The sequence below is a fragment of the Cajanus cajan genome, chromosome 10 (genome assembly GCF_000230855.2).
Source record: "Cajanus cajan strain Asha chromosome 10, NIPB_CcT2T_4, whole genome shotgun sequence".
NCBI lineage: Eukaryota > Viridiplantae > Streptophyta > Magnoliopsida > Fabales > Fabaceae > Cajanus > Cajanus cajan.
Genome location: NC_138526.1, coordinates 6368845 through 6440933, shown reverse-complemented (window position 1 = coordinate 6440933; position 72089 = coordinate 6368845). Strand labels below are relative to the sequence as shown.

Below are 72089 nucleotides of genomic sequence, written 5' to 3'. Positions count from 1 at the left end.
ATTCTACATATTTCCACCATCATCTAGAGATAGAGCACCATGCCTATAAATTGGCAAATTGGGACTTCATTGTAACAACAACAACAATAACAATTACCACCACTTCTACTACTCTCTAAATACAAATAAGTTTCTATTATTCCACCAACTATTCCCTTGACAACTATTATCTTATCTGTTGAAGAATGGCTTAATCTTTGGCCAATGTGATTGGGTGGTTTTGATGTCGAGGTGAGTCTCAATGACTGATGTTGGTACAATATCCGACACCCGACGTTACCGACCTGACGTGGATGGTACACTAGTTCCCCGAGCTCTATGTGCTTGTGACATGTCGGGGAGCTTACTCAGATTGCGAGGCGAGGTGTTGCGGCTTTTCATTTCTCAATCTTGTAGATTAAATACCACGTGTCTTCCAAGGGGCGCTTCTTTTCTCGAAGCGATGTCTCATGACATCAAACGATGACGACTATAATGAAGGGTGATGACTCATAATGATGGGCTGCACCCTATCATTATGAGCCTTATTTAATAGGGTCCATCCCTCAATATTTTTGTCGTTTTGTGGCTTTATGTCCCTCATGCCATTTTCATTTACTCACATTCCCTACTATTTCTCACAGAGCCTTCTTCGACTTTCTCCCTCTGCTCTCTCTTGTCCAAGTCATTTTTTTAGTATCACCGCGTCCTCTAGTCACCATTTTTGTCCTTGTTTCATCCTTTCATTTCACGCAGGTACCTTTCCCTCCCTTTGCTTGGTCTAATTCGTAGCATTTTGGTCATGTCACTTCCTTCTGGTTTTGGCCTCCCAGCCTTGAATGAAGTAGTGATAATGGGGGGAAGGAGTTGCCATTGGCGACGACGATGACCATATGAAGAAACAGGGTGGGAATAATAGGAAAGACTCCCACCCTGTTATCTCCATCGTTGAGTATGAATGGGTTAGAGGTGACATGGGTGAGTTTGAGAGTAGGTATAGGTTCTTCCTTGAAGTCAATGCCCTTTGGAAATCCTTGATGATCTATTCGTCAGTCATTTCTAACCTCATTCGAGTCGAGCCCTGTCAACCTGATGAACGTGTCTTTATGTCGGATACTGCAAACACTCATTTCTTTTATATGTATCATTACTTGTTTAGGGATCTCAGTGTCTCCTTTCCCTTTACTTCTTTTGAGTGTTCATTTCTTAAACACATGTTGCTTGCTGCCAACTTCACCCCAATAGGTGGGGTTTCCTCCGAGCTTTTCAAATTTTATGCTCGACTTTAGGGATAAATGTGTCACTGCCCAACATAAGGATCAAGCTTCATAACAACATCAATCTTATTAATCATAATTTGCTCGAATAGAGAGAATGGTTTAGGCTCCGCTTCTTGTTCTCTGTCAAGTTCACCTTCGACCTGTGGTGGCTGGTCCTCATCATGAGATGGAACGCCATCTTCATCTGTTGCCGGTTCAGGGGTTAGAGGTACATCTCCTTTGAATACCCACTTATCTTCCTGTTTTAGCATCCTCATGTGATGCAAGGAAGATTTCTCAATTTTCTTAGAGGCATGGAGAATAATCTTCTTCTCGCCTGTCAATTCTACCCCTGCATTCTCAAAAATCTTAGACAGTAACAAGGCATAAGGAATTGGACCATCCTCTTTCCTTCTCGCCTTCCACATGCAGTCATTCACCACCAACACCCAATCAATCTTAATTTTCTTTTTAATCACATGCATCAGCAAAATGTCATCCCTTGACATTTGAGCATGGTTGTGCAAACGTGGTTTAATCATCCAGGCAATAATAAAGGAAATCAAACGGGAATTTTTCTTCATACCTCCCGCCAAGAATTTGTTGTAGTTGGTGTTCTCAGAATTCCTCTGACAATCTCTGAAGGTCGTTAGCTCCTCAAAACCACCAAAGTTGAAGGGTTGGGGCTTTGAACTCCCATTGCCACTCAGCCCGGTAGCCGCCTTCAAGGTTGGTCCATCAAGCTTTATCAGCTTGCCCTTCAGAACTGATTGCATTATCCCTTCATTGCTGGTAGCAAAGCACGGAAATAGCCTGATCATCTCAGGGTAGTAGGGTCCTTCCAGTTCCTAGAACTTCCCAAGGTCTTGGTGCTCTAGTAGAGTAGGGAAGCTAAACCCTTTATTTTTGAACCATTCCAACTTCAGGGTTTTGGGAGGGATGGTTCTTCGACCCGCATACCACTCGAAGTAATACTCCTGGGTTTTCTCATCCGTAAACCACTTGGAAATTAGTTGCCCTGAGGGCAGAGGACGCTTGCTCCCCCTCACTTCCAACTTCTTGGGTCTTTTGGAAGAAGAAGCCATGGTTGGGTTTTGGTGGAGAAAAAGAGAATGAGAGAGATGAGGAGGTTAGGGTTTGAGAGTTTGAGAGAATGTGAGTATATGGAGAAAAGAAAGGGTTTGAAGGTTCTTATGCCCTAGCACGTTTCTGAGTGGGGAGAGGTTACTTAACTGAAGAATAATGGGAAGTTAAGGGTTTGGCGCGCATAAAAACAGTTCAAAATGCTTCAGAAAAACTAAATGTCACGTAGATAATCGATTATTCATACAAATAATCGATTATTTGTATCAGTAAAAACCTTTAAAAAAACCCTGTCTGCACTAAATAATCGATTATTTTTAGAATAATCGATTATTCAAGAGGGTTGTTTTTCTCAACATTGCCCAGATAATCGATTATTTTCAAGATAATCGATTATTCCAGAGGCTCTTCATATTCTTTTTCCCAGATAATTGATTATTGCCCTAAATTATCGATTATTACAGAGGCTCTTGGAATTCTTCTTACCAAATAATCGATTATTGCCCCTAAATAATCGATTATTACAGAGGCTCTTGGAATTCTTCATCTCCCAGATAATCGATTATTACCCAAATAATCGATTATTATTATGGGCTCACTTGAAATAATTGATTAAATTTTCAGATAATCGATTATTCCAGAGAAGTTTTGCTTCTCAAAAATTTAACTTTTCAAATTACTCTAAGTCTAATTCACTTCTTGAACACTCTCTTTTATGCATCAATGTTTCACACTCATTTCAAACAATCACAATCAATTCAAACAAGATTCATTGACTATCCCTAGTTCAATTCTTAATTGATTAAATCTTTCCCTAGGTAGAGGTTTTGTAAATATGTCAGCTAATTGCTTACTAGTCTCAACAAACTCTACAATAGAATCATTTCTTTGAACATGATTTCTCAAAAAGTGGTGTCTTATCTCTATATGTTTTGTCCTAGAGTGCAAAATTGGATTTTTTGTTAGATTTATTGCACTTGTATTATCACATCTCAGAGGTATTTTATTTAACTTTGTTCCATAGTCTCTTAGTTGTTGTTTCATCCAAAGAATTTGAGCACAACAACTCCCAGCAGCTATATACTCAGCCTTAGCTGTACTTAAAGCAACACAAGCTTGCTTTTTGCTATGCCATGAGACAAGTGCACTACCTAGTAGGTGACAAGTACCACTTGTGCTTTTTCTATCTAGTCTACACCCAGCATAGTCTGAATCTGAGTAGCCTATCAGACTTAGTGAGACTCCCTTTGGATACCACAAACCTACATTAGTTGTACCTTTCAGATATTTAAGAATTCTCTTTACACATTTCATGTGATATTCTTTTGGATTTTCCTGAAATCTTGCACACAAGCACACAAAAAACATTATATCAGGCCTACTAGCTGTCAAATATAAGAGTGATCCAATGATACCTCTATAGTTTGAGTTATCAACAGTTATGCCCTTTTCATCCAAGTCAAGATTGCAAGTGTTTGATATTGGTGTGGCAGCCTCCTTACACCCATCCATACCAAACCTTTTTAATAGTTCATTGCAATACTTGCTTTGACTTATGAAGATTTCATCACTCATTTGTTTGATTTGCAACCCCAAGAAGAATGTAAGCTCCCCCATCATTGACATTTCAAATTCTCCTTGCATGGTCTTAGCAAATTCTTTGCATAGAGAGACATTGGTAGATCCAAATACAATATCATCCACATAGATTTGAACATACATTGTATCATTTTTAAACTTTTTCACAAACAATGTATTATCTACTTTCCCACTTACATAGTCATTCTCAATCAAAAATTTGCTTAACCTGTCATACCATGATCTTAGAGCTTGCTTCAAGCCATAGAGTGCCTTTTTAAGTTTGTACACATAATTAGGATTTTTAAAATCCACAAAACCTAGTGGTTGCTCAACATACACTTCCTCTTGTATCAACCCATTGAGAAAAGCACTTTTCACATCTATTTGATAAAGCTTGAAATTCTTTATAGAAGAATAAGCAAGAAGTAATCTAATGGCTTCTATCCTTGCTACAGGGGCAAAAGTCTCATCATAGTCAATTGCCTCTTGTTGATTATACCCATTAGCCAATAGTCTTGCCTTATTTCTTATAATAATTCCTGATTCATCAAGCTTATTTCTAAAAACCCACTTGGTTCCTATAATTGGATAATCAGTTGGTAATGGCACTAAATCCCATACTTCATTTCTTTCAAACTAATTTAGTTCCTCTTGCATAGCCATTAACCAATGCTCATCTTTTAGTGCTTCATCAATACTCTTAGGTTCAACTTGTGACACAAAAGCCATAGTATTGCAAATATTCTTAATGGCACTCCTAGTTGAAACTCCCTTACCAATATTTCCAATTATATTATCCATTGATAAGTCCCTAGAAGTTTTCCATTCCTTAGGAAATTGTTCACTTGTATCCTTAGTGGTTTCATGTGATTCACTCTCTTTAGGCTTTTCATTAGGTTCACTCTCCAATAGAAGTTGATTAAGAAAATCAGTCAAGTCTTCTATTTCAGTTTGCTTTGTTTCTTGTTTGTTTGTCTCATCAAATACAACATGGACTGATTCTTCAACAACTAGAGTTCTCTTGTTATAGATTTATAGGCTTTGCTATTTTTAGAATATCCTAGAAAGATTTCCTCATCAGCCTTTGCATCAAATTTTCCAAGTTGCTTTTTCCCATTGTTCAGCACAAAACACTTACACCCAAACACTCTAAAGTGTGAAATGTTAGGCTTCCTTCCATTGTAAATTTCATAGGATGTTTTCTTTAATATGGGCCGGATTAGAACTTTGTTCAACACATGACAAGTTGTGTTAATAGCATCAGCCCAAAAATATTTTGGCAATTTTGTCTCATTCAACATAGTCCTAGCTAGTTCCTCAAGAGACCTATTTTTCCTCTCAACAACCCCATTTTGTTGAGGTGTCCTAGGTGCTGAGAAATTATGGTTTATACCATGCTCCTCACAGAAATTTTGGAACAAAATGTTTTGGAATTCACCTCCATGGTCACTTCTTATAGAGGTAATGTTTGAATTCTTTTCATTTTGAACAAGCTTGGCAAATTTTCTAAAGGCATTAAAAGCATCATTTTTATTTGCAAGAAACATAACCCATGTGAATCTTGAGTAGTCATCTACAATATTTAACCCATAGTAGTTCCCAGCTAGACTCATGGTTCTTGAAGGACCAACCAAATCCATGTGAATCAATTGCAAAGGTCTAGTTGTGGAAATCTGATTTTTGCTTTTAAAGCTAGCCTACACTTGCTTGCCCTTTTGACAAGCATCACATAGTTTGTCCTTGCTAAACTTGAGTTTAGGTAATCCTACCACTAATTCCTTCATACTCAGTTTATTTAAATGATCCATGTGAATATGTGCAACTCTCCTATGCCAAAGCCAAATATTGTCTTCTTTGGTTATTAAGCACTTAGTATTAGAAATTGCTATTGAGTGTTCTAAGTCAAGCATATATATGTTGTCAATTCTTTTTCCAATGAATCTGATTTCCTTTGTCTTTTTACCACATATCAAGCAACATGTATTATCAAATTCAATTTTAAAGCCTTTATCACTAAGTTGACTTATGCTCAGCAAATTATGTTTCAGCCCATCAACAAGCAATACATTCTCAATCAATGTTTGAGAGGAGGAGTTACCAATATTACCATGACCAAGAATTCTCCCTTTGTTCATAGGTAACATACCCTTCATTCTTCAATTTCAGACTTGAGAATTTTGAAGGATCTCCAGTCATATGCCTTGAGCAGCCACTATCAAGATACCATAGTAAGTTTTTGGCCCTCAAGCATTTCTATAACAAAGATTTAGAGAAAAAAATTAGGTACCCATGTGAAGGGTCCTTGTAGGTTAGTTCTCAGCCTTTGGCTCTTTTTAATCCAAACCATTTCTCCATTTGGAACTCCATATTTCCTAGAGTAGCAATTCCTTATTGTGTGACCTTTCTTTGACTTGAATGGCATGCTCATGCTTTGATTAAAACCAAGTCCACTCCTATAAAAAGTGTTTCTTTGTTTTCCCAAACGAATATTCAAATTTGCATTTCCATTTGTGAACTTTGCAAGAGTGGTTTTTAAATCAGCATTTTATTTTTCAAAAGTCTTGCAATTTTCACAAACATCTTTTGAGGAGGAGGTTTCACAATGAGCTTCACTAAAGTTGAAAATAGTCTGAAGATTTTCATACTCATGTTTCAAATCGTCAAGCTCTTGTTCAGCTTTAATTAAAGCATTTTTATACCATTTCAGCTTGTTTTTAAGCTTTGAATTTAAGGCATCTAATTTCACAGCCTCTTTGTGAATTTATATAAAAGCTTTTTGGAGTTGATCATAGTCCGAATTAGATTCAAGGTCAAAGTCACTTACAATTGTGTCTTGGTCAGCTCCAGCCATCAAACACAAGTTGTTCTCGTCAAATTCAGATTCATCACTTGTTGTGCTTGAGTCATTGTCTTCCCAAGCAATGTAGGCTCTCTTCCCTTTGCCATTTTTCTTCATTTTCTTCTCCTCTTGTTGCTTTTTTAAGAGGTTTGGACACTCAGCTTTTATATGTCCCGGTTTTCAACACTCAAAGCAATTATAGGAGGATGTACTTGCTTCCTCTTTCTTATTAGTCTTTTTATTGAACTTGTAGGGGGAATTCCTCTTTTTCCTTAGGAATTTTCTAAACTTCTTCATCAACAAGTTGAAGTTCTCAGTTTTGGAATCATCGGAGCTTGATTCTTCGCACACCTCTTTGCCTTTGGCTGATTTCAAGGCCTTTAGTGACACTCCCTTGCCCTTCTTGTCTTGCTGTTCATTTTTCTCAAATATATGCAGCTTTTGCTCATGCTCTCTTAGCTTCCCAAAGAGAGTAGCAAGGGTCAATGAGGTCAAGTCCTTTGATTCTTCTATGGTTGTCACCTTTGCTTGCCATGATCTGTCCAAGCATTCAGCACTTTCAAATTCAACTCTTCTTTTTCAAATTTCCTACCAAGGTCAACAAGGTGATTTATCAAGTGTGTAAATCTCTTTTGAAAGTCAGAAATAGATTCACCATTGTTCATTCTAAACAATTCATATTCTCTTATGAGAGTATGCTTTATAGATCTCTTTACATCACTTGTTGCTTCATGAGTGACTTGCAAAGTATCCCACATTTCTTTAGTAGATTTGCATTGTGATATTCTAAAGAATTCATCAATAGACAATGCAGATGTAATAATGTTTTTGGCTCTATAGTCATATTGGGCTCTTTTTATTTCATCATCACTCCATTCACTCCAATGTTTTTCTCTCTTCTCATCATCGTCTTTTGTCATTGGGATGTAGGGTCCATTTTCAATTGCATCCCATACAGCAATATCAATTGCTTCAATGAAAATTCTCATCCTAATTTTTTAATAGACATAGTTTTCACCATTGAAAACAGGAGGTCTATGAATAAACACACCCTCACCATAGGGTAGGTTGCTATTGGCCATTTTTGAAATCTTGAATAACTCTCAAGAACCTTGCTCTAGATACCAATTGTTAGAAAAGAATGGCTCAATCCAAGAGGGGGAGTGAATTGGATTCTATGACACTTTAAAAAATATCAGTTTTTAGGATCTTTATTTCAATTTAAACTTTTCTAAATATGAATTTTCAATGAAGTTTCTTAAAGACTTGTTAATGAAGAATGAATCCTATATGCTTTCTTGATTAATCAATAGAACAATATGTAATGCTCAATTCAAACCAATGTTGCTCATGCAAACATGTTAATCAAGAACAATCTTTTCAATATACAATCAAGATATTACACAAAGTAAAAGATAAGGGTAAGAGAAGATTGCACAAGTCTTTTATCCTGGTTTAGCCACTCCACATGTGACCTACATCTAGTCTTTAATCATAACCTGATCAAGATTTGTTCCACTATCTTAATGAAGAAGGTTTACAAGCATACCACACATGCATACATTCCTACATTCAAGATAACCACTTTCTTGACCTCAAGAAAGCACCCCTTGTAGAAACCCACTACAAGAATTCCTTACCACTTGAGAAACCTACTCAAGATTTACAAGTATTCACAAAGAATTAAGGAACGAATTCACCTGGAATTCATAAGCAAATCTTAATCTCTTTCCTTTCAAGAATGTGATGATGATGATCTTTTCTCAAATCTTTTCAAAAACGTTTTTCTTCTTGGATTCACAAAGAAAACTCTCCAAGATTGTCACAAAGACTTCACAAACACGTTTTTCTAATTTTGATTCTCAATTCTAACTCTGTTATGAAGTTTCAAAATGGTCAAACTATTTATAAGTTTTTCAGAACCAGATAATCGATTATTTTAAAGAATAATCGATTATTTTGTTCTTCATGATTTCTGGAAATCAATCAAGAACAATTTAATCGATTATTTTGTTGGATAATCGATTATTCCAAAGAGTCATTTCTAGGATAATCGATTATTTCACAAATAATCGACTATTGCAGCAAGGCATCCTTTTTGCCTGTTGCTGGAATAATCGATTATATTTAATGATAATCGATTATTTTGAGTTAATTTTCAAAACTTTATTTTAAGTCTCAAAATAACTTCTTAACCTTTTAAACTCATCATCATACACTCCCTAATTAGATTAGATACAGATTAGCCAAAGCACAAAGCACACACAAAAGATAAACTCAATCAAAGCAATCTAAAAGCTACTCCTATTACATAACATTTCTCTTTGACTTTGTTTTTGACTTCTAAGTTGTTGATGTCCTTGGTCAGCTTTGTTCCACACATTTGTTATCATCAAAACTTTTAATCTTCAGAGGTGATCTCAACAATCTCAATCTCTCCTAATCTCAACACATGGGCCAAGGGCCCAACTACTAGGGCTATGTCCAAGAGGATACATGAGTAGGGATGGCAAATATACCCGTACCTGCAGGTAATACCCGAACCCGTCCCAACTTTGACGGGGAATACCCGGTTTGACCGGGTACGGGTACTGGTACGGGTAATACCCGATATATTAAATCGGGTACGGGTACGGGTACGGGTATGTACTTACCCGCCCCATACTTGTACCCGTACCCGTCCCCGTTCCCATTTTTAATTTAATACCTACTTTCAATTTAATTATATTAAAGAATTTTAATATTTTTTTATGTGTGATTATTTATTATAATATGAGATAAAGAAATAACCTAATTATAATTATAATATAATTAAAAAAATAATTTAAAAATATTATATTTTAAAAAAATAAAAAATAAAAATTTTGACGGGTACGGGTACGGGTGATACCCGACGGGGACGGGGATGGGGATGAATATCACATACTCGACGGGTACGGGTACGGGGACGGGGATGAGTTTGGCTCACGGGGACGAGGACGGGTATCATGAAACCCGTACCCGCCCCGCCCCATTGCCATCCCTATACATGAGGAATGGGCCCATGCTCAAGAGAAGCCCATAGTACTCTTCAGTTGGGCTTTGACTCAAGCCCAAGTAGATTAGGTTGTAGAATAGGTTTGGGCCTTTGGGCTTGTATTGCATTTTGGGCCTTGTATTTCAGCCGCTTAGGTTAGGATTTTCCTTTCATGGTAATGTGAATTTAGGGTTAATATAGGTTAGCATGTGCATGTTCATTTACATGTAATTAGTAGTTCATTTAGTATACATTTCGGCCATGGGCACACATGCACAAGGTGTGACCAAAATGATACTTATGAGTACCAAATTACATTCAAATGAAGGGTGCACATGGGGGTGACCGGTTTGGCACCAAAATTTGAATTTAAACATTCAAATTTTGGAGCCTAAGGTTAGTTAAACCATGGTATGGTTTAACTTAACCTTAGGTTAAGCCAAACGTGTTCACTACCCTAGCTTCCCTATATATCCACTAATGGTCGGATCTTGTATTACTTTTGGATGATATATGAGAATTTCTTCTTACACAAATTCTCCCACCGAAAGTCACTCCTAGTTTCTCTTCCTTCTCTCTACTTGAGCTCCTCTCTTTGTAGAGTTAGCAACCATACCTTCTATCCGGAATTTGGAAGGTGAACCTTGGTCACGCTTGCTTCTTCTCCTTGCTTCAAGTCCTTGCAACTCTCTCAAGGATCCGAGAAGAAGTTCTAGTGAAGCATCCATGGAGTTTTCATCATTGAAGACTTCATCAATATGTTTTACAGTTGATGGATGTTAATGTTTTAATAATGAGAAATATGTGTCATGCTAGACCTATGACTAGATGTTGTCTTCATTTTGTTTATAATGTTGAAAGTTGTTAATTCAATGTATCTTTATGTAATTATATTTGAATAAGAAACTTACAAAACACAAATATTATCAAAATTATAGGTATAATTTATTAAAATAAGTGATCATAGAATTAGATAGGTACATTGATTAAATAAATATAATTTAGTTACTATTAATTTTAAATGATTAACATAATTAGTGATAATTTTAAATAATAATTTGATAAATATGTAAAATATATAAACTATTATTTGTCAATTTATAATAAGAATGTGTTTTTCAAAATATCTACAAGTATGTTTAAAATGATAAAAATGTGATAGTTTTATATGAAATGAAGTAATCAAGGAGTTAAGTACAAGTGATTAATGTGCTGAACCTGATGTTGAATCGTTCGGTAGTGTCCAAGTTAGATCCTTAGTGGAAATAATCTTTGGTTAAACTTTACTTATCTTTCTGGCAAATCAGATTAGTCTAAGATGAAGCCTTAGAACAATGGTGCAAAAACCAAAAAATGAAGTTCATTTTTTGACAGTTTAAAACCATTAGAAAATGTGAGGCTAATCAAACAAAAAAGATGCATTTTTTGATGGTTTAAAATTGTTAGAAAATGTAAAACATATTTTGGTGGTTTAGAATCACTAGAAAATGTAAAACAACTCACTCGTCTCATCACTTAATCATTATCGTATCATAGTCAATATTTTGAATTGTGATCCTAAGTCAAACAACATTAAATACCTCAAAATAGAATCATCATAAGATCATTCATCACTATAGTAGTTGTCAAACATTAACTCATTTACTTCTTTACCATTACTAACACCAATATTGTATCCTTAAGCTAAGCATTATCAAGTTTTTTCAATTTTACAAATGTCACCCATCTATAATTTATTAATACCTGAAGCAAAATCACACAAAACGATTAGAGATCAACATTAGTTTCACAATTCATCACTTATTCACTGTTATACCACCATAGGTGTCACATATTACATTCCTATGTACAACACCATCAAACACTACAAAAAATTGATTAGAGATCCTTACTCTCAAACAAGGTGGTGTCCAATGAGGGACACCTACACAAGACCAATACAGAGCACATGTTGCTTTCTAAAGGTCTCACGCCTGGTTAATCTAGTTCACACCTTATGTCAGCACTTGAGGGAGCCATTGGAGCTCTTTTGGCCAACGTGTTCCAACCAACTCCCACACATAAGTCACAAAGAGTAACTTATGCTTTCTACTATTCTTATGCCCAATGAAACCATAATGACGCCCAACGATATTAGATTTGTGTATACTAGCAGAAAGTGCAAAAAATGTACAAGTTAACTTAACCCTTAAAATTCCAATATAATTGGTAGAAATCTCAATTAAAGCTTAATATTGTAGAATTATGTTGAAGATGAAATGAACACATAGAAGGGAGGTTGAATGTGTGTGTATGTAGGATTTTGAAACTTTTTGCAAAAAAGAAAAAACTATAAGCACGAGTGAATTAGGGATAAATAAAAACAGTTTTTATATTACTTCACTCAACCAAAGCTATGCCCAATTACTTTTGAACTCGAAGGAGTTTCACTAACTTGTAAAACCTTTACAAGACAAGTATTCTCTTTGTCACTCTTAGTTATTGATGCAACCACACATTACAATATGTAACGTCTAGTTGTATACATATTACTCCTAATATTATACGCCTATATATACATATATATTTATAAATTAAAAACATAAGTATATTATTCATAATATTATGTGATAACAAAGAAAGATTTTTCAAACTCCTTTACATATGATTAGCTTACAACTCCATTACATATTATACTAAAAATATTTACCACTACGTGCGTAGCTACTTACTTTTTACATATATATTAAAATATTTACAAATTAAACTGATACAGATTTACAATAGGATTAACGTGGTTTGCGGGAGGTAAATAAAAGGTAACGACTATAGGGTCATTGATCACAGTAGAAACTTCTTGATTTGGAGAGAATGTGAATGATGACACTGCCACTCCATTGAAGGTGACCGAGTTGGCTAAAGCATCAACACTCCACGTAGTGCCAAAGAATAATGCGGATATCACTGAAGAGAAAGGGGTCGGAATCGCTGAAAAGTCCATCTATATTTATTTATTTATTTATTTTTAAAATTAATTACATATTTTACACAAGAAACACAAGGAGTGAGAATAACTATCCAATAAATATCAACAATTACATAATATGCATAGAAATATTTAATACTAATAAATATATATTAATTCTTCTTGTTATAAAAATTTGAATTATACTTGTAGTGACTAGTTAGGATAAATGAGCATTATAATAACAAATAACTAAAGGTTATTTCACCTTAAGTTTTTACTCATTTAAATCCTCAAGGTAAACCTCCAACTACAAATTAATTCAAATTTCTATTCTTATGGCCATAGAATAATATTTTTTTTTATAAATGCATGAAGAAATAACAAGACAAGTTAAAGATATTTTAACAAAACTATATTATAATTACTACTAGCATAAAAACTCTTGAACTAAATTACGTAAATGAAATGTATTAAGGAATATTAATTAAATAAATGACATTGATAAATATCATAAAATAATTAAACAACACAAATTAGAAACTCCTCATTAATTATTAAGAGTAAAAATTATCATAGATTAAGCAAATAAATGAGGTTAGGGATACATCACTAAATAAATACACACAAAATATAACATAATTAAATAAACATAGAAGCATATAAAATTTTAAAAAAAATTTCTCCTCCCCTTTACCTATACGTTAATTATGCAGGTATTTGTAGATAATGATCTAAATAAAATTTATTTAATTACTGTAATATATATATAAAAATATATAGAGTCATGGCATGACTTGAACCAGTGACTTGGAACTTATAGCTCTTATGCACAAGAACATAAACCATTGAACCATTCCATTTTATATGTGTATTGTATTATATAAATTATAATATATCTAATTTATTTTACATGTAATTATAATAATTATGTTATTATAAAAAATATTATAAATATTTATAATATAATTAAATATTATCTATATATATATATATATATATATATATTTAGTCTACTAAAAATATAAAATTTTATAAGGTAATAAAAAATCATTATTTATCTATTTAATATAGTAACTAAAAATCTTTAAAAATTATTCTAAAAGATTATAATAAAATTGAATAATAAATATTTCTACTTTAATTTATAAAAATCATAAAGTATCAAAATAAGACATTTATATTTATTTATTTTAAATATGATAACGAAAAATTTAAAATTATTATTTTAAGAATAATATAATGATAAGAAAATTCATAATATTGTATCAAGGTTTTGGAATATTACACAATATCCTTTAACTAACCTCTTTAAGCTTACAAAGGTGTGAAGGTAAGGTTTGTATTGGTTATCTCTCACACAAAAAGATGTATATGTTTAGTACACTCGGAAAAAATGACTTGCTAAGGCAGGGGCTACTAACTTAAGCATTTCTTAATTGATCATCCATTGGACAATGGTTACAAGACTGAAATTTTTTATAGAGTTTCAACATAACTAAAGAATTTTTACAATATTCACACTGTATAACTATTTCTCTTCAAGTCTTTTTGTATTTATAGGCTTCAAATATGTATCTATTGGTGAGAGCCTTTATCCGGCCATTTGAAGTGTGAAGTTAGATCTTAACGAATATGATTGTTCTTCATACTTGTTAAGAGCTTTAAGTCTTCACAAATGAATAGACATGATAAAGGAAGGTGCAAAGAAGATAAGGTCTGAACTCATTGTTTTAGGTAGTGACAATTCTATTTGTAGCTTAACTTTCCTTTTTTGGATGTTGCGTTGGTCTGACGAGCTATACCATTCTCCATGTAAACACAAATAAGGAAGTAAAACATAATAACATTTGTAATACATACCAAATATCATAGCACTTATCACCATATGTTTTTCAAACATTTGAAAGTTTATTATAAGGCACGAAGACGTTCAACAAGCTTTGGACTCGTGAACACTTAGAGGGCATAGATGTTGATCTCAATGTGTTGGACGTTGGACGTAGATACTGACTATCCTAAGTTACTAAGCCTTACACTTGTTCATTTTTACGTGATTGTCGAACATATTTATTATAAAAACATTTTGTATTCATTCCTTATGATCCATGCATGGATGTATCCTATAATGACTTAGACAAATATTAGTCTCTCAAGATCATTGCTTTGTTATCATCAAAACTAGAGTATTAGGTGCATATGATTATTTTTGGTTCAACATATGTCTCCAATTACTCATAACAAACATCATTTACACTAAATATCACCAATTTTTTTTTAATCTTTACCCTGTTTTATAAATCAAGGGCTTTTTACAATAACTAAGGGATATTATATTCCCAATTAATTCAATCAATGTTCAAATCATGACATATAGAACTAGGGATAGCAATGGGGCCCCATGGGGGCGGGTAATAGTAAACTCGTCCCCGCCTCCCTGAATGAAAATTGGCCCCATACCCATCCCATATCCGTGCGGGTATCCATTAAGCGGGTATCCATGAATTTTTTGAATACCCACAGATATCCACGAATATCCATGGATATTTATAAAAAATTTAAGAAATTAAAAAAATTATATTACAAATAATTTTAAGTTTATATTTTAATGTCATTGAAATATTAAAAATAAAAATTTAATGTTTATTTTGAACTTTTATTTAATGTTAATTTTGTTGAAATAATAATAAAAATTCAAGATAATCAATAACTTAAAATACATCAATCTCACAAGTAAGTTAAAGTCTCATCACAAAGCTACAATAATTCAATCTCATAATTCCAAATGAAAGTAAACAACTTAAAATAGATAAATCTTATTGGTCCAATCAAAGCTAGAAAATTAATCAAATTACATCCAACATAATTTTATAACATGCTTAACACATGTAGGTAACTTCATCAACCTCACTTTTGTAAGAAAATAAGATGAGAGAGTGTGGTTTTAGGGTTATGTGGTACAAGGATAATTAGGATATTTAAGAAATAATATTAAACGGGTACCCGCGGGTATGAATATCATCATACTCACCCCCCGCCCCATTTATAAAAGGGTAAAAAATTATCCGTCCCCATTATCCGCGGGTACCCAATTAGCCTATCCATTTATTATTCGTAACAGATTTTATCCACAAATACCCGCGAGTGCGGGTATTTTTTCCATCCCTATATATAACACAAGGATCAATCACGGAGCACATATGAAGCACAAATTCTCGGCTTACTGTTCAAAATTAGGATTTCTCCTATAGAGCACTGAAGAACAAACTAGGGGTGGATACAAATTAGTTTGTATTGCACACAAATTAGTTTGTATTGGATTTGTGTGTGTTTTTTTTAATCTGATCTAATTAAATTTAATTCAATTGGTTTGGATTGGATTTTCTAAAAGAGCACGAACTGAACTAATTCAATTATAATTGGATTGGTTTGGATTGAATCATCAAATTTATCATTTAACTTTTTTAAATACAGTCAAAAGTTAAAAAAAATAAAATTAATGTTATATTCATTATCATGTGGTATGAGTAGTTGTAGCATACATACACTTGTGGCATGTTTGGTTTAGTTTTGAAATCTATAAACGAAAGATGAACATCAAATTTATTTGTTAAGTTACATTGATTTTTCAATTAAGTTGAGTGGTATTTTTGCTTCAACAAACTGTTCCAAAATCAAAGGAAAATATTGTTGCTTTTGTGTTAATGTAAACTTGTATATCAAATATTATTTATCCAAAAGGTTCTAAAACATTTGATTTTGAGTGAGATGTGTTGTAGTAAGAGAAAATCATAGCAAATAAACATATTTTATTTTTATTTTTGACTTATGTTGATTTGTTATTTTTTTCTTTTGGACATTTGTGTTATTTATTTATTATAATTTTTTTAGTATTATTTATGATATTACCACCATTTTTTTATTAATAATAATAATATATTATCAATTCAAATATAATTTAAAAAATAATGAAATAAATAATGTTCATAATATATTATATAATAAAATTCATACCCATTTAATAATTACACATTTAACATTATCTTTAATTACTATCATCCAAACATACATGTTTCTATATTAATAAAAATACTTTTAAAATAAGAGTATTCAAACATAAATCAAGTTAAATTAAATTTACTTTAAATTAAACTTAACTTTAAAGAGTTAAGTTTAATTTAACTTAACTTCCTGACTATCATTCAAATGCACACTTAAATTCTAAGCCTAATAAATTAAGATGAATAAATGTATATAATTATAGAAGGTATTTGTTTATCTTTCTCTATTTTCATGAATAAGATCATGCAACAAAATTCTCAAATATGTTTTATTTCCGATAGATTTTTATTCTTATTATTAAGGGATTAAAAAGTGATATTTCCATAAAAATGTAAGAAACTACTTTTTATAATACTTGTAACTAATTTTGTTATTTAAATTATTTTGAATTTTAAAAATATTTCTAAGTATATTAAAATCTAACCAAATAATGTTTACACACATATATAAAAGGAAATCACATTTTAACCTATAGTATTTTAAATAATGTTATTCTTGTGAAAACAAATTTATATATTGAAAAGGTTGAAACAAACAAGCCCATAAAATTGTTTATAGATTATGGAGTGCTGATTAAAGTATTATAATATTAAGAATGAATAAAAAGATTTAGTTGGTCTTTTAGTTCACACTATATTTCTTTTACAAACAAATGCTAAATTTCTATAAAAATATGTATAAAAAATTAATATATAATAATTATTTGGTTGGATCAGATTGAATTAGATTTTCAATGTAACATCCCAGTTTTTATATTATTTTATTTTATTTTATTGAGGGTAATTTGATAATTTTTATAAATATATAGGGGTGATTTAGTAGTTTAGAACGGGCTGTTACAAAATTAGAACGGGTCATTCCAAACTACTAAAATGAGTGTGAGTTAGAAGCCCAGAACGGGCATTCCAAAATTGAAACGGGCCGTTCCAAACTACTAAAAAGGCTTGTAATCCTAGTTCAGAACGGGGCGTTCCAAATATTGCTGTTATGGGTTAAATGCAACTCCAGAACGGACCGTTCTAGTTTGAGAACAGGCCGTTCTGGATGTGAACTTTACACATAATGTAAGAGTCCAGAACGGCCCGTTCCGGATTCGAAATGGGCCATTCCGGCGACGCTTGATGCCTATAAATAGAGAGCTCTGACACTCCTAAACACACACTTTTCATTTCTGACTTCTTTTCTTCTACACTATCTGAAGAGCAATGGGAGCCCAGAGGAAGAGACCAACAAGATCCAGTTTTAGCGTCTTCTTCTGCTTATCCGGGTAAGGGGGAGTGAGAAACCTCGCTCGGGGGTGTGGGAATAATTGTTGGGTAGTAGGATTGAACCCCAATCTCTTGCCTGATGCATGCTCTAAGAACAGGAAAAATACGAATGTTTTCTGTTTTGATTTCTAATTCTTTTGTTATACTCCTTATTGAATGAGATGTATGAATATGTGATTAATTTTGAAAATAGATAAGTTTTGATATGAATTAGAGTGCTCTGTGGGTTCCTACGGGAAACCATATGAAAAAACATGCAAAATATGAATATTTTCTGTTTTGCTTTTTGAATGTTCCGTTACGTTCCTTGTGTGATGTAGAGTATAAATATGTATTTGATTTTGAAATTAGATTAGTTCTAATATGAATTAGAATGCTCTGTGGATTTCGTGAGAAATCCTATGAGGAATAATTATAAGTATGACTATGTGAAATGTGAACAAACGACATTAGACATGATATTGTGAAATGTGATGAAATGAGATAAGTTATAACTATGAGAATGTGAGATGTGATGAATGTGAAATGTGAAGTGATGAGTCTATGAAATTGTGAATGTGTGACATGCATCATTTGCATTTATGAGCTAATCAAGAGTACCTTTTGGTCATCAAGTGATGTAACCAGCTAATCAAGTGTACCTTTTGGTTACCAAGTGATGTAACAAGCTAACCAGGTGTACCCTTTGGTCACCAAGTGATGTAACCAGCTAATCAGGTGTACATTTTGGTCACCAAGTTACGTAACCAGCTAACAGGTGTACATTGTGTCACCAAGTGATGTAACAAGCTAACAAGGTGTACCTTGGGTCACCAGTGATGAAATGATGAGAAATGTGATTATGAGATATGTGACTGGCGCCACATGTATTTATGAGTCGAGTCCATGAGATCATTGCATGATGAATGATTATGAATGTGTTATTGTTATATGTATAATTTAAATTTGTACCTAAATAATGTGTGACTATGACTGTGATTGTATGAACTGTGTGTGTGTTGCCTAACTATTATTTCTACACTTAGAACCGAGTGAGATATTTCTCACTCCCTTATTTTTCCTTGTATGTGTTTAAAATTGTGTTGCAGGTGATCATCAACATGAGGATATTGGTGATGAGGCTTAGGCTTCAGCTGGACATGGTCTGATAGGATATGTGACATCAGGGCATAACTAGGCGTAGTTAGGATTTCATTAATGTATTTTGTTTGGAAAAACTTATGTTTTAATCTTTACCGCATTTGATAATGTTTTAAGTTGATGAATATGAATTCTTTACTCTCACGTTATTAGAATTGTTGTTTTATTTCTAAAGATTTTTAACTCAATAAGACGTTCTTTTTATCATTATTTCATATGTATGTTGGGATAGAAGGTGTCACATTCAACATCAAAATCCACAATCCGATATGAACTTATTAGATTTGAATCGATTTGAATTTTTCGATTTGGATTCATTAATTTTTCGGATTTATTCGGATCTATGACCACCCTTAGAACAAATGATAGGATTGAAGGTTAATATTGCTACCCAACATATATCATACACTCCATAGTGAGATTACTCACTCATCTCTTTCTCACTATCAAATAGATGTCTCACATTCTATAACGAGTTTACATACATCTCTAGTGTGATCTTCAATAAGTTCTTACTCTTTCAAAACATCACATTCTTCCTCTTCTCTCATATAATCAATTCAAGCAAAATATATAATAAAATACATAAAACAAATAAAATAAAACACATATTTTTCTCTAATAAATATTATAACAAATAATTTCCCAAACCTTTCTTTATTAATAAAAATACTCATAATTACATAAAAAAAATTTAAATTATATTTTAAAACCAAATAAATTAAGTAAAACTCTACTATTATTTTTAGGAAAAATTTAGAATGTTACAAAAGTCAATACCTTATAATATAAAATTAATAATTAATATAATTTTTTAAGATAATTATTTTAAAATTAAACAATTTTGACCATATTTTTTATGAGTAAGAATGAAAACAATAAGTTAAAGATAAGAATTAATGCCTTAAAATACAAACACACATAACATCAACTAGGATGATATGTAATAAGGATGAAGACATTGTTCCAAAATGATGAAATCAACAAGAATTAATGAACATTCTTTGGCATGGGTATCAATCAAACAATTACCCTCTTTACAGGTATGTTGAAACATGATGTGTTAATCCTTATCACGATACTATTTGATTTTTGTGATTAAAAAATCATAAGGATGAAAAGGCATGTTGCTACTAGTGATAAGATTTATAGTTACTTTAGAATTAGTCTCACAAATAAAGTTTTTAATACCTTTTTTCTACACAATCTTTAAGTCATGATAGATTTCAAATATGCCATATATGTCAATGCTTGAATTGTAATATGGTAAACGTGAATACTTATATTTTTCTTATACAATTATTTAAAATAAAATATTTTAAAATTCAAAAATAAAAAAATTAGCTTAACTATGTCTTTAGTTCTTAAAATTTAAAATAAATTTATTTTTTTCTCAAATTTAAAATTATTATTTTTAATATCTATAAATTTTTAAAATTTCATTTTAATTCTTCAAATCGCTAATAATATATATGAAATTAACGATTTGAAATAATTATATAAGTCAAGTTTAACATGATGTTTTCATTAACAAACACACAAATACGTAGATTTTATATAATAATATTTAACATATTTTCTAACAAAATTTGAATATAAAGATTAAAATAATTTTTTTAAAATTATAAAAATTATAAAATTAATTTTAAATTTCAAAATTTAAATATAAATTTACTTTAAATTTCAAGAAATAAAAATTATTAAAAAAATTTTCCCAAAGCAAAACGGTTTTTGTTTATCCAAAGAAAAACCTGAATTCCAACAGGGCCTAAAGTCCATTCCGTAAAATATCAGGGAATCCTGTAACTAGCGACTAGCGAGTTTCACTTGTCTCGTATATTTTTACAATCGTTTCGTGTCATCTTCAAATTTCTCACTTCCCTCTTTTCCTCTCAATTCCATTTTTCCTTTACTCTCTTTTTCTTTCTCTCATTTATACTATCCCTTCCAAGCTCTTCTTTGATTAGGGCACGCGCGATGCCTCTCTTCATTTCAGACGAGGAGTTTTCGCGCTGCTCCGGCGACACCGCCGCCGTGGCCGCCAAGGCCGACGGCTTCATCCGCGGCCTCCTCCATGAGCTCGACACCGTCCGCGCCAAGGCCGACGCCGCCGACATCAACGCCGAGCAGAACTGCGCCCTCATCGAGCAGAAGTACCTCAACATCGCCGGCGAGTTCTCCACGCTCGAGTCGCACGTCGCCGAGCTCCAATCCTCCCTCGATCAGCGCCGCCGCGAAATCTCCGAGGCGCAATCGCAGAACCACCAAATCGAAATGCAATTGGTTCGAACCACTCCAAAAAAAAAAAAAAGCTTCTCTCATTGCTTGTTGTTGCTGTGGTTATTGTTGTTGTGAAAATATTATTTTATTTTATTTTTTATATTTTTATATATATATATTTTTTAGGTTGAGAAGGATAGGGAGATAGAGCGGTTGAGGAAGGAGGCAGGGGAGTTGCACAAGTCCAGGAGGGACTTGATTGAATTGAACGAGATGAAGAATGGGGAGCTTACTGAGAAGAATGCAACGATGAAGAGTTATCTTGATAAGATAGTGAGTTTCTCTGCTTTTTTTGGTTTGTCGTTTTGGTATTGGTTTGGTTGTAACTTGTAAGTTGTAACGGTTGTTGAAGGTCCATTTAACTGAACATGCTGCTCATAAGGAGGCTCGTTTGAGTGAGCTTGAGGCAGAGTTAGCGCGGTGCAAGGCTGCTTGCACTCGCCTTGAACAGGTATTTATTTATTTATATTTTTTTTCATATGGTTTTGCTTTTATTGTGACTTTCCTTTGATTTCGCCTTTTTTTTTATTGCCTGGGGAGATTACTAGTGGCACTGGATTTCTTCACTCACTGGCTGTTTCAAATGACTTATTTTTGAATGGATGGTAGTTATGGCATGTTATAATGATGATTGACTTGGAAATTTTCAAGTGGGCTGTTCTGTTTTGTTTTCCGAAATGACAAAATGTGTTTGAATCTGAACATCTATTGCTCTTATTGTGGCCTGGATCTTTTCTTGTTTATCTGGAGTGAAAGCTTGAATGTTTCTTCTGCGGCTACTGTTTGATGTGTGTGAGCAGGAGAAGGAGATTGTCGAGAAGCAGACTTTTTGGCTTAACGAGGAGTTGAATGCTAAAGCTAACAGTTTATTTGAGCTGCGCAGAAAGCACTCAGAATTTGAAGCTGATATGTCTTCCAAGCTGGCAGATGTAAGCTAGTTTAATATTGTAATTGAAAATTGACTTTTTGTTTTGAATTTTAAGGGTTTATTCCCTTACTGTGATGATATTGAAGTTGTTGTCAATGTTTTCAGATGGAGAGACAATTCAGCGAAAATTCTAAATCTCTGCAGTGGAATAAGGATAGAGTGAGGGAGCTTGAAATGAAGCTTAGATCCGTGCAAGAGGTTGAAAATGGAATATTATCTTGAAATTTGACATGATTCCTTTTCTCTCAAACCGTGCTTGATTAATCATTTTTACCTTTTCAGGAATTTATTTCAGCTAAAGATGCTGCTGCAGCCAATGAAGAACAATTATCTGCTGAACTCTCCACTGTGAGTGCTATCACAATCCATCTAAAAAAAATATGCTCTTTGTTGATATGGCTCTAATATAGGTTAGGGATTGGATATAGGATTATAGGTTCATTGCTATTGACTATGCTTTTGTAGTATAATGGAGGAATCATAGTAGTCAATCCCGGATAGCGGCGCGGAGCGGCCGACCCTAAAACTGGGATAGCGGGATGACGCGGAGCGGGATAACCGCTATTTAAATATTAATCTATATATATTAAATAATTAATAATATATATATAAAAGCTAAAAAAACAAAAAAATAACTCTAAATTCATGCATTAAACATTTTTAATAATTAAAAGTTCATAGTACTCAAATAAAATTAGCTGAATTAAATTTAATCAGAAATTAAAAATAAAATTTGTTGAATTAAATTTAATCAGAAATTAAAAATAAAATTAGCTGAATTAAATTTAATCAGAAATTAAAAATAAATTTTTCTGAATTAAATTTAATTAGAAATTAAAAATTAAATTTGCTGAATTAAATTTAATCAGAATTTAAAAATAAAATTTGTTGAATTAAATTTAATCAGAATTTAAAAATAAAATTTGTTCAATTAAATTTAATCAGAAATTAAAAAAAAAATCAGCTGAAATAATTTAATAAATAATTAAAAAAAAATATGTTGCATGTTGCATAAAAGACAGAATCCTCGAAGGAGAATAGAAGGAGAATAGAAGCTAAGTGAGGCGCGTCGGAGCTTGCGGCCACGTTGGAGCTGGAGGCGCGTCGGACCTGGAGGCGCGTCGGAGTCGGAGGTGTGTCGGAGCTGGAGGCGCGTCGGCGATGGAGGTGCGTCGGAGCCGGAGTTCGTCGAAGCTGCACGCTGCACGCACGATCGACAGAGAAGAAGAAACAATGAGAGGGAGAGACGAGAGGAGGGGTTTGGTTTGGATAAGTCTGAAATCGCGAGAGGGAAAGGGAGGATTAGGGCAAAAAAAGCCCCATTGAAAAGACTGACTTACCCTTAATGAAGGGTAAGTCTGAAATCGCGCCGCGATTCCGCGATTTGGGCCGCTCTGCTCCGCCTCCGACGCGGCCGCTCCATCCGCTACACAAATCCGCCACGCGACAGCAGCCAGATTGCGGGGTGAGGCCGCTCCGCTACGGAGCGCCACGATAGCGGCCGCTCCGGCCGCTATTGACTACTATGGGAGGAATCAATTGGAAATGAGGAGTTCAATGAAAAAGAAGAGAGTTTGAATGTAAATTTAAGTAGGTATTTACATTACAATGCTTGAAATTGATGAAGTGGAATTTGGTGTCTTTTTGTGTATCAGTTAGAACAGAGAAACATGAATTCTAAAGCTCTAGAAACAACAATTTCTTTTTTATGTGAGGACATCCATTTGGGGGTTACTGGAAAACCAATATGCACTTCAAGATTTTTATAGCATGTTGCTTAAAAGGCTCTTTTCCATAAACATTTGCCATAACAAATATAATCCGTAGGGAGGGAAAGCAGAGAACCCAAAGACAATCATATTTTAAATTTCTTAGTAAATTTTGAATGTCTCTTGTTGTTTACTATTGTAGTGCTTTTGAGGGTAGCTGCTTCATGATGTGTTCTGCCATTAACTAATAAATAAAACTAATGTGAACAGTAGAGGGAATGTTTATCACCTTGCACATCTCCACCTGTCCATGAAACCTAGAAATTGACTTTTACCAGTCACTATCACAGAATAAGTAGCATTTGAGACATTCATAAATCCCACCTTGTTTAAGATTCAGAGAATGTTGATAAGGTTTTGAGAATGAATAGTGATTGTATTATTAAACTGATAGTATACACCAGATATTTATATAAAGAGGTACAGAGGGTTCAGTACTTCAGTTGTGACTGAGGGAATGTGCAGCCCCTTCAAGCTTTTCTTGATCACCTTTTCTCTAAGAAAGAAAAGGACCCACTCCATATGATTTGTTGATTTGTCCTAGCATGAAGTATTACTGTGCTTATTTTTTTTGGGGCACTGAATTTGAAGGATACCAATTATTTTGATTTTAAAATAGAGACAAGAGGGATGGATTGAAGTACAACTATGATGGGGACAAAGAGAACCTTCAATGCTAAGAAATTTATGTAGGGGGAGTGGGAAAGTGCTTGAAAAAACTTGGAATGCAACTATGTTGTCCTTTATGTTAGCATATTTGAGATAGTAAATTCACTTAATGCAGTAATGAGCAGAAGACCAAAAGAGAAGTGAAATGTAACTCTACCCAGTTTCATTTTTTGGGCTACAGATGTATATACTGTGGAAAATTGAAATTGGGTCTATTTGTTTAAACTTTAAAATTTGTTTATAAAAAAATGCTTTTTAAAAAAGCAATTCTTTAAGAAGAAAATAAGAGTTACTTCTTAAAAAAGAAGAAAACTACTTATTTTAAATGAAAAAAAATTAGACAAGCTCGTTAAAAAAGTAGAGAAGTACATATTTTATTAAGAAAGCGCTTTCTTTAGGAGGAAAAGAAATTTAAACAAACAGAGTCATTGTCTTGACACTTTATGAACTATGGCATAAGCTTCAGGCTAATAAGCAACAATTGTTGATTTATGTGTCTTTATTATGTATTTTGAATTTGAATATGTCCCATTTTTAGGTTAATAAGCTTAATGAGCTATATAAAGAGAGTTCTGAGGAATGGTCAAAAAAAGCAGCAGACCTAGAGGGTGTGATAAAAGCGGTGGAGGTAGACTGGCTTTTATTATGCTATCTTAATGCCTGGAATTAGTCAGATTAGAAGTTAAAATGCTTGATTTTTATTTTTTGAATCTTGTGTGTAATCAGTCACGGCTAGAGCAAGTTGAAGATGATTATAAAGAGAAACTTGAGAAGGAATTATCTGCCAGAAAACAGGTTGAAAAGGTATTATATTCTTCCTCAGTTGTGTTAATGTTCTGTGTTTGCTTGCTTTCCCCTCTTATACGAAGCTAGTTATTCTGGAAGAGATAATAATTAACTTGCTACTTCAAAAAATTATATATATGGGTCTGTAAACTGCTACATGTAATGCTTAAAGTTGATGACTACTTAGGTGACTTTGGGTTCCCATTGCTCTCATCTTATTTGTTGCTAGATTTCTACTCAAAATATATTATGTGCTTGGATGTACTAATAACCATTCTTTATGTCTATTTGGGTGCTTGTAGGAAGCCACTGATTTAAAAGAAAAGCTTGAGAAGTGTGAAGCTGAACTTGAGACAAGGAAGAAGACTACCAATGAACTGAGTAATCTTCCTCCTGGCAGTTTCACTACTGAATTGTATGTCTTTCATCACTTCTTTTGCTGCTTTGAATTACTTGATTTTATTCATTTTTGTGTCTTGTTCCCCTGTGTACTTCTCATGGCTTAAGTCATTGAAACTGTCAAGCCTCAAATGTTTTTTATATATAATATAATATATAATATATAGTTTATATATAATACCCATTTGATTAGTGTAGAAAAGGCTGAAATATGCAAAATTCAACCTCTTCCATTCTGGAAGTTGTAGCCACCTGAGTTATGTTACTTGGCCATGAAGGTATTATGATGTGGAACTGTATTGCTCTGTCATGGTATTTATTATCCACTATTGACAACGTTGAGCAGTGGGCATGGTCAGACATATGTTAGTACTTTAGGTGTTGGAATGTAATTGGGGTGAGATGTTGGAGTTGGATGTCATAGTCGAAATCATATTACTATCTTAATTATTGGATCTTTTGTTTTATCTTTATTAGAAAGGGTATTCCTTTTGTTTTGGGGGTGATGAAGAAATTACTCAAGTACAATGTTTGAATTAAATGTTTTTGTTATGAACTAGCATTTAAACCCTTGCAAATGCACAAGCTAAATATTTTATATAGAATCTTTTAATTATATAAATTGAAATCACTTATTGTATTCTTTCAATGAATCATATTAATATAAAAAATAACATCTAGTTTGATTTAAATTTGAAGATATTATTATCATTATAACAATAACATTTTAAAGACAATATGATTTGTTAGAACTTAAAATAAAGTAGGATTTACTTTAAATTTGAAGATAACAACATACTCGTAATACCAATAATTTAAATACATTATTTTAAAATCTTAAAAAACCAATCCCACTCTCTGATCACTATGTAATGAGGGGAGAGAAAATGTGTAAAAATTGAGTTAATTAAGAGAATGGGGAGATTCCCTCTCCAAAGTGAGACTCATGTTTACTATATAGGATTATATCATATGCTTAGGGTTATGGAAGAAGATGAAGACAGAAAGATGACTATCAATAGTAAATTGAAAATTAGATGGTTAGATGTAGCATTTTAAAAAATCTTAAACCAATATTATTATAGTAATAATGATTGAGACAAGTAGTCTACTAGTACAAGCCCAATTTTTTTTTTTTTAACAATAAGACAGATAATTCTAATATTTTAACAGTTATACTGGAGCCCAAACACAATCTTTTACAAGTAGCAAATCCATATGCTAAAACAAAGAATTCCATCTCATCTCAACATACCATAGCACTCGATACTTACGCTGAAATATTAATCTTGATGTTCTTGTAGTGCTAATTAATTATATCTCCAAAAGCCATATATCTCCTAGATTGTCCTTATCACACATCCTTAGCAAATGTGACATTTTTTGCAGTCTTTGATCTTTCTCTTGCTTGGTATCCAAAGTATTCAAACCACACTATCATTAATTGCCACACGAAACTAATATATTTCACCCCACTAATCAACTTGCCCTATATGTTAACATAGCACAAACCATCTTAGAAGTATAGGATTTAGGATTCACCACACAACAGAGAATGAGAATGAGAATGATGGGATGGAATCAGATTATGATTGGAAGTTGTGAGTGTTACTGTAGTTAGTCTGTTAAAGTATAGCTAGTTATTCTGTTGAACTACTGTATGTTGGTTAGTAAGTCGGTTCGTTGTAACTGCCTCTGTCAGACAGTTATAGCCTGTCTTCTTTGAGTCTCTGTAGTATATATAGGATTGTAAACAATGACTCATTATATTGTATCATAAACACTTTAGTCTATCATTTACATTTTTAGTTTACTCTAATATGATATTAGAGCTATCATAGATTTGCTCTGAAAGGGTTACCCACCATTTATACACACAACAAGTCCAATAGTGCTGGGTGTGAGGAGGTGTATTGGGAAAAATCCAAGTCCCACCTATCCTTGATCACCAAACTCAGTAATGCTAGACGTGAGACGGTGTATTAAGAAAAATGGAAGTCCCACATCGGCTAGAGATAAAGCAAATAAAGAGTTTATAAATGGGGGGAAATGACAACCTTCACCCTATAAGCCGATTTTTGTAGGATTGAGTTAGGTCTAAACTCACTATTCTACGAGAAGTGATTACATAGGTTCAAAAATGTATTTAGGAGCGGTAATATTTTGTTTATTGGTAAAGGAAGAGCAAAATGTCTCTTTTTTTATTTGAAAGGGAGAGCAGAAGTTGTTAGTTTTAGCCAAAGAGGGACACAAGGGTATTTGGTCTTTGAAGGAAAAAAAAGTTGGGATTAAGTTTTGGGCTTTTTTTGGCTGAATGATGTTTTAAACTATTGGTTACAAAACTGGGTTGCAAACCTGACCTGCAAAATAACCTAGAAACAAGCTCACATAAAAGCGTCGTTCCACAGCAACTTGTGATTTTCAATGTCGATCTGCTACAATCCTACACATATGATCTTACAAGTGAAACTGCGGTTTTGACTACCTTGCTAATGACTGTAATATGTGCCCAGTTTTAGTTCTTGATCGATAAATATTCTCTGTGAAGGCTGTTGCAAAGATGATTATAGTTTTCACTTTTTACATTTTTGTGTGAAATCAACATATGTAACTGAATTTCCTTCCTACTTTTTTCATGTTTTAAGTTATGAAAAATACCCAATTATGGCAATGATAAGAAATAACATTAAGGTCATTATGAAATTTTTTCTTAGTAACTTGATTTGTTCTTGAAGGTGGCTGGAATCAACTGAAGCTGATAGCATGGTTGAGGAAAATAGTTTAGTAGTCCCAAAATTTCCTGTTGGTGTTTCTGGAACTGCATTAGCAGCTTCACTTTTGAGAGATGGGTGGAGTGTGAGTTATTAAACTTTTAGTTATACTGGCGCCATTTTTTCATTTGATTTACCTGATTAAATCTTCTTACCATATATGTCTATATTTTGAAGTTGGCCAAAATGTATGCAAAATACCATGAGGCTGTTGATGCATTGAGACATGAACAATTGGGAAGGAAGGAGTCAGAATCATTACTACAACGGGTATGATTGACCTGATGCATCTTTTTTGTATAACCTAGAAAGATTAATAAGACAAATCACTTCTTTAATGTTTTGTGTTGTCTGTCTGTTACTGATTTGTAAAATGGATAGTAAAAGGTTTGTCAATGGGTGGCTGCAATGATATAAATTATTAATTATCCATTAAATAATTTGTTTGCAAGCATCTAACAGGATCTATTCTGTCTCCCAAAAATGTCTAACTTGATTCAAAAAAAATTGGCATGAAATGGCCATTTTGATGTATTTATCAATGGAGGACCAAATTAATGAGTAATGATACTTGTATTTTTGGAGGACCGAGAATTGGTGCCAACTCTTACTATTATTTCTTTTGTTTTGGTAAGCTAAAAGAGGTTTGATGATTGCTTCTGATATTTCCCCCCCTAAAGAATATAATTTTGTTGTCCGTATTGAGCTATTTGGCACATATCTTCTTTGAGGTGCATTTTGGTTTAGACGGTTAGTTACACCTCTGGATGCACTGTTTTGATTTGGAGATGAATTATTTTACAACAATCCTACAACTGTGTTCTGGACTTCTGGTATGCTTGAGTTCATAGTATATATCTTATGAATGGGAAACTACATTCATTTTAATATGATTTTTTTTTTCAGGGCTTTTGTTTATGCTATACTGTTAACTATATATTTTTAATTTTGCTTTTTACTATCAGTATAATTTAATAATACATGCACTCATGTTTTCCATGTCTATTTTGTTAAAGATGATGCAATGCTGTTCTATAACTTTTTCAGGTCCTAAACGAGTTAGAGGAGAAAGCGGATGCAATAATGGATGAAAGAGGTATATCTTTCTGCTGGAATGAATGGGTTTATTAAATATGCTGTAAATTTAGAGAAGAAAAAGTCATTAAATCCCAATCCAACATTGCTCTCCTTATTGTTCTGCAGTAAAAGTTTAACTAGGAAACATAAAATGCAGATCTGCATCTCTAATGTACTGCATTGTTGCTTTTATTATATATAATGTGAAATTGTGAATGGACCAATAGTGGGTGGATGGTTACTTTTTTTGTCCTTGCTCCTGTTTATGGTCATTTTGATGGTTGTAGTCTTGTTATCTAGAGATTTTATTTTGCAACTACTTAGGGAAATTACTCAAGGATTTGAAAATTCATCTTAAATTTCAATTTTAAACTGGCTGTGTAGATTTTCATGTTTTATTATGCTGATTTTTCAATCAGGAATCACTTGTTCCTAACTTCCTGTTGTCACTGTAGAGAAAAAGCTATGCTAGCATGGTCATTGCTACATTGTTTATTTGTTTGTCATTGATACTGTATTTTTTTTTTTACTAAAATAATTATATTGGCGTGCTTGCAGTGGAGCATGAAAGGATGGTTGAGGCATACTCCTTGATGAATCAAAAATTGCAAAATGCCCTCAATGAACATTCGTACTTGGAGAGAACCATCCTCCAACTGAAGGTTTAAAACATGAAATACAGTTTCATCTTTCTCAATTTTTTGTGTACATGAGGATTTGCTTAGGTTTAATCCTTGCAGGCTGACCTAAAAAGGCGTGAACGGGACTGTGATCTATTCCAGAAAGAAAATGACGACCTTCGAAAACAGGTAACAGAAAAATACCAATTTTTCTGTAGTAAATGATGATTTCCTTTCTTGGTGCTTGTTTAGAAGCCTACATTTTTTTACTTGTTAAGAAGTAATTTTTGTACCAAAATATTATTATTGGTTGGGCATTGCATAATTTTCTTACTCTATTATAGTTATCAAGGTCATGAATTTATCCTCATGGCCTTGATTATTATCCTTTATATATAAGTTATTTATTGATAATTTATTCTTTACAGGTGACAGTACTTTTGAAGGAATGTCGAGACATACAACTTCGTTGTGGTGGCTCAATGGGGTATGATATTGTTGATGATGCTTCAAATATTGCTTCAAGGACAACTACAGAAACCGAAGCTGAACATGTCATATCACAGCACCTTGTAAGATGATTTTGGATTTATTTTGTCTCCTTTTGAACTTGTCTGTTTCATTGTTACGTGTTTAACTGAAATTTTGAATGCAGTTGACCTTCAAGGACATCAATGGGCTAGTTGAGCAGAATGCCCAACTTAGAAGCCTTGTACGTAGTCTTTCTGGCCAGATTGAAAATCAAGAGCTGGAATTCAAGGTTTGTTGGAAAAGAAATCTAATGCTATCCTTATACTTTAGCCTGCAAAGACCCTCAACCTTAAAAATATTTGGATGTTCTTCTACTATTAAATTGTAGGAGAAACTTGAAATGGAACTCAAAAAACATACTGAAGAAGCTGCTTCTAAAGTTGCAGCTGTTCTGCACAGAGCAGAAGAGCAAGGGCAAATGATTGAATCGCTTCATGCAACTGTAAGTCTATAATTTTTTGTTTATAATTCAAGGTCTGCAGCTTGGGGAGGGTTTTGGGGTTTTCTATGAGATAGGAGGAAATACCTTACAAGTCCAAGTGGTATTAAAAACAACGGACCCAAAGCACGCTAACTGGAATAACTCAGTTATAATTGTTGGTCAGAATGCTCTTATTTATAATTATTTCATTGATAAATGTCATTTATTTACTTTGGTGGTTGTTAATAAGAGAGCCTGTCAAACAGTGTTACTGCTACTAGCATTCCCCTTGTTACTTTACTTTTTTTTTTTTTTTTTTTCTGGCAAGTTTGTACTTATTTCTAATTCTCGTAGGTTGCGATGTACAAGAGGTTGTATGAGGAGCAGAATCTTCATTTATCTCATACCCACTCTTCAGAAGCTCTTGCAGGTTTCATAAATATTTATTTGCTGTTGTTTCCTTTTAATCTCCCCTCTTCCTTTGTGCTCAATTTTGAATAAGAACAGGTGCTTTATGGGATTGATTTTTTTTTCTGTATATTTGGAAAAAAAACTTTGTAACTTGTAATATTTGTGGAGATTGAAAGACGTTTGCTAATCATCTTATTTATGAGCTTGAGACGGCAACATTCAAAGTTCACAGAGAATTCAAAACTGGGCAGAAAAACCCTGGGAAAAAATATAGGATTATGCTATCTTATTTATTTACAGACTTTCTGCAATCGGGTTTTTTTCATAGGATTCAATGCTTGATCCCATGATATCTGAATGAAAACGAAACATAAACAAGATTGCATATTCTATTTTGCTCTGACATTTATAAGGGTGGTCTTGTTTGATATTTTCCATTCCTTCTCTCTAAATTCTTTCCTTTTTATTTCTATAATTTAATATTGTTTGTTCTTGTGATTTTACATCCCTTGCTCGTTGCTAATATTTTCTTATTCCAAAATGTTAGTCTTCAATAGTTCTGCAAATCATCATAACACTAACTAACTTTAATACTAAATTACTAATCAGTATTCAATTTTCTAGAGGTCTTGATGGAACTAGTTGTAGGAGATTGTTGATCCTTCAATGATTCCATGCTAAGGACCGTGAACTCTTGAGGTGTTCTTAGAGACTTTGAAGCTCCACGAAGAAACCTTCCATGGAGGAGAAGCCTTCAAGGTGATTCGGTTACTCCTAGCTTTGTGTAGAAGCTTGAGGAACCAAAGTTAAGGTTGAAAACCTTTGGTAGGAAACCTAGGAGAGAATTCTCTACGGTTTGATGACTCTTGAGTGAGAGAGAAAATCTGATTTCATTTCTCAATTTGTTCAAAAGTGAGTACATGTGAGGTATTTACAAATATATAGGGAGAGGTAGCTTCTAGGAGAAGCTAACCTTAACCATGGTTCACTAGGAACCAAGGTACGATGTAGCTAACCTTCCATGGTTTAGAAAACTTGTAGGAGAAGCTACCTTGGCCATGGTTCACTTAAGAACCATGGTAAGGTCAGCTCAACCTACCTAAGTTTAGAAACTTGGAAGAGAAGCTACTAAGCTTGAAGGAATGACTTGAAATTTTCGGCCAAAGAGAGACTTAGAGAGCTAGGCGGCCAAGTGCTCAAATTGCTCCATGATTTAATTCAAAAATGTTTGATTTGGTTTAGTTAGGTTCATCATATGATGATGAGACCTAGCTAAATCAAATCTATGAAAAATTAGGAGCAAAATGAGTCAAATATGTAAAATTTTGTCTAGGCCCAGTCCTGGCCTAATTACTAGTCACACCCTCAAGCATTGCTAAATGCCACCCCTTTTTCCCTACTGAAAAAATACAAAATGAATGTATCAACTAGAGAGGTTAAATGGACTTAAACTCTCCAAGTAACCTACCTTGAAATCAATATACAAACACTAGAAAAAGCAAGTAAAGTGCCTCACAAATACAAAGGCAAAAATAACCTATACAAAAGAACTACAATATGTACAAACATAAAAAGGTCTTCAAGATCATCCCATTCCTCTTGGTTCTTTTAGTATATCACCTCTTGGATTCCTTGGCCTTGGCCATAGTCTATCATTCCCTCCCTCTTGAAAAGGATTTGACTTCAAATCTCGAGGGTCCTCATGATTATTGGCCATACCTACAAATATATAATAAAATTCATCAGAGGTGATATTTTCAACAAATAAATGTGAATGGAATATCCTAGAAGGAATCCTTTCATGGAACCTAAAGAAATCTATGACACTAGACCTACTAATATAATAAATAGGATCCTCTCCTAAACATAGACTAGGTATATTTCTAAATCCTAAAAATGTGCTAAAACTAAAACTGTAGCACACTAAAGACTTAATCCTAAAAACTAAAATATCTTGCCTAAGAAATTTCCTAGAAAATAATGAAAATACTACTAAGAAATTTCCTAAATAATTTTGGATTATATTATTTGTTGGATAGTAATGAAAAGAATTTGTCACAAGGAACCTTGAAGGTTCATATGTTATATCCAACAAATATATTCCATAAATTGGGTGCATTATTGACACAACTAAGGTAGGAAGACTATCTACCTTGGGCACCACCAAGGAAGTAGCATGGGAAGTAGAACTAAATGAAGTCCACTTCTCCTTCACAAAATCTTGAAGTTGAGATTCTTTTTCTTTAAAAATAATGGATTTGTGAATCTCTTCTTCAAGACTAGTGGCAGCATGAGGGTAAGAGTTAAAGTCTTTATGAATAAAGAGAATAGTTTTCATAGGTTCTTTAGTGATAAAACAATTCTCTTTAGACATAATTCCATTAGAGGATATTTCTTCCTCTTTACTCTTCCCTACCTTTTCTCTTTTTCTTTTGTTTTTCATTTGTGCTTGATCCTCCACCACTTGTTGAGGTGAGAGAGGATAAAGTACAAATTTCTTTTCCTTGTGAGTGAAGGTAATTTCATTAGTAAGACCATCATGTATAGTTTTCTTTTCAAATTGCCATGGTCTTCCTAACAAAATATGACAAGCTTCCATTAGTACTATATCACATAAAGCTTGGTCCTCATACTTTCCAATGGAAAACTTGACCTTCACTTGTTGGTTAACTACTATGTCACCATCCTTATTAAGCCATTGCAAATGATAAGGTTGAGGATGTGGCATAGTAATTAAACTCAACTTTTTAACCAACCTAGTGCTACAACAGTTGCACCATGAACCACTATCAACAATGAGAGAACAAACATTATTTAAAACATTACATCTTGTATGAAAGATGTTCTCTCTTTGTGATAGGATACCACTAGGTTGATTATGAAGGATTCTCCTAAGCATTAGGAGCTCTCCTTCACAAGGATAAATTGGCTCCACTTTGGATCTTTTAAGCTTTGTTTCAACCTCACTCTCACTAGAAGAGGAGGTAATAGTCTCTTCTTGACTACTATAAGTGTCATGCCCCCTTAAGATCATGACTTTCTTTGTAGGGCATTGAGAAGCAATGTGGCCTCTCCCTAGACACTTGAAACATTTAATATCACTAGTCTTTGTGCTAGTGTGTGGAGTGATGAGATCTTTATCCTTATCTTTATTTTTCTCTTTCCTCTTAGCCAATTCTTTGGAGGGTTCTGAAATAATTTTCTTTTCAAAAGGTTTTTCCTCCTCCAAGTAGTCTTTCCTAAGAGATCTAGAGTGGGAGCTTTCTCTTTTAGAAGATTTTCTCAACATTTGTTGATCTACCCTTACACAAAGTTGGACCAAGTCATTTAGGTCCCTGTAGGGTAGTAGCTCCACTTGGTCTCTAATCTCTAAGTTAAGATCACTCATGAATCTGGCTACTGTAGTGGCTTCCTCTTCTCTAATATATGCCCTCATCATGTATAGCTCCATTTGTTGCCTATATTGTTCAACAGTCATATCTTTTTGTTGGAGCCTTTGGAGCTTATTCATAAGCTCCCTACCATAGTAAGAGGGAATGTGTCTCCTCCTCAATGCACTCCTAAGATCATTCCAATATTGGATAGGAGGATCATTGTGGAGTCGTCTTTCTCTTTCCAAAAAGAGGTCCACCAATACATTGCATGCCCTTGAAAGCTAAGGGTTGCAAGATAGACTTTTCTTTCTCACTTACCCTATGGCAAGCAAAGAGTTGTTCTACCTTCATCTCCCAATCAAGGTAGGCCTCCACATCATCCTTCCCAAAAAATTGAGGGAAATCCACATTGGATTCCCTTGGTTTAATAGTTCTTTTTGGGGGAGGTTGATAATGGTTACCTACATTAAGGCTTTCATTAGGAGATGTGTATTGTGAATGTGAACTCCTACTCTTTTTTTCTCTGTTTTCTCATATTTTCTTTCAATTTTTCTTCTTCTTGTTTTAAGATCCTCAATTCTTCCTCTAAGTAAGCAAGTTGTCCTTCTCTTTCAATCTTTTCTTTTTCTCTTTGAATGGACTCTTGCTTTTTCCATAGCTTAAGTGATTTGAGCTCTTTAGTGATATATGAAAGACTTTTTGGAGAGCCATCACTTTCACTATTTGAGGAAGTTTGAAACATTTTAATTCAAGAAGATTTTCCCACACAAAAATAGTTTTTTTTTTTTTTTTTAAATTTTTGAAGTGCTTAGACTTGGCACTTGGAGGTCTAAGAGTACAAATTGAACTTTGGAGGGATGTGAGCTACTATCGAGCCACTTAATAACTAAGCCTCTTCAAGTAAAAATCTCTAAACCCCCTTGTACTTTTGCCTTGCACAAAGCAATTTTCACAAAGATATTTTTCAAAAGAAAATTAACAAGCAAGTGCCTAATGTGTACAATTAAGCAATGCAATCAAAACTTAAAGACTTGAAAACATAAATTGCTTGAAAACTAAATTGCATGAAAACATAAAGTGCTTGAAAACATAAAGAGCAAGAAAACATAAATTGCTTGAAAACTTAAATGACTGAAAACATAAACTAGGCGTGGTAAGTAATTTAAACCTAGGTGAGAGCTTGAAAGGCACCAAAGACCTTCAAGGACCACTCTCACAAGTACTAAACGAGATTTACTATGAAAATTCTTAAGAAGAGATGGAGATACACCAAAGGCACTCCAAGACACTCCTTAATAAAGGCCTTGTACAAAAATTTGGAAAACAAAAATTACAATTAAATTGAAATTCAAATTTTCTTCAAATTAAATGTAAATTCACACTCCAAATGAAATGTAAATTCACTTTCAAATGAAATTAGTGGCTGCACTTAGTTTCAAGGAAAACAAATTAGCCACTAATTAGAAACAAAATTTAGAGACGGATTTGTAAGGAAAACAAGTTTTAGAAACCAAAAATTCCGTCACTAAATTAGTCTCTAATTTTCACAAAAGTTTTCACAAATGATTTAGCTCCTTCTTGCTCCAATCCAGCCAACAAGTTGCAGCCTCACAAGGTGTTTTCACTACTCTTTAGAAGCAACTTTGACTTTAGTCACTTCTAGGTGTTTTCAAGAGCCTAGCTATCAAGAGAGAACAAACTCCCTAAGCAACCACCAAAGCCTTCAAGTGGATGTCCTTTGCCTTGGCCTCCTACACCTTTTAAGAAGTACTCAACCACCTTCAAGACTGGAATATTAGTGCTAAAACTGAAAAGGAACAATTTAGAAAGGCTACACCAAATGGTAGAAGAAAATGAGACAAGACTAGAAAGAATTCTACAAAATTGACAAGCAAAAATTAAGGCAATTTTGAAAGCTAGCACACAAAGATTAACCTAGGAAAGACACTAGAATGGATTACCAAATCAAAAGCTAAGATTAGAAATAAAAATAAGACTCAAACAATGTGGCTGGTCACAAAATTTTTATGCCAAAACAATACCAAAACCGAGAGAAACACAAACAAGTTTACACTCCTTTTTGGCTTTTTCTTTTGCTTTTTCTTTCTTTTCCTTTTATCAAAATATTTTTCACTTCTTTTTCTTTTGATGTTTAGGAGTTTCAATGCCTTTTGAACACTTAGAAGTCTCGGTTTTAAGGTAGAAAAACTGCAGCAAAAATTTCACACAAAACAAGAGGTGTTCACAAGCATGTTTTCACTAGTGCTTCACAATTTTGTATTATTTTTAGGTCAAATTTTTAAGCACTTTTTCCTTAGTTTTTCTCATGCAATTAGAACACATACACCTCTGTTTTGCCTCTGTTTTTAATGTAAAATATTTGTTAAAAGTTCAGCCACACAAAGACTCAAGGAAAACCTAATAGGAAATTAGTGTTTATGAATTTTTTTGACAAAACTTTTAACAAGACATAATAGAAACCTAACTCTATGAAATTTGCTAGAACTAATAGCAAATTAAGAACTCAATCATGTAAAGCAAAAGCACATATAGTGAGGTACAAATTTAATAAGCAAAAGACACACAAATTTCGGACACAACAACACAAAACAAAAAATTAGGTCAAACAAGCTAGTCTAGGAAGTTTCAACATACAAAGGACTATACATAACTTTCTAGGACAAAACAAATGATTCAAAAACAAAATCTATGCTCAATGAATGTTGTCCAATCACGGACATATGTTATAGAATGGAGAGACTCAAATAAACAACTAAAACGCACAAGAACAAGATGATAACCTAGGCGCACCAAAACAAATTGATTCAAGAATTAGGAACAAGCAACAATATGAATCAATTATTTCTCATGTGACAAATAGGATCCATCAAGATATGAACAAAATTAGATCCATACAGCAAACACACATTAAGACATAGAAAAGGAAGATTAGACAACACGGATTCAAGTAGGAAAAATTAGAAACAAAAACCTCAAGAGCACTAGGCTCTAGATACCAAAAATGATGGAACTAGTTGAAGGAGATTGTTGATCCTTCAATGATTCCATGCTAAGGACCGTGAACTCTTGAGGTGTTCTTAGAGACTTTGAAGCTCCACGAAGAAACCTTCCATGGAGGAGAAGCCTTCAAGGTGATTCGGTTACTCCTAGCTTTGTGTAGAAGCTTGAGGAACCAAAGTTAAGGTTGAAAACCTTTGGTAGGAAACCTAGGAGAGAATTCTCTACGGTTTGATGACTCTTGAGTGAGAGAGAAAATCTGATTTCATTTCTCAATTTGTTCAAAAGTGAGTACATGTGAGGTATTTACAAATATATAGGGAGAGGTAGCTTCTAGGAGAAGCTAACCTTAACCATGGTTCACTAGGAACCAAGGTAAGGTGTAGCTAACCTTCCATGGTTTAGAAAACTTGTAGGAGAAGCTACCTTGGCCATGGTTCACTTAAGAACCATGGTAAGGTCAGCTCAACCTACCTAAGTTTAGAAACTTGGAAGAGAAGCTACTAAGCTTGAAGGAATGACTTAAAATTTTCGGCCAAAGAGAGACTTAAGAGAGCTAGGCGGCCAAGTGCTCAAATTGCTCCATGATTTAATTCAAAAATGTTTGATTTGGTTTAGTTAGGTTCATCATATGATGATGAGACCTAGCTAAATCAAATCTATGAAAAATTAGGAGCAAAATGAGTCCATTATGTAAAATTTTGTCTAGGCCCAGTCCTGGCCTAATTACTAGTCACACCCTCAAGCATTGCTAAATGCCACCCCTTTTTCCTTACTGAAAAAATACAAAATGAATGTATCAACTAGGGAGGTTAAATGGAGTTAAACTCTCCAAGTAACCTACCTTGAAATCAATATACAAACACTAGAAAAAGCAAGTAAAGTGCCTCACAAATACAAAGGCAAAAATAACCTATACAAAAGAACTACAATATGTACAAACATAAAAAGGTCTTCAAGATCATCCCATTCCTCTTGGTTCTTTTAGTATATCACCTCTTGGATTCCTTGGCCTTGGCCATAGTCTATCAGGTCTTGTAGATGAAAATTTCAATTTTGGATAGCTTGGAGTTTAACAAGTTTGTTTGTTGAATGGGTTATGATGTGGGAGAGCTGAAAGTTATGGATTTTAATGGATAGGATTCGGGTTTATATTGAATCAAAGGGAGAGCAAAAGTATATCAAAGGCTTTGCTGGGATTAGCACGTTGCTTAAATGGTCTATTGCTGGTTCTTTTGGTGCTGCGAGTGTACCTAGAGATTTTGGTTTGTTCCAACTTCCAAGTAAAATTGAAGGAAGAAAAGGATTGACAAGGGTTTAAGTGTTGGGGTTGGCTATTGTTAGTCTACAGAAGAAGTTAGATTTGGGTAGCATAGAGAATCCGGATTAAAAAATAAAGTAGAAATTGAGAATTAGCAAAAAGATGTTTGGTCATCTCACTTGAGATCCCTTGGGCATTAAATACAAGGTTTAGTTGCATAGGAAATTGAGAAGGGGGTATATGCTGCTCTACCTTGTCACTTAAAACTATATTGAATTCCTTTTCCTTGTATGATATAAAATATGTCACGCGTTACAAATTTAGATTTGTATGGTATAAAAGAATGGAAGTAAAAACAAGAAATGAAATAGGTTTCAATCATATTGAAATTGTATTAATAATTATACTTTATCATTGATATGGTATGGTCCCTCTTTCTGTGTTTTTTTTTTTCTTATAATAACTTACGTATGATTTATTTGAGGTTTTAGGTAGATGCTAGATACCAAATCAGAGGATAGATTGAAATGCTTATGGGTTTAGCCTTAAATCCTTATAGGTCAATTACTTGAGAAGTCTTTGTATCTTTGCGTGTTGCTTATGCTTGTTTGTTTGCTGAGAAATCGGTGTAATGCAATTCCATTGATGTATTTTTTTGCTTGCTCAATTGATTGTCTTGCTGTGAACCATGTGTGAGCTTTTGACAAGTTTTACAACAACCATCCTTTACCTGGGTTTGTCATGGGTTATGAGAAAACATTCAAAGTTAGAATTTTGATTTCAAGCGAGTCTAATGGCATTGTGTAAATCATGTGTCCACCTCACCTGATGGGTTGTTGTTGATTGCTTGTGCTTGTATCCATAAGTTTTTCTGTTATATTGTGAAAAATGCCAATATGCATGGAGTAAATATTTCTTAACTGAATTTTAAGAATTGTATGCTGTTGTAGATTAGGTTTTGATCTTTGTTTGGTTATTGTAGATCAAGTGTCCTCACCTTATACATTGTTGGCATCTTATGTTTTATTGATTCTGGTTTTTTCAGCTGTTGCTGAAGTTGGAAGAAACAACCTTAAGACTTCAATTGAAAGTTCACAGGTAAAGATAATGATGGGACAGTTGGAGAAAATTACTTCTAGTCTCATAGTTCCTCTCAAGGATCATGGCTGCCAATAGTTTAAGCTATTATATAGAAGCTTAGGAATGGTTTTATACATAATGTGCTTTAATATGTGAGAGCTCTTTGGGCTTGAAGTTGAATATGTCTAATATGCCCTGTGCTGAAATTAAATTTTTTATATTGTGAAGTTATGTAAAGTTGGTTTCATCATTGCTTAATCTAAAATTATTACCTAATCATATTATACTACTTGACATTATTGTGTTGTAGCCTATCAATTTTGCTTTCTGCTCTTACATTGTGTGAAGGACAAACTCTCCAATAAGCTTTAGTTATTAGGTGAATTCTCATGAAAGGTTCTATATTTAACACTTGTATTGTGTATTGTCATTTTCATTATCGTAGGAGGTTGCTAAGAAGTCCCTGGAAAAAGCTGTCGAGCGTGTCAGATGCCTTGAAGATGATTTAGCAAAGTCTAGGTAAGTGTTTGCGAATTTCCAATACATTATTTTCATAAAAGTGTGGCATTGATGGTCATAATTTTTTTAAATGGTTGGTTTCAGTAATTATGGATTTCATACTACTGTTATTTTTGGTACTGTTGTTCTTATGTATTAATTTAGTGTCTAAATCGATGAAAAGCAAAGATTATAATGATAAACCTATGTACATGCTACTGAATTTAACAATAAAACGTATATAGACAACTAAATTCAACATGGTACTATAAAGCATCTGCTGTATGCAGGGTCTAGGAATGGATCCTATTCCTATCCATAATGTGGGTGTATAATTGGGCTGCCTTAACCTTTCACCGTGGCCGCCCTTCTTGATTATTTGTTGTATGAAGTGGCATAAACTGTTTTTAGTCTGCTAACCATGGAGAAGTAACTTAAATTCAGTTATGCAAAATCTCAAAAGCAATGTTGTTAAAATTGAGATTTTACCTAAGATCAGGAAGGGGAGAAAAAATTGAAATCGGGGGTTGTAAGATCCTATATTTTTTGCCTAAAATGTAAAATTATATTTCTATATAATATATGCATAAAAAAACCTTTAAATTTTCATAATTATAGTAATAATAATATATTTAACAGAATAGTTATAAACAAAAAAATTTAACATAATAATTACATATTATTACAATTATGAATAATTAACTCAAAACAGATAACTTAGGTCCACTCAAAATAACATAGTCTCATTCTTTGAATCTATACTTCTATACCAATGATAAAAGGGATACCAACTTATGGTGTCCACAATTTGTTTCCAATTATACTATTATCAGAAGTGGAAGAAATCATTCTTCTTATTTTATTCAAATGATTGGTCTAGTACATAAATAGGTAAAACAGGGAAATAAAAAAGGAAACAAATAATAGGCAATTCCTATAATTAAATAGGAATCCCTATACATCAGTAACAGCAATAAAGAATAAATTGTAGATCCTATCCCTGAAATTCTGCAACATAATAATATCCCATAAATTTTGGGATTTCTATCCAATATATACCCTTTGATTAACTATCATAAAAATAATTGTATACTACAAAAAAGAAAAACTACTCAACATTTAACTAAAAAGGAAAAAATTGTTTCTCTCGAAGGCATGAAGTGCTTTCTTTTCATACTACTAGTAATAATAAAAATAGTCTATACTAGTAATAAATGGGATACCATCTTTTGGTGTCCACAATTTGTTTCCTATTATTAGGTGTAATTAACTATCATAAAATTAATTGTATAATACAAAAAAGAAAAACTACTCATCATTTAACTTAAAAGAAAAAAAGTTGATTCTCTTGAATGCATGAAGTGCCTTCTTTTCCTACTACTAGTAATAATAATAAAGATAATAATAATAATATTAATATTAATATCAATAATTATTATTATACACTAAGGTGAGTTAGGTCCATTCCAAAAAGGAAAAAACCCTTGGCAATTCAAGGACGAGGCACTAGGACACACGAAGAGAAATAGAAGCAGTGTCTTCTGCAAACAAGAAAAGAAGATGAATTGTTTCGAAGTGGAAATTATTCTCTCAAATTCACAAACACATTTACAATTACAGAAAATTTGAGCTTCTGCAAAGTGCAAACAGAGAAGAAAACGAAGCCCAATGGTGTCACAGCCACAATGTTGTGGAATTTAATTGCGGTGGACTTTCATCATATGCACTATAGGATTTTAGGAAATTGCAATACCCATTTTTTTTATTTTTTATTTTTTTTTTATTTCTTTGCCTTGCAAGGGATCATCAATCCCACGATAGAGTCACAATTCCACTGTGACCTACCTGGTCACAATTCACAGAGCAAGTTAGTACGGAAGACCACTTTTGAGATGTTAGAGCACACGATTTTATGATCTAAATTGTGATTTTGACAACATTGCTCAGAAGGTTTTGGTTTGACTGTTTGACTTGTAGTAGATTTAGCAACAATATTTCTAATTTCAGGTTATTTATTCTTAATCATTTGTTATAAATTTTTTCATGTCCAAAGAGCTATAATTCCCTTCTTTATTCATTTTTTGTAGAAATTATAACCAAATAATCTTATTGCTCATTAGAGAAATGAAATATGAATAACTAAACATTTTACATGATCCTTTTACAGATAGTTACATGCTTTCTGTATATAGCATGAATTGGTTCTAAATCTGAAATTGTGTCTTCAGGAGTGCGATTATTGTATTACGATCAGAACGTGACAAAATGACACTTGAAGCAAATTTTGCTAGGGAGAGACTTGATAGCTTCATGAAAGAATTTGAACATCAGGCTAGTACCTGTTTGTAATGTTAAGTGCTGTCCTAGCATGTCTTAGTTGTACTAATTTGAGTTTTTGGATGACAATTTAGAAAGCTGAAGCAAAAGGCATTTTAGAAAGAAATGTTGAGTTTTCTCAGCTGGTTGTTGACTACCAACGGAAATTGCGTGAAAGCTCTGAGTCATTGATGGCTGCTGAGGAGCTTTCTCGGAAACTTACTATGGAGGTTAATATTTTATTGAAGTTAAATATTGAGCTATTTGATGTTTTATGAACTTTTGAACTGAGATGTACCAATTTTACATTGACAAATTCCATAATATTATTTCAGTTGTCAGTTTTAAAGCAAGAAAAGGAAGTCATATCAAATGCTGAAAAAAGAGCATCTGATGAAGTTCGCAGTTTATCTGAAAGGGTGCTGCGTTTGCAGGTCAGCTGTGTTTTTATTTTTTAATTTTCATAAATTTGCATATTCTTACACTCGATATTGCAGGCTAGTTTGGGTACCATACAGAGTACTGAGGAAGTTCGAGAGGTAGGTTATCATCATGAACTCGTGTTACTTTCATGTTTCTATAGTAGTTTCTATTTGATTCTTCTTTATTTGAAAAATGTAGGAAGCAAGAGCTGCAGAGAGGGTTAAACAAGAAGAATATATAAAGAAATTGGAGGTGTGTTCTCCTGTTTCCTTATAAGTACTTCCTATTAGTTGTTTAATCATATTTTTCTTTCCTTGAAGAAGTGCATTTTGGCATTTTTTTTAATGATTTATTGTTTTGTTTATCATAAATTTTCACTTTTCAGAGGGAATGGGCTGAGGCCAAGCAAGAGTTACATGAAGAGCGGGAAAATGTGCGGAGACTCGCACTAGATCGGGACCAGACCTTAAAAAATTCTATGAGACAGGTTGAGGATACAAGCAAAGAGTTGGCCAATGCATTGCGTGCAGTTGCAACTGCTGAATCAAGGGCAGCTGTTGCTGAGGTACATGTTTTGTTTGCTCTATTTTGTATACCTTGGTCTTAGGTCTTCACAAATTGTAGTTTAACTTCAATATCTATACACAGGCAAAATTCTCAAGTCTTCAAAGCAAAATGGGATCCGCAAATGATAAGGTTTGTTTCTTTGATTGGTTTTGCTAATTTGTGAAGTGTCTTGTTGATGGTTTGTCCTTTAGAACTATAAGGGTTTTACACACTTTATGGTTTAGTGTGTAGAATTTTTCATTGAATATCATTTCCAACTTCGAAGTTATAATTTTTGTTGGCATTGTGATTTTTTAATGGCTCATTTTTTTTTAATTTTTTTTATCAAAGATGTAATTTATTAGATGTGTCAGAAATCTATAACAACTAAGAAAGGGAGAGAAGCAGGATAGAGTTAATGAAAAGTTTACAATGTGAAAAAAGATAAGTTTTTATTCTGTGTTTTGAATGAATTGACTGAAGTTCTAACAGGTTCTTTAACATCCATAGTTGGTATTGTTACTTGGATTGCTAACCTAAATCTAACAATTCAAACTGATTGCTAGCTAGGCAAGCTACACTTAACAGTAAAAGGGCAATCAAGTTCATGAGGCTCTCACCTTTTGTCTGGGGAGAGTGGATGTATGGAGCCTTACCCATGCAAATATAGAAGCTGTTTTTACTAAAATAAAACCTCTATAATCCATCTGCTTGTCTATGATGTCTTGATAGTATCTAAATGCCACTTCTTTTGGTCAAGTGTATTGTTAGTTACAGGTAGATCATGATGTGTCATGGAACTGCTGGGTTTGACATTTATTTTATGGAATTCCAATTTTAGTATTTGCTTGGTACTGTTATGTGTCATGTCAGTTGGTGTTTTTTTTTTTTTTTTTTTTTTGATGAAATGTCAGTTGGTGTTTTGTATATGTTCGCTTCCATGCAATCATAATATTTATGCTCTTAATTTTAACTTGCTGTATTATTGAATGTAGCTTGGTGAAATGGATAGAGTGAGTGGAGCTTCTACTCTATTAAGTGATGAGGTGGGCATACATTTTTGTATATCAAATTCACTTTATTCCTATGCATTTTCTTGGCCAATATGTTATGTAATATACCTATCTGTTGAGCTTATTGAAGTGCACACAGTATCCAGTTAAGTAAACAGTATGGGTTAAAAACAAGACCTTTTGTGGAGACTCTTTTATAAGTCCCCAGAATAGTTGTGTATTTTTTTTTGAGTTAATCACTTATACACTGCCAGTGTAAGGTTTTTTTACACTGGCAACCAATTATATCTTTTAATTGTGCCATGTCACTGTAAATACATTTATTTTTTAACAGTGACATGGCACAATTAAAAGATAAATTGGTTGTCAGTGTAAAAAAACTTTACACCGATAGAGTATAGGTGATTAGCTCTTTTTTTTTTTTTTCCCAGAATGACAAGTTTGAATTTTTCCGAATCTCATTGCCCTCCTTGGTTGCATTTGGTGTATATATAAATGCAGTAATTTGTCTTTTCCAATAATTTGTGTATGATACAAAATGAATATGTTTTACCTTATTTTCTCTTCGTGTAAGTGTTTATTAAGATATTTATCTGTATTGGAACCAATACTCTTGGATATTTCAATTTGCTTCATGTATCCTTATTTGATACCTGAACTCTTGGATACTTTACCCATGCATGTTATGCTATCTTTAATTGCCTAAATGATTTGTGTTAAAAAGGATTTTCTTGAGCACCCCTTCTATTGTTTTCTATTTTATTTTAAATTTACTCTGCAACAAATAGATTTCTTCATACATGTGATTGTGCTTGACATTTTCCCCTAAACTTAATCTAGGTTTTTGCTGAATTGCAAAAGGCAAAGGAAGAGATTGAAAATTTGAAAGAAGAAGCACTTGCCAACAAAACTCACATGCTGCAGGTTCTTATTATTATTTTCAAACAAATTATATTTAATTTGTAATTCAACTAACTGGTTGTGTTTAAACTTTACACTGAAGTATAAGAGCATCTCTGAGGCAAATGAAGATGCTATGAAACAGATAGAAAAGGCTCATGAAATTTTTAAAACCGAGGTATTCTAGCATATTGAATCTTGAAATATTTTTTTCCATGTAATTGCTATTGTGCTTACATATTTTGTTTGTATTTTTTGTTAACAAAATAGGCTGACAATGCAAAGAAAGTTCTAGAATCTGAACTAAATTCACTTAGACAGAAGATGTTAGAGATTGAAAATGAATCTTGTTTGAAATATGAAGAAGTTGCTTCAGAAACTGTGGGAAAGGATGAGGCTCTTACATCTGCTATGGCTGAAATCACAAATCTTAAAGAAGAAATTTTAACTAAATCGTAAGTTTTATCATAGCTCTGCAGTGTTAAATTTTCTGCACGTTTGGTTTCACATTTCTTTCATTTTGTCTGCATGTAGTTCTCAAATTTCAGAAATGGAAATTCAGATCTCGGGTTTGAAAGAAAACCTGGAGATGGAGCATCAGAAATGGCGGGCAGCTCAAACCAATTATGAAAGACAGGTACATGGTTCTTGATATAGTAAAATATATTTACTTTAGGTTAAAATCTTATTTTTAGTCTATGTAATTTCACTTACTTTACCTTTTATTCCATATAGTTTTAAAATACACTTTTTTTGTTCATATACTCATCTTTTTCAATCCTTTTTAGTACCTATAGATTAAGATAAATCTTTTTATTTCTATACTTACAGTTTTTAATTCTCTTAATCCCTATCATTAATTTTTTTTTTGTAATGTCTTTTTTGTTGACGTGATAAAGATATTAATTTAACTTTTTATATTTGATCTCAAATTTATTTTATTAGAATTACTCTAAATTAGGTTCTTTGACGCATTGTGTTACTTTTGTACCTTCACTTGCGACATCCATTATTGAGACACCCACTTTCTTACTCTTACAAAATTGAAGACCTTTACTACATCAATACAAAACAGATACTTTTACAAAATATTAACAATAAAGACTAAAAAGATTAAGATCTGCAAATATATAAACTAAAATTTTTTTATCTTAAACTATAGGGTTAAAAATGATTGAAAAAGATAAGTATAAAGATTAAAAATGTCTAATTTAAACTATAGGGAATAAAAGGTGAAGTGAGTGAAACTATAGGGACAAAAAATATTTTAGCCTTTATTATATTAGATTGTTGCGTGAATTTAGTCGAATGTTGATTTTGCCAGGCTGTCTGATTTTTGAGCAATCTGACTTTAATTTGGTAGAGATTATAATATTTTGATTCCTGTTGCTGCAAATTATTTAGTAGATGTTGGGTTTTTCTTTTTTTGTTTTCTTAAATGTTCATTAACTATAATCATAAAAAAAAATATGCTCGTTGACTAAACTAGTTTTATTTTCTCTATAGTTCCTTTTCTTTGTCTCTGTTTTTCCCTGTTGTTTTGCCTTTATTGAGTATATTTTATCCTTTAACCTTTTATATTCAAATCACTTTCGTTCTCAAATAAATTATCTTCTTATGTCAAATAAATTAATTAGTCTTGGCTGCTTAATGTGCTTGGGAAAATGAAAGTCATGGTGAAATCCATTCGTTGTTGTTTGAATTGCTAACATCTGAAGATGTGAACATATTTTTTCTAAACAATTTTGGAAACTGTTGAAGATAACATATTGCATTATCTCTGCTTGTTATGATTTCTTTTCATTGTTTTTAATCTTAGATGTTTATTGTTCAGGTTGTTCTCCAGTCCGAAACTATTCAGGAGTTGACGAAAACATCTGAAGCACTAGCCCTGCTGAAGGAGGAGGCATCCGAATTACGGAAACTAGCCAATACTCAGAAAATTGAAAATGTAAAAAATTTCCTATTTAACCCCTGATTTATTTTTATTATCTGTTTCTTTTTCAATACTTTTAACACAAATACATTAGTTTTTGAGGTGCTTATTATTGTACCCCTTATGATTACCTGTTTTTGGTGTGATTTATGCTGTTTTTCTGGATTGCCATTAGATTAACATACTATATCTTCTGCTGCTTTGCCTTTTGGCTGTCATGCATTTTTAAAGGGATTCAAAAGCTTAAACCTAAGTGATATTTTCATATGAATTGTTTAATTATTGCTATTCAATGTTAGTGACACATGCTCAAGAATAAATGATTAGTTGTTTATTTCTTAAGTAATGAGTGTTGTTCTAAAAGAAGCATTATTGTATCACTATTATAGTGCAACAACAGGAAAATTATTTTGATATTTTTATGTATTTCTTGTTGAGTTGTTATTGATGTATTGCTTCATTTGTTATGTGTTTGTATTGTACTAGTTGTTATTTATTCCAATAGTTCTAGCTAATTAGGGAAACAAATCATGAAAAGATAAAAAGGAAACAAGTTAATGGATAATTTAGGTCATAATAAGATATTTTCATATATTCTAACAGTTCCCCTCAAGTTAAAGCTTACTAAGCTATAAGCATAATAGAAACCAAACAAGCCCTGAACTTAGAGGGAGAGTACCATGAGCAGAACAAACCCTCAATGGATGTGAATAGGGAGAGTCCAAAGAACAATGCGAGTTTCACAGTGTGCAGATTGGTTGAAAACTCCCGTGAAGTGCCATGGGTTAGCTGGAATGTTCATTGGTGTGCCATAGGTTAGCTTGGAACTCCATTGGAGTACCATGGGTTGGTTTGAAACTGATGGGAGCTTAGTCAGATGGTTTGCATCTATAAGAGAGAAGAAACCATCATCATTTATGAGGGTGAGAAAATAGGGTCACGTAAAATAAAAGGGAATAAAATCGCAAGACTTTCCCCACTTAAACATCACAAAGTTTCGTCATTTGAGCCGGTGAATAAAAGGGGAAACAAGGTTGGTTCGTATCACTGAGCAAGTAGCAGTTGTAAGTGGCCGTTTTTAACCATTATTCATCCTACTCAAAATGTGACATTAAACTGTGACACAACTTGTTATTTATAGCGGTACACTACTGCTCCACACTAGAGCATTGCAATTGCCCAGTTACATAATGCGATAAACTACTATGGAAGTTAGGTTATTTTAGATTTTGAGGTAGAAGAAATGATAAAAGATAAATAATTGCTGATTTGATAATAACCGAATATTAGCAAATTGGGGAAAAAATCATGATAAGAGTTCTAAAGTTGCCAAATTAAGGATACAACACAAAATAGTGGGCTTGTTGGAATTAAGGAGAAAGTTATTGATTTACAATTTGATGGAAAGCAACCTTAATTTTGATCAACCATAGCTCCATTTAGTTTTGGCCTCTTTGGGGGCTGCCTTAATTGGAACATCAAGGGTGGTGGTTTATTTCCACATAGACCAAGGATAAAGTTGATAAAAGCTTCGATAGATTGCATCTTACATGCCAAATTTTTGGAATTGAGTTAGGCCCCAAACACAAATTCTAAGATGGTATAGGAGCTTATCTTATATTAGAATTGTGAGAGCCTTAGAGATTAGAGAAATAAAGAATGAGAGAGACAGAGAAGGATTAACAGAGAAAAGGAAATTGTATTTTCGGTAAGTAAATCTGTAATACAATTATCCTATTTATATGTTTCAATAGCTTCAAAGGAAGCTATAGAAACATTGACCTGTTGAACAGGTAACCAAGCTAAAACTGAAATTAATTGACTGAAAGAATAACCCTATACATTGATATATCTAATACAATATTAAGGAGTAAAGATATACTCCAAAATCCCCCCGCAAGATCAAGTGGGGTGAGGCGAAGAGTCGACCAACTTGAGCTTGGTCCGAAGTTCACAAAACCGAGATGGAGACAATGCTTTAGTAAGAATGTCAGCATATTGGTCAATGGCTGGAACATGAACCACTTGAAGGAGATAGGCAGCAACTTTTTCATGAACAAAGAAGAGATCCAGCTTCATATGCTTGGTCCGAGCATGAAGTACTGGATTATGGGCTAATGCAACGGTGCTCATATTGTCACAATAAACAACAGGAGTATGATGGGAAACTTGCTGTTCAGAGAGTAAGGTTTGAATCCACATGACTTCAGCAGTGGCAAGGGCAAGACTTCTGTATTCAGCTTCAGTGCTAGAGCGAGCGACAACTGTTTGCTTCTTGGACCACCAAGAGATGAGATTGGGTCCAACGAAGATAGAAGCACCAGAGGTAGATCTTCGGTCATCAGGATTAGAAGCCCAATCAACATCATAGTATGCATGAATAGACAAAGGAGAGTTAGATGGAGCTGGTTGCAGATGTAATCCCAGGAACATAGTGCCTTTTAAGTATCGAAGAATGCATTTGACAGCAGACCAGTGTTGTTCAAGGGGATTGGACATGAATTGACAAACTTTATTGATGGAGAAGCTGATTTCAGGTCTAGTGATGGTTGCATATTGTAATGCACCAACCACAGATCTGTATAAGGACACATCGTGGAATTTTTCCGAACCTGTTTTAGACAATTTACACCCACTAATCATGGGTGAAGAGATAGGATTAGAGTTTTCCATGTTGGGGCGATTGAGGAGGTAACGAATATATTTGCTTTGAGTTAGGGTAAGTGAGCCATCATAGTTAGATTTAACCTCAATGCCAAGAAAATAATCTAGGCGACCAAGATCCTTGAAGGAGAAGGCTGAGTTGAGTTGGGAAATAATACTCTGTAGGACATAAGAATTATTTCCAGTGATAATAATGTCATCTACATAGACAAGAATGTAGATTACATGGTTGCCATGGGAATAAACCAATAGGGAAGGATCACACTTGCTGATCTGAAAGTTGAGTTGAAACAATGTAGCTTTAAGTTTATCAAACCAAGCACGTGGTGCTTGTTTAAGACCATAAATTGCCTTATGAAGTTTGCAGACTAGAGTCTTATACGATGATTCAAAACCTGGAGGTTGAGACATATATGAGCAGAGGGTGTAATGGCTGATGGTTGTCTTGGCTGAAGCAAAGATGGAAATTGCTACAGGCCATCAAGGCCAACAACTCCCATGAGGAGAGTCTCTTTAGTGTCCTGTGATTTAACCAAACAGAAAGTTGAGTGAAATTCAAAAAAGACATAATTATCTTTGCAGAATTGACTCACACTGATTAGATTTTTGGTAATATTGGGAACATAAAGAAGGTTATTGAGAGTAAGAGAAATGTGAGATCTGAAAGGGGAAGAAAACTCAGTTACACCTAAAGAGTTTATGGGAAGACCCTAGCCATTGGCAATGATGATCTGATCTGGCCCTTCAAAGGGAGTGAATTGCCGTGTATTTTGGGACATGTTGGTGACATGATTAGAAGCTCCTGAGTCTGGATACCACAGATTGGAACCAGGCGAAAAGGAAGTCATAGCCAACGCTGATGGTTGAGCTTGAAGGTTTCCAGTGGGGACAAGGTATGCCTGAGATGAGGTGGGGTTGGGTGGTCGAGAACCCAAAATACCATTGGAAAACCCAGTGGGATGCGTTGCAGGTTGTGAGTAAAAGGGAGAGGGAGTCTACCCAGGGGCTAGGTTGGCAGTTGAGTTGGTGGAAAAGGAATTGTCAAAGGGTAAAACTGGGACAAAATTGCTATCAAACCTGTAATAGCAAGAGGATGCAATGTGGCCATATCGGTGACAGACTTGGCATTGAATGCCAGCAAACTTGCCACGCCCTCGTCCATAGCGATCGTTGGATCGTCCACCACGACCATTCCGTGCACCAGCTCTGCCACCACGGAATGAAGCAAATTGAGAGTCTTGATGGGCAAGATTGGCTTGCGATTGCAACGTGGGGGAATTAGAACTTGAGGAGTTTTCAAGGATATTGGCAGAGATGAGGTTCTTTTTCTTGAATTTCTCAAGGCGCGATTCATGAGCAAGAAGGGTTTCGACTTCTTCTATTGACAGTTCATCAAAACGGTTGTTGATTAGAGAAACAAAGGACTTATATTGCTCCAGAAGACCGTCAAGAACAATATCAAGATGTTCTTTGGGGGAGACGGAATCACCAATGGCGGTGAGGGCATCGACCAGGGATTGAATTCGAAGAAGGTAATCGGAGATTGAACGATTGTTAAGAGTCGTGCTTTGGCATTAGTGTGCGCATGAAAATATGCATGGATCTTGTCCCAAATTTGGAAGGAAGATTTGCACCCAATGACTCGAGTGAGCATGTCCTTGGACATTGATGATTGTAACCAGGAAAGAAGAAACTGATCTTATTGTTCCCAAGCAAGATATTCTTCCGAAATTCGATTGGCATCTCTGTCAGAAATTGAAAGAAATTTTTGAGAAATTTGGGGATTGACCAAGAAATGGTGAAGACGGTGGCCTTTGATGTTAGGTTCAACTTGTTGACACCAAAGAAGATAGTTCTTCGTGTCTAATTTTTCAGAGATAGTGTGCGAGAAGGTGAGGGAAGGGGTTGAGGAGGGTTTGACCGGTGCAACATGAAAGTGGGGTGGTGATTGGGGAGGTATTGTTGAGGAAGACGATGGTGGTTCTTCAGCCATGAGAGGAGACAGACAGTGCAGTCAGGCAGAGAATGAGAAAGGTGGTAAGGATCGACAACTCTATGATACCATATTAGAATTGTGAGTCTTAGAGATTAGAGAAAGAAAGAATGAGAGAGACAAAGAAGGATTAACAGAGAAAAGGAAATTGTATAACTGGCTGAAAGAATAACCCTATACATTGATATATCTAATACAATATTAAGGAGTACAGATATACTCCAATATCTTAACAATTATGTTGGGCTTATCAGGGCACCCATTAACTAACTGTTATGGAGCCACTACAAATTTCCACTTTTTCATACTTCATTCTTTAGATGTCCAACCCTAAACATGAATGGAGTGTGTTGGAGTTCCCAAATGACTAGTGATAAGGCCATATTTGTATGAGTGGGAACAATTTTCACCTTACAAGCTGATTTTGTGGACTTAAGTTACACTCTGGCCAAATTAAGATGGTTTCAAAGCTTCTATATCCATTGTTGGGCCATTTGTGTTTGCCAAGTTCCAGGTCGGTAACCTTGGGTGTAAGTGGTCAAATGTAGCTTTAATCGTGATCACCTTAATCGGCCTTAGTTGCAACCTTTTTGGGGGTTGTCTTAATTGCAGCTTACCGGGCATTGGTTTTGTCCCTCATTGAATATAGATGACTTAAAAAAAGCTTATTAAGTTTGATCATTACTCACCTTAAAAGCAAGTTTATGTGGGTTGAGTTTGGCTGCAAAACCAAATTCTTGATTTGCATTATTTTAGGAACATGGTGATAAAATTGCCACCCATAGATCATGGAGGAGGGTATTATTATTGTTAGAAAAGCTATTAAGGTATCTTTTGTTCAACTTTTATAAAGTTGTTTCTTGTGTGTTATCAAACTTTAGGATTTCACTTTTTATCTCCATATGTAATCTTCTAATCATTATTGTTGCATATACATACATATATGTGTGTGTGTGTGTGTATGTTCAGATAAACTTGTTTAGTGTGAGTCGAATCACTCGAGCATTATTTAGAATAACTCTCAAACTTAATTTGGTATTAGAGCAAGTTGATCCTACTTTGGCACTATTCAAGGTTAACCACAGTCTTCTGTTGCCTTTTGTCCCCATTGGTCGTTGTCTCTATCTGGCAACCTTCGGATTTGGTGTGTATAGTGACACCCAACCCTAGTGGTTGCAAAAGAAAAAACAACCTCACGTTTCTCCATGCGCCTCCTCTTTGTGTGGTTAGATCAAGCACATGAATGTGTGTTTCATGCACTTCCTTGTTGTGACCAGAGTGATGCTATGACTTTTCAAGATGTTTGTCAACCCTGTCCTAGCCCCAAACCCAACCACTTTTTGTTTGTTTTTTTTTTGTCTTGTTTTGTTTGTTGTTTTTTTTTTCTTTTCTTCTATTTGTGTTTGGACAGCAGGCTTGAAAAGTTCCCTTTTTGGTCTTCTTTGGAACTCCCATGGTAACTTCAGAGAAACTAAATGGAAAAATCCATCTTTCCTGGGTAGCCTTTGTTGAGCTTTGGTTTGTTGGTCATGGTTAGATGATCATCTTTTCAAAAAGACAACAAAGATGTAGATACTTTTGAACAATGGAAGAGGTTGGATCTTCCAAACTTGAAAACAATTCCTCTTTGTCTTGTTTAGTTCAAAAAATAGTTAAAATTCTTTGGAGCAATAATGCAAAACAATATTATTATTCATATCTTTCTTCATTTTTATTCTCATTGAACATACTACATCTATCCATGTGTCCTCACAAACCACAACAAAATGATATAGCCAAAAGAAAGAATAAATATTTGGTTGAAATAGTATGTACAATATTGCTTAGTGCAAATGTTACTGTTCATTGCTGGTGTGATGCTATTCTTACATCTTGCTATCTCATAAATAGAATGCCTTCTACATCCATTGAAAATCAGATTGCTTACTTTGTTCTATACCCAAATGATGCTATTCTTACAGCTTGCTATCTCATAAATAGAATGCCTTCTACATCCATTGAAAATCAGATTGCTTACTTTGTTCTATACCCAAATGAACCCCTTTATCATGTGTCACATATTTTTGGTTATACCTGTTTTTGTCCATAGTTTGTCTCTAGGATTAGACACTCTTTGCCATGTCCATAAAGTGTGTTTGCCTCTGCATAATTTTATGAGTTGTTTTTCATATCATGAATAGAAGTATGACAAGTTTTAAATTACATTTCGTATGTTGGACAGAATGAACTAAATGCTAAGTGGGAACATGAGAAGGCACAACTGGAGAAGTCTAGGAATGATGCTGAAATGAAATACAATGAAATCAATGAACAGGTGACTGAAAAGATCTTTCATGGGTATTTTTTAGTACAAAAGGAAATTTTTTGCTGTATACTGTTGATTTTGTATATAGATGCTTATGTATTAAGTTCGTTTGCATAGCTTTATTATGATAATAATATATTGAATAAATGCTACATGATTGTTTCCTTAATGTCAAATTTTTTGGTCTCTAATTTGATTCATCTGTGAAATGGGTTGTTAATATTGTTAATGTTTTTTAATTTTTTTAATGTGACTGATATAGACATTACTTAAGATTTTCTCTCGGGTTGGATAATGTTGCTCCCTTTATGTTTTTTCCTTTATATTTTCTTGTTATAATTTCCCCTTTTTCTTTTATGGAGGATCATTTGTTCATCTGTGATCTGTCTTAATTATACCTTTTATAATCTGTTCAATTGCATTTGTTTCGGGGAAGTAGGAATGTATTTTTTGTCCATTTGCCATGGTGCGGAGATCATTGAATATTTTTATGTTGAGGAATTTTTTTGGCATAGTAGAACTCTATGTGACATCTTGTTTGCTTGCAGAAAAAAATTTAGTTACTAATGATTTTCTATCACATGTACTTATTTCCTCCTCCAATTCTGAATAATTATTATTTAATTAAATATTATTATGACTTCATATATCTAATACTGTATTGTAGTGTTAGTGTTTGCTATCATTCTAATGCATAATTTTGTCTACATTTTCCAGAATAAAATACTACATAGCCAACTTGAGGCTTTTCATATTCAATGGGCTGAGAAAGAGCGAAATGCTGCTGGTATTTCATCTGGAAGCAGTAGTGTGGATGCTTTTGGTGATGGTGGCCTCCAAAGCGTGATCAATTATCTCAGGCGTTCAAAAGAAATTGTAAATATCTGTGTCTTGCTAAATTCCCTTCTATTTGTATGTTAATCTCCCATTTATTTATTTGTAAGTTCATCTTCTGGTTATCTAATAATGCTTTTGTAATTTTACAGGCAGAAACAGAAGTTTCATTGTTAAAACAAGAGAAGCTGCGATTGCAGTCACAGGTAAAATTTTGTACTACTAGCGATTGAAGTTTAGAATTATTCATCCTGCCTTCATTTTTGAGTATTCATGATTAATATTTATATCAAGTTAATCTTGTATTCATATTACTAATTATTACCTAATATATTATTCCAAAGCACACCAGTTGTCTGACATGGGTAATAACTTTTCCCTTTCAATCTTCATATAATTATCTTTATGGATAGAGTTATCATCTATATCTCAACCAAGTCTCTTATCCAGTTGCACTTTCTCTGCTAATTTGAAGTGGTGATCATTATGATTGGTTTTGTGAGTGGGGGTGAGGATTTTGTTGTTATATTTTCTTGTCTTTTTTCTGTACAATGACTCCCATAAAAATTCCTAACTTTGGTTTCAAAGAGATTCGGTATCTCTTTACTGGTACTGGTGCCTGTCTATTGGGAAAAACCCAAGTCCAGCCAATCCTAGATCATTAAAAAGGGTCACCCACCATTTATCCACGTACCAAGCCCAATAGTGCTAGACGTGAGGGGGTGTATTGGGAAAAACCCAAGTCCCGCCGATCCTAGATCATTAAAAAAGGGCCACTCACCATTTATCCACGTACCAAGCCCAATAGTGTTGGACATGAGGGGGTGTATTGGGAAAAACCCAAGTCCCACATCGACTAGAGATTAGGCAATTGAATAGTATATAAGTGGAAAGCAACCCTCACCTTACAAGCCGGTTTTGTAGGGTTGAGTTAGGCTTAATCCACTATTCTAACATGGTATCAGAGCCATTTAGATCCACTTTAAAAATGGGTCACCCACCATTGATGCATGCCTCATAGGTGTGAGGGGGTGTATTGGGAAAAACCCAAGTCCCGCCAATCCTAGATCATTAAAAAGGGCCACCCACCATTTATCCACGTACCAAGCCCAATAGTGCTAGACGTGAGGGGGTGTATTGGGAAAAATCCAAGTCCCACATCGACTAGAGATTAGGCAATTGAATAGTATATAAGTGGAAAGCAACCCTCACCTTACAAGCCGGTTTTGTAGGGTTGAGTTAGGCTTAATCCACTATTCTAACACTGTCCTAGATGTGTTTGCTTTCTGGCACTAATTTAGAAGCTGCCTCTCACCTTCTGATGTTCACTGCCAAAAAAGAGCTAATATACTGTTTTGTTATTAAAAACCCAATGGTAACAATAGTCTTTTGTTTTTTCATGTTTTATGCCGCTAGCATTTGAAACTTGACTGGATATAAAAGACTGCTTTTGTATTATTTGTGTGTGGGAATGATCCCTGTTCATGTGAAAGGACCTTATAGATTAAACTTGACTATTTATTTCAGTTTCTTGTGACCACCTATGGATTTAGTGTATAATCGTCTAATCTTCTCAAATCTCTTGGTTCTCTGCAGCTTGACAGTGCTTTGAAGGCAGCAGAGTCTGCACATGCATCACTTGAAACTGAGCGTGCAAAATCTAAATCATTTTTGTTCACTGAAGAAGAGTTCAAAGCATTGCAGCTTCAGGTTGAGAATCCTATAATTGAAATCCACTTCTCTTCATTATCTATGACTTGTTTCTTGATGACATAATAAGTTAATGTTGTTCAACAAATGCTCTAATGATGTTATGTTCAATCAAGTAATGACCTGATTTTTTAAAATCATTTGTAGGTCAGAGAAATGAACTTGCTTCGTGAGAGTAACATGCAGCTAAGGGAAGAAAATAAACACAATTTCAATGAGTCTCAGGTATGTGGCTATGTCAATTACCTATTCCCATTTAATCTTATTTCAACATATGAAGTTCATAAAATATTTCTTTGTGATATGTAAAAAAAGCTTTTGTTCTCCTTCTCTTTCTTCCTCCTCTTCTATACTATTTCATGCTTCATCAACTTAACAGTGTTGACTTGTCATAAAACCAAGATGCAGTTTGTTAGTGAAATATATTTTGGTAAACATCTGTTGCATTGTGTGGTGTTTTCCTTGTTACTGATACACATAATTTTCTTGGCATAGAAATTGCGTGAACTAGCACAGAAGGCTAGAGCAGAGGCAGAGAACCTAGAGAATCTCCTGAGGGAAAGAGAAATCGAGCTTGAAGGCAATAAAAAAGAAATTGAAATGCTAAAAGTTGAAAAAGATCATCTCAATAACAGGGTTTCTGAGGTATTTTATTTTGAAACCTTGAAAACAAACATACTACAATGTATTACTGTGTCTTTTTTCTAATTTTTTTTTGTTTTATGTTGTTCAGTTGCTTGAAAAGAGTAAAAATGTTGATGTTGAGGATTATGATCGAGTGAAGAAGCTTGCTAGAGATATCCAGGTTGTTATATTAGCATGGATTGCTCATTTTAGTGAATTTAAGACATCATTTTCAACCTTGCAGTTGTCTAGCACAACCAATCAATTAATGCATGTTCCTTTTCTTATTTATACATGTTCCTAAGTTGGTGTGATTAGTAATTCAAGACTACTTGGTTATCAAACTTGGTCTGTCAATTTAAAATCTACCATGAACTCTTCTAAAAATTTTCATGCAATTCATTTTGAAGTGATGTTATTAAAAAACGGTTGTGGTGCTGCCTTGGAGGTATGGTGTGGCATTTTGGAGCCTCTACATTGGCCATTTCCAATATGGTGCCTGCTATTCATGTGGCATCCTTGTCATGTGCAGCGGTTAGGCAGAAATTGCAGACATTTGTCAAAAAAAGGAAAGGGTGGTTGTATGACCCGTCCATTGGCTTAAAAAATGTTTAAAAAGCCTAAAAAAAGACGATTTTGGGCCATGTAATCTGATCCAACTCAGGCCTAAAATGTTTTAAAAAGCCTCACAAAGTGTCTAGTATTCCTGATACTAAACGAAACACCCAACAACTAAGGTGATGACCATCTCTGCCGCTGCAATTACCATATCCAGTGGTGACGACCATCTCCATCTGCAATGACCATCTCTGACAAACTTGACTTCTCTTCCCATTCTCTGCATATCATTTTCCTGTTCTTTTAAATTCTATTTTCATTTGGTTGTGCTCTTCTTTCTCTGGTTCTACTCATTTCTTTTCTCCTTTATGTCCTTATTTTTTAATCTGTTTTTTCTCTGCTACTCAGTTCTATTATTCTATTATTTTGTTTTCCCTTTTATAATTCTTTTATTTAAAGGCCTATGTTTTTTTCCCTTCATTTTTCATACTTTTGATTATGATTGTTAATTCTTTTTTAAATTCAGCTATATATTTTCAGTATGTTTTCAATTTCTTTTATTTAATTGTAATTTTTTATTTATCATTTTTAATCACCATTAATTCTTTGATGGATGTTATGACATTGTTGTTTTGAGTCGCGTGATATTTTCTTGAAACTTTGTCTATGATTATGCTGTTTTCTTATTTTATTTCTTCTGTTTTTTATTTATTTTGTGTATATATATTATTTATTTATTTATTTGTCTGCCATGGCATCCACTGTAGATCGCCATGCCATCTGCCATATGTATATGCTGGGTATTTTGGCTTACTACCATAAGCTGCCATCTGTTATTGATAATTTTGTTTTGAAATTATATGCTATAATTGATATTCAAGTTGTTCTTTTTGGCTGTGTTTTTCCTTCCATTGTCTACTATTTCATCACTCCTTAAAGAAGAGTGAATGAAGCAATTCTTTGTTTTGTCAATCCTCTTATAAAGTAGTGTTTCAGGATTTTTTTGTTGTTAATTGCTGAACAGCATAAGAAGAGTACATATAATTCCAAAATTATAACTATTTGGAATACCACTGAAGCTATAATCAGATATAGCAGTTTTGAAATTGGCAAGAAATTTCAAGTTTTATTTTATATATGTCTAATTATATATGTAGAGAAAGAGACAGAATTGATTGATTTCTTATTTATTTTACTCAATTTGAAGTGAGATATCATTATCTTTTCTAGAATTTATTAATTTTATATTTTATTTCATCAGGATAAACTAAGAGATAGGGATGCTCAGATTGAGGAAATTAATAAAATTCTATCAGAAAAGCAGGATTGTGTATCACGTCTGGAGCAAGATCTTTCAAACTGCCGCCTGGAGCTTGCAGGGAAAGAGAAGAAAATTAATGACATTTTGCAGTCTGAGGTCTCTAGGATATACTCTACGTTTGCTGTTTTGAGAAATATTTTCTTTATTAACATTAGTTGTGTTTGATTAAAACAGGCTAGCCTGAAACTTGAATCGGAGAAGCATAGGAAACTGCTGGCTCAGTTTAAGGTGCATGGAGGTTCTTGTTTTGAAAAGTTGATAGAGTTCTCTGGATAACTGCATATTCCATTATATATATATATATATATATATATATATATATATATATATATATATATATTCTCATTGCTTTTTCTTTTGCCATCCTTATCCAGAAAAAGATTGATGTTTTGTCAAGGGAAAAGGATGACCTAGGGAAAGAGAACCAGCAACTTACTAAGCAATTAGATGAAATTAAACAAGGCAATAATCTTATTTTCCTAATCTCTCTCCCTTGCTGTCTATGTTTTTATTTGTTTCTAATCTGCAATTTCTGCTGGAGTTTATTGTTAAATTTTAATGGTGTATATCAGGGAAAAGGTCAACAAGTGATACACCTGGTGAACAAGCAATGAAAGAGGAAAAGGATACTCGAATACAGGTTCATTTGAAATAGTGGTTTTGATTGTTTATTTTTTCACTTTTTGGGAAATGACAAGTTGACAACCCACGTTGTCTTAATTTTACTTATTTTCTGTTTGCTAGATTCTGGAGAAACATCTTGAGAGATTGAGAGATGAATTAAAGAAGGAGAAGGAAGACAATCGTATAGAGCGAGGTAGACGTCTGAAGACTGAAAAGGCGATAAAGGACTCTTACAGTATTGTTGAACAGGTTTCCCCGTTACTCATATACTGTGATGCATGTTTAAGCTCCTTCAGTTTTACATCTGGTCTTAATAACATAGTGCAATGATGCAAATGCAATTCTTCTTTATAGTAGGATAGGATGAATGAAACTTTCATTTCCCTGGTTTTTACAATGTTTTTTATGAGTATTATCTTTTAGTTACATCATTATTTTTGGTTGCGGAAGAGACTGAATGTAAAAACTGTAAGGGAGAGGTGAGGAGGTAGGAAAGAAAGGTTTCTGTAAGCTCAGAGTGAAGGAATTTGGCCTTCAAATTTGCCTAACACATTTCGTCCTCCCTGACTGTTACTCATAATTCACTTATATTAGTTTGGTTGAGGAGTTACTATTAAGCTTATTCTTCTACTCTAATTTCTTGTCCAGTTCTTCAACTATATGATTATGTATTTTCTTCTCTCCTTTTATTGATTTATTTTACTCAGGAGAAAACAAAATTTATTAATGAAATCGAGAAGCACAAGAAGTCTCTGAAAAGGTTGTCTGATGAAGTTGAAAAGCTCAAGGTTGTTATTGGCAATCTTCCTGAGGTAATGATTCAAAACAGTGGTTTATTGTGCAATCTAACTAATGTTGAGCATATAGACATGGTTTAGCCTCCAGGGATTATTTTTTATTTTGTTCTGAGCCCTCACTACATTTGAGCCAATTGTTCATAAGCAGAAAATTTTATCTGCCTTTTTTTTTGTATAATTTTTCTTAGGGTACGAATGTGGTTCAACTTCTTTCTAGATCCAATGTTGATGACTTTGCTGCTCCTTACCTATCTGCTGTGGAAACTTTTGAAAAGGAAGCTCAGTCAGTATTTCGTGAGTTTGGAGGTCGTGGTAATCTCGGAGAAATAGCAACAATTACAGATAGTTCAGCGGCTGCTACAGGTTATTTCATTTATAATGTTGTGCAAATCAAGTTAGCTAAATATTGAAAGAGTGTAGATTAAGGATTTTAAACAGAATGCAGTTTTCAATAATTACTCATAGTGGTTCTCTAAATAATCTAACCTTGTACCGCTGGCTATATTAATGGAGTGGCTACAATATGGCAGGTTCTCTTGTCCATGCTCCATCCCAAAGCATTGTATCTCAGGCTGCCCCTGGAGCAAGTGTTTTACGACCTAAAGCCCCTGAAGAAAGTGAAAAAAGACTAGCATTGCCCAAAGCTAGTAGTATTGAAACACGTAGAGCAGGTAGGAAATTGGTCAGGCCTAGACTAGTAAGAATTAATGAGCCCCAAGGTGACACAGAAATGTCTGATGCCGAAGGAGCAGGCAGCAAGCCTGGGCCATCTAGTGACACAGAAACAGGTAGTTTTGCTCAATCATCGATTCGTAAGCGAGTTGCTCCTACCTCCACTTCTGAATTACGTGAAGAAGCAGTTGCGTCAGGTGAGATGAACTCCGAAGCACCTGTGTTGAAGAAGTCAAAAGGATCAGAGTCCCCAGAAGAGAGTACAGAAGAACAACCTGCTGCAACTCTGGAATTTACTGGCAGTCAGCCTATCACTGAAGAATTATTTGATAGTAGTGAGTTGCCAGAAGGCCAAAATGAGGAAGTCAGTGAAGCTCATACTGAAGATGGTGAAATTGCTGTTGGGAAGGATGACGAATCTGAAGATCCACAACCGTTGGATGGTACGAGTCAAGAGGAATTCCAAGGTGAGAGGACTGGAAATTTAGAAGAGAATGCAGATCAAGCAATTGATACAAAAATGCTATCGGATGAGATTCCAAGTGAACACACCGAGTCAGACAACCAGCAGTCAACATTGGCACCAAGTAGTGATAGAGAAGAGGGAGAATTGTTGCCAGATAATGTAGATGTTGAGGGTGAGTTGTCAAACATGGTGGAAAATCAAGAATCCAGGGAAGGTCAATCTGAGTCTGCTGCAACACCTGAACGTTCCCCAGCCAGGGTTGATGATGAAGACTTGGAGGCCGGTGAGATAAATTCTCCTGAGCTTTCATGTGATGATAAGAATGATGAGAGTGAGTTGGTTGAGGAGGCTGGTGATGGTGCCGACAAGTTAATTGACGTTAACGAACCAATATCAGTTGAGAGCAATCAAGTGGCTGTTGTTGCGAGTGAGGGTGCTACTTTGTCAAGTGCTGCAGAAAGTAGTTCTTCTAAAGTGAACTTACCTGTTCCAAAGCCCAATGAAACAGAAGAGGCAAAGCAGGCATCACCCATTAGCAGTACTTCAACGACCATCAATTTGTCAGAGAGAGCTCGAGAAAGGTCTCAAATGAGACAGGCTGGGTTGGTTCCTTCCCTTCCTAGACCTCGTGGTGGAAGACTTGGTAATCCTCCCCGTGGTCGGGTTGCTCGTGGTGGTCGAGGAGGAGGCCGCAGACCTCTTCCACCCGCTCCTGGTCCAGAATCATGAACAACAAATTGTGTGGCAGACGGTTAATAAAGTTATTTTACTTGACTAGACTTGTTGTAAACTTGTCTCCCTTGATACTGACAATGACAGTATAGACTAGTGAGTACTGAGTAGGTGTAAATGGGCGACCAGTAATCGTCGTGTAAATACAATTTTGCTTTGCACTCGTTTCTCCTGCCTAACTAATTTTGACTACGTTATCATCATGCGGGAATGGTCATTTTATTTAACATTCATTTCATGTTACCAATGTTACTTTAAACTCATTTCATAGAAGATTTATGGGCATATTGAAATTCGTTACATGGAATTAGATAAAACAAAAACAAGTACTCGCGTTTCTCATAAATTTGCTTAATGATAATTTAAGTCCCGTTATCCATACAAATCAGGTCTACATGTTTAGAAATGTTAGCTTTACGAATTTATATGCTTCAGATATTTTACAAGTGTAGAATAATATCATCAACAAAAAATGGGAATGTGGAAGACTTAATTATGATTTTAGTTTTGATAAAATGAACAAGTTCTTTTATTTTGTTTTTTTGTAAAAGTTTATTATTTTTCATTTCTCTCAATTTAGAATTATTATTTAGTCTATATTATTATATTAATATTTTTAACAAGTTTGTTTATTAAAAAAGTTATGAAATCATTTTATGTGGTACTTAATGATGTTATGTTTGTTTGTGACGCCTTTAAAATTTTGTATATATTTTTAAAATGTTATTTATCTTAAATTATTGAAAGTGATAAAAAAAGGTTATTTTAGATTTTAAAGAGTGAAACTTAAGAAAAATATTTTACAGTAACTAAAATTAAAATTTATTTGTTTTTCAACGATCAAAATTATTTTGAAGAAAAATATTATTGGACATTTTTAAGTTGATATATAACATTGAAAATTTAATATTTTACCTTAAACTACTGAACTTAGTGTTGCAGTCATGTATTATAAATGCATGAAAAAATGATTTTAACCTGATTATTTATGAGTTGCAAGATCCTAAATATGTTATGAGAAATTTTGATTAAAATACACTTTTAGTCCTTATAATTTTTTTTAATTGGTCTGTTCTTTTTATAAAGACTAGTAAGTAGAAAAAGAGATATTTCAGATCCCTCTATTATTTCTGTTTTAAAATAATAGTTAAAAAAAATCAAGATTTGAAAATAAATAATGATATACATCAGTGAGTGAGTATTTTTTCTTATTTTAAAGTAAATAATTTTAAAAAATATCTTATTTAAGAGAAAAACTTTCCTATAAAAAAAGAGTTGTTCGATTTGATAGCAATATCTTTGAACTGTAGATTTAGTCGATTTTAATATTTATATTTGTGGTCACTCCCAATGTCTTTGAGGTGGCAACACATTGGACAAGGACTTTACGCTGACATGGATTTTTTTTTTCATCCCATTAAAATTTGTGTAAGACGTGGTCCTCAAATAATTAATTGACATTGACAACAATGATAACCTAACAAAGAAAACAAACAACAAAAAACAAACTCTGACCTATTCCTCAAAAGTTGTAACAAAGACAACAACGCTTTAACTCATCACTCCGAACCTTATGGTATCCCAAAACCGATACCATTTCTATGATTCAATACGAGAAAAAATCTTTTTCTTTTTTTTTGCATGTTGATGTGATTGTAAAATCATTTTGGTGATTCGATTTTTAAACTGCACGTTTAGATCTTGATTGATGTTGCTGCGAGTTTAGTTGTGTGGTTTGTTGAGTTCGATAGGGTTCTGTGCATGCACCAATATGATTATTTGTAGTACTAGAGTATGCATGTGTTGTGGGGGGATTAATGCATGCTTAGCTTTATGGTATTATGGATAATATTGATGGTGTGTGATGTTATCGGCTGATACATTGGCAATGTTGTACTTTTCGAACATGTGTAATGTTTCATCAATTGACTTTGATATATATCGTTTAGATAAATTTCTTGTTAAATATATAGGAAAAGAATAAAGAGGAAAAAAATAAAGATATTAATTTTTTTATAAATTAAAATTAATTTATATAAAAGTCAATTTTGAAGGTAATGTTCTTTGTTATTGAGTTAGGTTTCGTAATCGCATAACTTACAAAAAAATGTTGCAATATGCGTGATTTTGAGAGCTCTTGATTCCGAAATATTGGTAGACTTGACATGTTAAACCTTTCTTAAATATCTTAAAAGTTTGTTAATTATAGTACTCTTTAGATTTGACGTTTTAATTGTTCCACTTCACAACATTTCATATAATGATACTTGACACAATTTTTCATTGGTCAAAATCTTTAACCAGTTAAAACCCTCTGTGAATAACTCTATGAAATGTCTGATTGCCTTTAAGATCATCGACTGTCCCTACAAACTAATGTAAATTTTTTTAGTGTGTTTTATCCTTATTCACGCAATTTTGGAAAACTTTTCAAAAGGTCATTTATTCTTAAATTCTCCAAGTCAAATACACTTAACTATGGAATTTTTAAGTGATAAGCTATTGAAAAGTAGATGTATATTGTTAGTATAGGTAGTACTAATTAATTCATTTAAGTCATCCTTAACTATACAATCTCACACATGTACAACCTATAGATCCCTCTCATTCTAGTGTGTTCAGGATGTTACAAGTCACTAACTTCCACTTAGTTCGTCTCCAAACCACATCGTACTAGGAGAGTGAACCTACTTTGATATTGTTCTCACCTGAAGTTGGTCTGATGTCGACCTCTTCGGCAAGGTTGATGAGTCTCTTCTACTCCCGTAAGTTGGATGCTCCAAGGTGGAGGTGGTACCCATAAAAGAGACTCCAATGCGTAAGTTAGTTCCTGTAGGTGTGCGTGTTTCATATATATAGTGTACGTACCTTGATGCTAATTAGGATTTTTCCCTTATACGAATATTTCGTAAGATATGATGAGATTGCGCACTTATCTTTTTATGTTAAATTATGATGCAAATTCTAGAAAAGAAAAAGAAAATTCTAGAAATATAAGATAAGTATAAGTCTCTAGAAAAAACTAAAAGAGTGTAGAGACTTGAAGAGTCTAGAAAATTCTAGATATTTCCACCATCATCTAGAGATAGAGCACCATGCCTATAAATAGGAAAATTGGTACTTCATTGTAACAACAACAACAATAACAATTACCACCACTTCTAATACTCTCTAAATACAAATAAGTTTCTATTATTCCACCAACTATTCCCTTGACAACTATTATCTTATCTGTTGAAGAATGGCTTAATCTTTGGCCAATGTGATTGGGTGGTTTTGATGTCGAGGTGAGTCTCAATGAATGATGTTGGTACAATATCGCACACCCGACGTTACCGACCTGACGTGGATGGTACACTAGCTCCCCGAGCTCTATATGCTTGTGACAGGCCGGGGAGCTTACTCAGGTTGCGAGGGGAGGTGTTGCGGCTTTTCATTTCTCAATCTTGTAGATTAAATACCACGTGTCTTCCAAGGGGCGCTTCTTTTCTCGAAGCGATGTCTCGTGACATCAAACAACGACGACTGTAATAAAGGGTGACGACTCATAATGATGGGTTGCACCCTATCATTATGAGCCTTATTTAATAGGGTCCATCCCTCAATATTTTTGTCGTTTTGTGGCTTTATGTCCCTCATGCCATTTTCATTTACTCACATTCCCTACTATTTCTCACATAGCCTTCTTCGACTTGCTCCCTCTGCTCTCTCTTGTCCGAGTTATTTTTTTTAATCGCACCGCGTCCTCTAGTCACCATTTTTGTCCTTGCTTCATCCTTTCATTTCACGCAGGTACCTTTCCCTCCCTTTTCTTAGTCTAATTCGTAGGCATTTTGGTCATGTCACTTCCTTCTGGTTTTGGCCTCCCAGCCTTGAATGAAGTAGTAATAATGGGGGAAGAAGTCGCCGTTGGCGACAACGATAACCATAAGAAGAAACAGGGTGGGAATAATAGGAAAGACTCCCACCCTGGTATCTCTGTCGTTGAGTATGAATGGGTTAGAGGTGACGTGGGCGAGTTCGAGAGTAGGTATAGGTTCTTCCTTGAAGTCAATGCCCTTTGGAAATCCTTGATGATCTATTCGTCAGTCATTTCTAACCTCATTCGAGTCGAGCCCTGTCAACCCGACGAGTGTGTCTTTATGTCGGATACTGCAAACGCTCATTTCTTTTATATGTATCATTACTTTTTTAGGGATCTCAGTGTCTCCTTTCCCTTTACTTCTTTTGAGTGTTCATTTCTTAAAAACATGTTGCCCGCTGCCAACTTCACCCCAATAGGTTGGGTTTCCTCCGAGCCTTTCAAATTTTATGCTCGACTTTAGGGATAAATGTGTCACTGCCCAAATTTCTTCACTTCTACCAATTTAAGTTGGGTGAGCCTCCTCTAGGTTGGGTGTCTCTAAGTTGTAGCAAGGTTGGAGGGTTATTTCAGTTGTACTCCCAATCTTATAAGAATTTCAAGAAGGAGTTTGTTAGGGTCTGACCTATCATTACTGACATGGCTAATGAAACCGTCTTCCACCTCGACGGGAGTCGAGGTTTCCTTTCTTTTGGCAGGAAGTCCTGTCAAGTTTAATGGCTTCCTCGATCTTAGTTTATCTGCTTCTGACAAGGCCGATATAGCCTAGCTTTAGGAGTTACCTCAACCCTTGGTTAGCAAGATCATCTTGTCTCTTGCTGATTTGACGAACAAAGATAAAGGTCTGGAGAGTGAGTACTTTATTGTTAAGTCTAGTAGATTTATATGTTTGTTTGCTATGTTTCTCATGGTTGTTTTGTTATTTTCTTTTTACAGGGTTGATAGGGAAAAACAAATGGCGTGAGCTGAAGGCCAAATTCAACATCGAGGAGAAAAAGATCCCCGATGTTGAGGAAGATTAGGGTAACCTCCTACCTCGTCATAAGAGGAAAAGGAAGGCCCCATAAGCTGAGAAAGAGGTAGTTACCAAAGCTATGGCAACCTCTGAGATAATGAGGGGCAATTATTGATTTGACCTTGAGTCCACCAAGCTCGGCAATGGATGCACCCGCAGGTGGCGACCAACAGGAGACACTTATGTCAACACCGCTTGTCGAAGAGGTAAGTGTGAGTTAGACTTAGAGATAAGGGTTTTGGTGTTGTTTTGTTTGGTATTGGTTGACTTTGCTATTGTTCTCTTTGTGCAGTGGTTATCACGTCGATCTCGGCTGATTTGTCTATGGTCACTAGGGTCGATTGTGAGGGTCCTTCATCTAATGTTCCACCATCAAGCTCCCTTCCCCGATCTCGCTGTATATATCAGAGGTTCGATATAATTCATCCTCTTGGTAGGTTGGACCACGTCAGCATGTCTCCTAACGTGACTTCCTTGTGGAAACTCAATTTGACCGTGAAGGAATTCTACAAGGAAGATCTTGTCAATGTGGTTGATAAGGCCATGATTGAGATGGTGGGGACAATCCAGCAGCTTGATTTTGTCAAAGTATTTATGCAGAGGTCCATTGTGATAGTATACCACTAGAGACGGAAGTGGCAAAAGCATCAAGCTGATTTGGGGAAGGACCATGCTGAGCTCTAGGTTACAAGGAGAGACTTGGAGAAAATTCATAAGTTTTTCACCATTGAGGTGAAAGCCAACAAATCATATGCTGCCAAGGTTGGTGAGCTCTTGGAAGGTATCAAGGCGGCAAGGAGCGATGCGAAGGATGCTCGTGCTCGGGTCTGATCATTAGAGGAGAAAAATCAAGCCTTGAATGTGAGACCTCTTTTCCTTGGCCGCTTCTCCTTTCTCTCCCTCACTTTCATTTTCACACTCACTTCACTCTTTTATTCTTCCCCAAATTCCCTGCTCACCTTGCTTGGTTCATTCTCTTCCTTTGATTGTTCTAGGTGCTGAGTAGATTGGTGGTGGGTTGCTGAGACTTTTCTTCTCCGTCTCTTTTCTCCATTCCAAAGCTTCTTCTCTCGTTCTTCTCTTCCCGGAGCTCGGAATTCTTCATCGAGGTAAGGGAAGTTAGGATTTTGTGCTACTTAGAAACTCACGGATGGTGTGATTCTTGAGGAATTGATGGCTGTGTTTGAAAGATTTTCGTTTTCGGGGTTTTGGGGTTTGATGAAAAATTTGGGGTTTTTGGTGATTTATGGTTGCATGTTGGAAATGATTTGGTTTTCATGTTGTTGGACGAAAATGTAGCATTTTGGCTAGTTTGCATGTGTTGGGAATTCTCTGTTTGCAGGTTGTTCAAAAATGGAGGAGGGACTGTGTTTCTATCACAAATGGCTGAGCCGTTTTGAAGGGTTGAGCCCTTTAGGGGCTGCGTGACAAGGGAGAGTTTCTGGAACCAAAGGGTTGAGCCGTTTTAAAGCGCTGAGCGCTTTTGAAACAGATGAGCCATTTTGAAGGGCTGAGCTTTTTGGGGGCAGAGAGCTAGAGGAGAATCCTTGGAGGTAAAGCGTCGAGCGCTTTTTTAGGCGCTGAGCGATTTTGAGGCGCTGAGCGCTTTTGCGCTTTCAGAATTTGACTTTGTAGTCTTCATAAAAGTTGTATTCTTGGACCTTATCTTTCCAATGGCACTGGAATCACCTAAAACGGAGGTCTGGAACGCCAGATATGGGTGTTTTAGTGAAGAGCGGTCAAGCTGCCAGCATTGGTTATAACTGTTGCAGTTTTTAGAATTTTAACAAGGTAGATGATGGAATTGGGAGTTGGTGTCTTCATGAGAGTTGTATAAAATCTTATTATCTTTCATATGAGATAAGGATGAGCATGGTAAGAGTAGTATAGCGCCTGATACGCCATTTTATGTGGAGGTTGCCATTTCACAATTAGTGATTTGGTTAAGTTGAAAGCTGTTTTAGGTGTTTAGGTTGATTGTTGTTGTTTGGGTGGGTAATTTGGCATAATAGATGAGTTGTAAACAAGATGGGTGAGTCGTATTATGTGTTGAATATTTTGTATGTTGTAAAGTTATTGATGATGCTGTTAATAATGTTTGAGCAGTTATTGCTGTTAAGCTGAGCTGTGCCGAATGTTGTTTATACTGATTAATGCTGTTAATGTTGTATGATGAAAAGTTGAGTTGTGCTGTATGTTGTTTATGCTTTTAATGATGTAATGCTAAGCTGTGCTGTATGATGCTAATACTGAATTTTGTTGTTTAGCCGAGCTGAATTGTATGCTGATTTAAGCTGTTGATGATGAATGTTGTTGAGTTGATTGATGATGAGTTGTGCTGTGAGATGTTCTTGCTGAATTATGATGTTTAAGTTGTGCGGTATAATGTTAGCTATGTTGTATGCTGTTATTGCTGCTATGTTGTATTGTGCTGCATGCTGATATAAACTATTGTAGGCCAAAAGACTGAGCTGTTGTAGGCCGTAAGGCTTAGCTGTTGTAGGCCGTAAGGCTGAGTTGTTGTAGGCCGAAAGACTGAGCTGTTGTAGGCTGTAAGGCTAAGCTATTGTAGGCCATAAGGTTGAGCTGTTGTAGGCCGTAAGGCTATGCTGTTGTAGGTCAAAAGGCTGAGCTGTTGTAGGCCGTAAGGCTGAGCTATTGTAGGCTGTAAGGCTGAGCTTTTGTAGGCCTTAAGGTTGAGCTGTTGTAGGCCGTAAGGCTGAGCTGTTGTAGGCCGTAAGGATGAGTTGTTGATCACTAAGACTAGAGGACATGTTTTTTGAAATTGCTCATCCCTTTGTGTGGATTGAGGTAGCTGTGGTGCTCTTAGAGCCCAATTTGTTGAAATCCCTCCCTGGAAAGCTGACCCTTGGAGTGGTAACTTGTTGTTCTATTCTAAGTTCTTAGTGGTCTCGTGTGTGGGCGAGGTCCAGGCACATGTGTATAAAGCGACCACGGTAAAGGGGCAAGGTCGATCTATACCGCTTACAAGCGACCAAATCTAGCTGATATGTGTGACGATGCATTGTTTGTTTACTGCTGTTATTGTTGATTAATGTGAGCTGTATATGTGCTGTGTTGTGTACTGAACTTGCTGAACTAGATTGATGTGCTGATAGTTGTAGTTGTTTACCATTCATGTATTTATATATATGTATGTTGATTCTTTTCACTAGATTACCCTTCATTGTTTCCATGTGGTTTGGACTGCAATGATCATACTATGTATGAGAGTAGAGCAGTGTTAGGTTGGTGTCTTGAGGCAGGTCCGTAGCTGACAGATGCAGTGGATGTATATTTGATGTTTTTGCTGTTTTGACTACTTAGTGTAGCATTGCTGGATGTATTTTGTATACTCTGATTTTAAGCCCCAGGCTAAACCTTGTGTATATATTTTAGCTGCTTATATATATATCCATGCTCTTGTCTGTGTGGTGCTGTGGTGTTTTGATGTGTGACGGCCAGGCGGGTCGTTACACTTTAGTGGTATCAGAGCAGTTCGAGTCTAGTGGACACTCTGTGGGGGTGGTTCCTTTAGGCTTTTGCTGTGCTGAGCTTTGTGTTGTGTTGATTGTTGTGAATGGGAAAAAGTACAAGGTGAACTTGATCTGTTTGCCTTTGGTGAACATTGACATAATCTTTGGGAGGGATTGGTTGTCTGCCAATCGCATCCTTATAGATTGTGCCAATAAGAGGTTGATTTTTCCTCAGGTG

At 34.3% G+C, this 72089-nt stretch overlaps 1 protein-coding gene across 1 annotated transcript; it reads left to right on the top strand.

Moving 5' to 3' along the window:
• The first annotated feature begins 20958 nt into the window (after nt 1-20958).
• On the top strand, nt 20959-63731 carry LOC109790978 (nuclear-pore anchor). Its single transcript, XM_083064996.1, has 48 exons — nt 20959-21454; nt 21578-21724; nt 21804-21902; nt 22252-22380; nt 22485-22577; nt 22662-22727; nt 25356-25445; nt 25544-25621; nt 25906-26018; nt 28738-28858; nt 28951-29043; nt 29821-29869; nt 30409-30512; nt 30591-30659; nt 30899-31042; nt 31126-31230; nt 31330-31443; nt 31777-31852; nt 40532-40584; nt 41012-41085; nt 43293-43395; nt 43476-43610; nt 43716-43814; nt 43878-43919; nt 44002-44055; nt 44189-44368; nt 44452-44499; nt 45345-45395; nt 46203-46286; nt 46366-46440; nt 46533-46717; nt 46797-46899; nt 48097-48213; nt 55077-55169; nt 55878-56036; nt 56147-56200; nt 57591-57704; nt 57852-57929; nt 58200-58349; nt 58438-58509; nt 60148-60303; nt 60382-60435; nt 60582-60669; nt 60780-60847; nt 60952-61080; nt 61539-61643; nt 61817-61991; nt 62159-63731. Exons 1-48 carry the CDS (start codon nt 21149-21151, stop codon nt 63493-63495), a joined length of 6231 nt encoding a protein of 2076 aa, XP_082921122.1. The 5' UTR covers nt 20959-21148; the 3' UTR covers nt 63496-63731.
• The last annotated feature ends 8358 nt before the right edge of the window (nt 63732-72089 follow it).

Excerpts from the sequence above, each read along its gene's own strand:
- LOC109790978 (XM_083064996.1), top strand. The coding sequence starts at position 21,149 with ATGCCTCTCTTCATTTCAGACGAGGAGTTTTCGCGCTGCTCCGGCGAC. Across the intron at positions 22,381-22,484 it reads TGTCTTCCAAGCTGGCAGAT|ATGGAGAGACAATTCAGCGA; the intron begins GTAAGCTAGTTT and ends CAATGTTTTCAG. Across the intron at positions 46,900-48,096 it reads AAACCAATTATGAAAGACAG|GTTGTTCTCCAGTCCGAAAC; the intron begins GTACATGGTTCT and ends TTTATTGTTCAG.